The 72,089-nt window shown below is 38.8% G+C and overlaps 4 protein-coding genes across 6 annotated transcripts in view; all 4 read right to left on the minus strand.

Annotated features, from left to right (window-relative positions):
* The window catches only part of vamp1 (vesicle-associated membrane protein 1), a 15,162-nt gene extending 13,858 nt beyond the window's left edge, over positions 1-1,304 (minus strand). For both annotated transcript variants that reach the window (XM_036567225.1, XM_036567226.1), the window contains exons 1-2: positions 1,024-1,304; positions 774-813 (exon numbers count right to left, since the gene is read on the minus strand). In XM_036567225.1, the coding sequence (XP_036423118.1) occupies positions 774-775 (2 nt within the window). In that variant the 5' untranslated portion in view covers positions 776-813; positions 1,024-1,304. The remainder of the gene's footprint in view (positions 1-773; positions 814-1,023) is intronic.
* Positions 1,305-5,069: 3,765 nt separating this feature from the next.
* Positions 5,070-25,563, minus strand: iffo1a (intermediate filament family orphan 1a). Of its 2 annotated transcripts, XM_036565715.1 has the most exons (10): positions 25,502-25,563; positions 24,309-25,241; positions 19,057-19,117; positions 18,765-18,860; positions 16,982-17,122; positions 13,982-14,172; positions 9,280-9,397; positions 8,392-8,484; positions 7,464-7,594; positions 5,070-5,493 (listed from the first exon to the last, which is right to left on the minus strand). In XM_036565715.1, exons 1-10 carry the CDS (start codon positions 25,537-25,539, stop codon positions 5,334-5,336), a joined length of 1,962 nt encoding a protein of 653 aa, XP_036421608.1. In that variant the 5' UTR covers positions 25,540-25,563; the 3' UTR covers positions 5,070-5,333. The 2 variants fall into 2 exon arrangements, with proteins under 2 accessions (XP_036421608.1, XP_036421609.1); XM_036565716.1 differs by lacking the exon at positions 25,502-25,563 and having other exon boundaries at positions 5,334-5,493; positions 13,982-14,169; positions 24,309-25,279.
* A 1,546-nt stretch (positions 25,564-27,109) lies between these two features.
* Positions 27,110-42,076, minus strand: LOC118805994 (glyceraldehyde-3-phosphate dehydrogenase-like). Its single transcript, XM_036567227.1, has 12 exons — positions 42,003-42,076; positions 41,598-41,644; positions 37,454-37,553; positions 37,202-37,308; positions 36,484-36,574; positions 34,887-35,002; positions 34,727-34,808; positions 32,690-32,841; positions 31,514-31,592; positions 29,990-30,073; positions 29,779-29,876; positions 27,110-27,343 (listed from the first exon to the last, which is right to left on the minus strand). Exons 2-12 carry the CDS (start codon positions 41,618-41,620, stop codon positions 27,274-27,276), a joined length of 1,002 nt encoding a protein of 333 aa, XP_036423120.1. The 5' UTR covers positions 41,621-41,644; positions 42,003-42,076; the 3' UTR covers positions 27,110-27,273.
* A 5,550-nt stretch (positions 42,077-47,626) lies between these two features.
* ing4 (inhibitor of growth family, member 4) lies at positions 47,627-62,954 on the minus strand. Its single transcript, XM_036567229.1, has 8 exons — positions 62,827-62,954; positions 61,964-62,035; positions 61,690-61,856; positions 60,606-60,720; positions 59,705-59,819; positions 59,137-59,281; positions 52,350-52,411; positions 47,627-51,233 (listed from the first exon to the last, which is right to left on the minus strand). The coding sequence occupies exons 1-8, from the start codon at positions 62,861-62,863 to the stop codon at positions 51,194-51,196; spliced, it is 753 nt and encodes a 250-aa protein (XP_036423122.1). The 5' UTR covers positions 62,864-62,954; the 3' UTR covers positions 47,627-51,193.
* Between the last annotated feature and the right edge of the window lie 9,135 nt (positions 62,955-72,089).

Genomic DNA, 72,089 nt, shown 5'->3' on the forward strand with positions numbered 1-72,089 from the left:
ATACAGAAAACACATGTAGGTTCACTGGTGCTTTTGGACAGTAAATAAAATTGTGTATGTTGTGGACATTGTGATCCCTGGTTCCCATCAGCACCACTGTAAAGAAATCTGAGCCTATACGTTTCCCTACAAATGAACTGTTTCACATCAAACCTCTCTAAATGACTTGTTTACATCTCAACCACTGAATTATGCAGATACATTTTTAAAAATCCGTGGAATTCTCCTTTAAGCCTCTATCAATAGGCCTCATCAGAGCTGAAGAGGCCCAAACACTTAAAAGATGAGGTGTCGCAAGTAATAGAGCTCAGGACACAGGAAGACACAGAAAGGCTTTCTTCCAAGAAACTAGCATATTTTTAAATTAATTTCTGGTTAAAGTTTGCCTCGTTTGGGCAGGAGCTGAGAACAGCTGAGATCTAATCCGGCTGTATGAGGTGCGTAAGAATGCGGATTTACCGTCTAATGAAATAAAAAACGCCGATTTGTTTTTTTGTTTGTTTGTTTGTTTGTTTTTTTTGGCTCAAAAATCGCACAAAAAACAATACATTGTTACTTTCAATCCACAGTTAATATGACTTTCTGCTGTTTCTAAATGCCTGGCCAACGCAGATTGAATGCACTTAGGAAACGAAAAACAGTGAGTTATTTAAGGATAAAAAAAACACAAAACTATGATGAGAGACAGCATATTCGATAATTAAACCCATTCAGGATAAAACTGTCGGTTTTCTGTCAGGTTTGGATGGTAGAAAATAATTCCGCATACTTACATTTCGACGGCAGGCGCTTAGCAGAATGAGTCGGGACAGACTGGATGAGAGAGAGAGAGAGAGAGAGAGAGAGAGAGAGAGAGAGATTCCAGTAAAGAAGCCTACATATCAAACTGAATTTTCAGCCTTTCCAGCCTTACTTTTTCCTCATTAAAAAAGTAATAAATAAATGATAAGAAATGAAAACCGACTGCTCTGAGTGTAAACGTGAACCTAGCTGATGTGCTGCGTTAGAAGAGTGCTGCATTACCAGCAGAGCTCGACGAAACGGCGGTTCTGAAGCAGCAGATCAATCAGTGAAGAGGCGAACCGCTGCTTTTCCCTCAGAAACAAATCTCAGTTTTTGTTTGAAAGAAACGTCCTTTATCAGCTGCGCAGGTGAAAAAAAAGCTGTGGGTCTGGATGAAAAAGTAAGAGAAAAGAGGAGGAAGCGTGGAGAAAAGGTCTGTTTTATAGAACGAAAATAACTACGCACGAAGGAGAAGTGATGGGAGGAGAGAGTGGATGAGTGAGTCAGTCTCTCTCTCTCTCTCTCTCTCTCTCTCTCTCATTACTCTCTCTCTCTCTCTCTCTGCAGCAGGCTGAGCTGTCTGGCGCGCTCTGTGTTCTGTTTTCTCTCCTCTTCCTGTACTGTAGTCTCTGCAGTTCACAGGACAGCACTGCGCCACAACTTTACTCAGCATCCACCGACAGCCTCCCCAACACCTACAGTGAAGGATTAATGTGGATGTTTTGATTTATTTTCACACAGTTCCCTTTCTCGTTATCGGTCGCTCATTTCACCGTGCTTCCATATGATATCCGCAGTATCAGGTAGAGGTCTACGGTACACTCCTAAAACAGACAGTTCTTCAAGGGTTCTTTATTGAAAGGAATGTATGGTCAAATGGTTCTCCGGATTGATGGAGAATGTGTTGTACATGGTTCTTTTATAGAATCTTTTTAAAAAATGGCTCTGTACAGCACCAAAAGGGTTCTTCTATTGTTTTGGTGTCAAACTTGTAACAATAGAAGAACCCTTTTTGGTGCTATATAACACATTCTCTATCAATCTGAAGAACCTTTCACCATGCAAAGAACTATTTAAGCATGAAATGGTTCTACATAGAACTCTATTACTAAAGAACCCTTGAAGGACTGTCTGTTTTAAGTGTGTAAGGATGGGTGGCATGTATCTTTAAGAGGCATTAAACTCTTTAGACGTCTGGTTCCTATCACCACCACTGTAAACAATTCTGAATCGGCAAGTTTCTCTAGAGCAGAGCATTTCACACCAAATCACTCGGAATGGCTTTGTTTACATCTTAACCGTTTAATTATGCAGACATTTTGAAAAATTGGTTAAATTCCCCTTTAAATAACCAGAAAGGCCATTTTTCGTAATGGCTAAAATGGCCTAAATTTCCCTTAATTAAATAAAGATTTTGGGATTCAAACTACAGATTCTGTAGCCTTGTCAGTTGCAAGGCCACAAATGTAAGTAATCCATTATACAAGTACAACAAATATAATAATCGTAGTCTTAAGCCTTACTAAGCTTAAGCTTTAAGTGTTTATATTTACTATAGTTACATCAGACATGTAGGTTGTTTAGTGTACAGTTTAGGTAATTTCAGTAAGTCTTTTCCGGTCCACATCATGGAGGACAGTGCTATTTTGGCTGCTGTGGCATCAGTGCAGCCAATAGCCAAGCTCAGCAAAGTCCCCCCGCCAGTACAGATGCTGTAGTAACAGTCATGCCGACTGCTGAGCTCAGACCACCAATCAATGACAGCAAAATTAGGCACGGAGCCCAACCGGTCAGCAAAGAGCTGAGCACTAATGCTTCAACTTTGGCTCCATCAACAAATTCAATCAGTTGGAAACTTTTTTTTTTTCCTTCCGGCAAACGGAAGAACAGTTTTTACGTCAGCTGGAATCTTGCCCATCACAAAACTGGAACAGGCACAGCACTTAATGGGATAATTCAACTAGCTTGCCAAAAAAGCTGAATTTTAGCTACAACAAGTGACAGGACAGAGACAAGGGGGTAAACAGGACACACTCAGCTCAGTAAGATTTTATTCTCATTTATTTTCACGCAACTCTCTCTCTCTGTCATCATTCTGAATTTCAGTACATACAGTATACAGTATCAGCTTCATTCATGCTAGTCACAGCTGTCACTGACCTGTTAAATTCAAGTAAATGAAAAGTAATGATAGTCTATTTTATATTGTTTCTGAACTAAATGAATTCCAATATTTGGAGTTCATGGAAGTCATTTTGTCAGCCTACGTAGAGCATGAATGATTTTTTTTCTGCTAGCTGACAAATGCAACTGAAGCCTTACATCTAATGGTACTCCTATTGTGGAATATCACGTTGCATTACATCAGTGACTATGCTAGCAGTCAGGATTTCTTTACTGCAGTGGAGGGATTGAATGAATGAATGCAATGAATATAAAACAGACAGTGAATATAAAATAAAGTATCCAGTCAGTTTTAGGCCTCTTTTAAGTAGTCTGTGCCAATGTCATTGCTACAGTGAATACCTTGGTATTAAAACTCTCAAAACGTGGTCTTTCAAATGAATTATGGAATGATAGTGAATACATTTAAAGAAATAAAAAAACAGACCAGAAACTTGCAGATTGAAACAAACAATGGAATGCCACTGACTGATGATATGACAACATATCATACATGTTGCAAAGTCTAAATTAAATACCAAAGGCTATAAAATTGACAATTTAAATCAAATATCTCAAACATTTCCCCTTCAAGAATCAGTATACTCTGAAACTGCATATGTATTGAACTATGTTCCTCTAGCAGACACACTCAAACATCATCTTTATTTATTATGCACTGTAATATTCATACATCCATATTTATATTTACATTAATGTGTAAAGATCTACTGTAAATTATTGAGATAATGTGGAGCGTATGACAGAATAACTGCTAAATGTGCTAAACTGTTCTCATGGTGCATGGTCAACTATGATCAAATGACTATTCCCACTATGGAGACTGAGTAGACGGACATTCATTGACAGTTCAAGAAAAAATGGTTTGGAAAAGTAAGCGAACCAGCACTCTTACAGAGAGCACCCAAATGCACTTCCTACTGCAAGCAGATCCATTTCAGAATCTCAAAAACAGCATCAGGCATTTTTTCATCCACCCTGTGATGTGCTGTTATTTACATCCAAGTACAGTTGTGATTGGTTGTGTGTACTTTGGAGAATCAACTAACCAACAGAGTTACATTTACACCCACAAAGCTCTAATAGTTAATTCAAGATTGGTGATTTCACAATAATGTCTTCAGAAATTATCATTTAAGACTTTACAGGTGGTAGAACAAAGCTCTACAACCTCAATTATCCAGCTGAACTTCTCTCCCCGTCCCACCCTATCCTGAAAACAGACTATAAATGTTCACTAACTTCATGAAGTGCATGTTTTGTGGAACATAAACAAAACCACACCGTTACTGACCATGGCAAATGTGCTTTGTACAGCACAGCGTATGTACAAACAGTGTATAAAACAGCAGAATCTCTTTATTATAAGTCACAATGTACAGTGAGTTGCCAGTATATTAAGCACACCTGTAAGTGCGCTATTTTGCCAGGAACTCTCTATAGGTGCATTTTATAGGTTTGTAGGCAACACTGCAGAGCCTGAAACACTTGTACCAGTGCAACGCGCACTGGTATGTTGGTGCAATTGCTGTGCTGAGAATGATTCACCACACAAATAATATCTGGTCAGTTGTGGGTGGTCTTTTGGTGGTCCCTTTCCACGGAAGAACGGGGAAAAGGGGGTTGATAAACCGTACAGCAACAGACGGACTACTGTCAATAACTGTAAACCTATAAAGTGCACCTATATGGTAGGTGTGCCTGGAAAAATGACCAAGGTTTGTAGATACAAGTTAGGGATACAATGATAGACTGACAACTGACCTACAGAGAGACATAAGCACTACAATGTATACTATAGGATGTTTCTGGCTTTAAAAGAATGCTGCTGGTCCCAAGGTGAGCCCTATTCATTGATTAGGGAAATACTGTACAATCCTCTACCTCTTTTGGCATTACAGGTTACTAAGTTATCTTCATCTACTTTAAAAAGGGACTGCCTTATGCAAAAAGTGTTGATTCATTAATTTATTTAAGGATGCTCCTTGAGCTTGAATTGAATTGTAATTGAATTGATAAAATATTACCTTTAATGTTATTAGTATTATTAGTAATATTAGTAGTATTTATGTGAATCTGAAACGTTGTGTAAAACGAAACTCTTTTTCTCTGGAAAAAGTGCTAATAGTGTGTAATTGTGTATAAACGTTCCAAGTGCCCAAAGAGTGTCTGCTTCTGTTACATGTAGTGATAATCTGTATCACTAGATGGCACTAGTGGCTTTTGTAGGTTTTGTCTTAGGTTGCTGGCCCTTTAAGAGGCTGCCTCAAACCCTCTGTTAATTGTGGATGTAAAGTGCAGGATCATCAGTTGACCACGAAATGTAAACAGCCTTTCAGGTTGGGGCGAAGTTATAAAAAAGGCTGTTAGGACTTTTTCCAGGTAGGATGAGAGACAGTGAGGTTGTTCTGAATGTCGCAGTATGGTTCAGTGCTGCCAGAATCTGCTGGAAGAGTCGCCTTCTTCCTCTCCCTCTCTCCTTCTTCTCCATCCTCCACAGTCACAGAAATGAGAAGTGGGGATTTTCTGGAAAAAAAAAGATGAAGAAATCTGAATAGCTGGAACAGTATAAACTCACTGGCCAACCTTATAAGGTAAACCTACCTTGTATCTACACTCAATGCTAACAAATTATGCAGAGAAACTGTGAAATTGTAGAACTACAACATACCTGATAAAATGGACAGTTAATGTGGATACATGGTACCTAATGAAGTGGCCAGTACATGTATAATAAATACTTGCAAACAGTGGCAGCAGATTGTCTTCTACTGAACATTGACTTTTAACATGGTTCTGTTATAGGATGAGACCTCTCCAGTAACTCTGTCATTTTTCTGCACTGCTAGGATGCCACAAGAATCAGTTACAGAGAAAAGAAAAAAAAAAAATCCAACTCAAACAAAGAAGCTTCTGGTGTTCTTAGGACAATGGATTGACCACCCCACCACCAGCAGCAAATTTCTAAGACTGAACTTTGGCGATCTGGAAAAATTCTTGCAGAACTCAGTGTAAGTCTTCAGAAAGGAATAGAAGCTGTAATAAAGTTACACTTAATACAGGAAATGTTGATATTATATTTACAGCTGAGTGCAAAAGTTCGCACCCTCTTTGAAATGAGCAAGACAAATAGTTATTTTAATGAACTCAATATTTAATGAAAAATCAGATTTCCCAAATGCCCCTTTATCATCAAAAGTAAGAAATATGGTTAAAAAGTATATAGCAGAAAAATGACAGTGACATAAACGAAATGAAGTTCAAAAATTTGCATCCCCCTTTTATGAAATACGGTCTGATATCTTGCATGTCCATGATTTGTCTTTAAAACCTCCTCTAACCTCTGGGTATCCTCTGAGCAAGTTTTGTATCCTCTCAGGTGTAATTTTAGTCCATTCTTGCTGGCATATTGGCTGCAGCTCAACTAGACTGATGGACTGTCTACCACGCAGTGCTTTCTTCCAATTATCCACAGATGTTCTACTGTATTCAAGTCTGGAGACTGAGAAAGCCATGGCAAAACTTTCACTTTCTTCCGTGCCTCAATTGACTTTGCTTTATGCTTTGGATCATTATCTTGTTGCAGGATCCATCTATGCTTCATTTTTAGCTTTTTGACTGATGGTAGGAGGCTTTGTTGTAAAATCTGTTGACATTGGCCTGCATACATTCTTCCTTCCACTATCTGCAGAACTACAGTCATGCACATGCAGACATACACTACCAAAACAACAGAGATCTTCCACCACGTCTTGCCGTGGGGACGGCGTTCTTTTTCTTACAAGCACAGTTTTTTTTTCCTCACCACACCTATCTGTGTGAATTATGACCAAAAAGTAAGCAGTGGCTTCCTTTTTTCCCAAACAATCCAGACTTTTCCAGACAGCTTCACTGTGGAGATGTGGACCTGTACACCTGTAGTCCCCTGCTGTTTGTTTTGGAATCTTTTTGAGCTCTCAAACAATTTTCTAGAAGTTCAATCAGTTATTTGTATTGGCCTTAATGTGTCCATGATATTCCATTTCTTCCATTTTTCTTTTTATCCTTCTTCAGCTCTATGAAATGTTAGTGTTTTCGTTTTGAAGTCTTCTGACAGCTGATCCCATTTTTGTGGCCCTCAGCAAACAGCCTAATCTAACACACCACTCATCAAGCACTGAGTGCTGGCCTTGATTTTTAACACTCAGACACCTAATTTTACATACTCAAGCTAAACACTTAGAATGTTTATCAAAGCGAATGCAAAGCTTGCTAGAAAATATCAATTTTGACATAAACTGAGCTGTTCTAACATGGAAGTTATAAGTTTTCAGAGGAAAACACCTCTGAAGAAATATGTCACATTATTTTGATGATTCATAGTATGACAGAGGTAAATTTTTGGATTATTCACAGATAATCTGAAGGGGATGCAAACTATTGTACTCAAACCGTAGTTGCTGAGGCCACGTGATAGAGCAATGCATGTTTAATGATATCTGTATGTTCTTGTGTACCTGTCTCCACTCTGTGTGATGAGCCTCCGGCAGGTCTCCATCTGCACATCCAAACCCCTCTTCATACTGCACATCTCCATGTACTCATGTAGGTGCCTGTTCATGTCTGACTTGGCAGTGGCCAACTCCAGCTGCAGAGAGACCGTGAGAACACGTGTGCATAGACTCAAACACTACACAGGCACTCACATCAGTTCACAGCATTTTTCAAAATATTACTAGATAAATACCCAAATGCACTATATGCCCCAAGTATCCAGATATCCCCTCTAATTGGTGAATTTAACTACTATAATGTGCACACATTGCTGACACAGCTTGTATAATCCTCATAGAAAAGCACTGCCAACAGAACGGAACAGCCTAGAGCAGCCACGCATGAGGCTGAAGTCACCACGCCCAACACAAATGATGCCTAAAGGGGTATAAAGCCTGCCTGCACTGGGTTGTGGAGCAATGGGACTGTGTTCTCTCGAATTATGGCGCTCCATCCAATACTTTTGGGATCAGTTAGAGTGACATCTGTGATCCAGAACTAGTCATCCAACTTCAGTATCTGACCTCACTAATGCTCTCATTTCTGAATGCAATCAGATCCTCACAGCAATGTTCCAACATCAAATGTTAGCCTTCCCAGAAGACCATTACTGCAGTAAAGAGAGAAAAAGACCCTACTGAAACCCTTGATTTCAGAAGAAAGACTGAGAAAGCAGTTGTCTATCTATGCATACCAGTATGTGACCAATATATTCTCAACTCAATTCAATCTCAATTCTTAAACCCTTTGTTGTACTGCTCTAGAACCTGTGCAGACACAAACACCATCAAGGCTGGCTTTCACAGTTTCTGCCTATCCTGCATTAAGAGGAGGTGCAACTGCAAAGTCTCTGCTTATTGACACACACCTCACCACACAGACTGCTCTCACCTCAATCTGGTCTATGGTCTCTTGGTATTCCTTCTCACGAGACTTGAACAGCGACTCAGTGTCCTTTATCACCTTCTCTATGGACTCCTCCTGCTGTGAGTGTACACAACAAATACATATCTTCTGGTTAGCACTGACTATTTCTTCTTAAAGGAGTAAAAGCCTCATAAAACATAACTGATGACTGGAACTATAGGACTGTTACTACAGCAAATGCTAAAATGAAGAAAACCATATATTTATTTGTAATAAATCTTTTTAATGTTGGAGACTTGACTTCTAGCAATGTTGTAGCTTATAGCTTAAGAACTGTTGGACCATTAGATCTGTTAGCTATAAGATACCAGGGTGTTTTCTAACAAAGAATTTTCCAGTCTTTTTTAAGAGTGTCTGTGGAGAGTACAGAAGATATAATATCATAAAGTAAATATATGCTTTATTTTACAGATAAACCTAAATTTAGAGAATATTCCGTATAAGATTGTCCTCTGTATATGATGAATGTGTTGTTACAAGATTTTACGATTAAGGAATGAAGGAATTGTCTGGTGATTTTACATAAAAATGTACCAGTTATTTTTGCCCAGTTACTTTCTGCCAATTCATTTTTACAAACTCTCTTTTTACCCCTTGTGTGTGTATTGTGCAATAATAATAATTGTCTGTGGAGACACTGGAACTATTTGTTTCCTGTCAACACCTCCTGTTGTTGTGACTGTTATTCAATAATAATAATAATAATATTATTAATATAATATACAACACTAAAGATATCAACTCAATAACAAAACAGGACAAAAACTCAGCAAAAACACAGAAGGACAACAAAACGACAAAGTGAACACAAGCAAAAGACAATATAAAAGCAGACAAAGCAAAATGTATTACCTCCCCCTGAGTTTCCACACCCAAGGTGTATCCTGGGAAATCCTCCCACAGCAGCAGAGTCTCCTCCGTCTCCTCCCACGCCAGACTATCACAGTCATCCTCAAACTCACACTCTCGCCTGCAACACACACACACATACACACACACAGTGGCTTTAAACAGGCTGCTAAAGAGGACTAATCGGTATTAAAAGATCAAGCCTGTCAAACCTGAAATATCCTCACACTCATGAAGCAGCTCTCAATATTTTTCACAAAACTGAAAGGGCATGAATCACCTCTTGCTTTGTGCCACTACCCATAACACCAAATCAATTAAATGTGCTGACCACTAACAGCAATAACTGGCACAGGTATCTATTTACTCATACAGAAATCTGATATATGGATTTCAAGTATATGTCATACATTAGCATGTATATATTTCCTTTATATCCAACTTATATTTTTCACATATGTGGCATGTTTGCCAACTCATTTTAAATTGGCCATTTTCAAATATGGGCAGCGACACAGGAAGCGGGGATGCAGCACCTCCAGATTTCAGAATTGCAACCTAAAAAAAAAAAATAATAATAATAATAATAATAATAATAATAATAGTATATTATTATATACAACCCCATGTCCAAAGAACGCTGTGCAAAATGTAAATAAAAACAAAATCCAATGATGTGCAAATCATTGAAACCCTATATTTAATTTAAAATAGTACAAAGACAACATATCAAATGTTGAAGCTGAGAAATGTTATTGATTTTTGAAAAATATTTGCCTATTTTGAATTCAAAATCTTTGGGCCCTCAGGTGACACTGCATTAAAACAGACATGATTCTGAGCTCAGAAATACTTCTGAAAACCACTGTCTATGAAAACAGTTAAAACTCTAAAACACAAAGAAGAAACCACATATAAACAGGATCCAGAAAGGCTGCCACCTTCTCTGGGCCTGAGCTCATTTAAAATGGACTGAGGGGAAGTGGAAAAATGTCCTCTGGTCCGACAAATCAACATTTGAAATTCTTTTTGGAATTATTTTCTGTAGTAAAAGAGTCCAGGCGCTAAACTGACCTGCCTGCAGTCCAGACCTGTTGCCACTGGTAACACCTGGCACATTATGAAATAAAAAATACGACAAATGAGACCCTGAACTGTTGAGCAGCTGAAATCCTATATCAAACAAGAACGGGAAAACATGGCCCTGGTAAACATGGTAAACATGCCCCGGTCCCAACTTTTTTGGAACGCGTTGCTGGCATCAAATTCAAAATGGGCATATATTTTTCAAAAAACAATAAAATTTCCCTGTTTCAACATTTAAAATGTTGTCTTTGTAGTATTTTCCTTTAAAAATATGGTTTACATGATTTGCACATCATTGCATTCTATTTTTATTTACATTCTGCACAGCGTCCCAACTTTCTTGGAAATGGGGTTGTGTACATATATATATATATATATATATATATATATATATATATATATATATATATATATATAGATCCATAAATACTTAGATATAAAGTTATTGTTATTTTAGCACAGCACAGCATATTGGAGTTAAAATTAAATAATGAATATGAGCATAAAGTGTTCAAAGACTTTCAGGTTTAATTTGAGAGTATTTACATCAAAATTGGGTGAACAGTGTAGGAATTACATATTTTCATTCATCTTTTGCATTCAATGACTGCCTGAAGTCTGGAACCCACAGACATCACAAGACTCTGGGTTTCTTCTTTGAGGATGTTCCACCAGACCTATACTGCAGCCGTCCCTGTATGTTCTTGGAGCGTTTTACTTTCAGTTTTGTCTTCAGTTAGTGAAATGCATGCAATAAATGGATTGAGGTCAGGTGACTGACTTGCCAACATTTGTCTTCTTTTCGTTAAAAAAGTCCTGGGTTGCTTTTGCAGTATGCTTCAGGTCATTGTCCATCTGCACTGTGCAGATAATATAGCAGTATACACTTCAGAATTCATCCTGCTGTTTTTGTCAGCAACCACATCATCAATAAATACAAGAGAACCAGTTCCACTGGCAGCAATACATGCCCAAACCATAACACTACATCCACATGAGATGGTATGCTTTGGATCATAAGCAGTTTCGTAAGACTTCCTTTCTTCATACTCTTCTCTTCCCATCATTCTGATACATGTTGATCTTTGTCTCATCAGTCCATAAGATGTTGTTCCACAACTGTACAGGCTTTTTTAGATGTTTTTTGGCAGACTCTAATTTGGTCACTCTGATTTTGGTTTATATCTTGTGCTGAACCATCTGTATTTACTCTGGTTTTACTTCTCTTGATAGTTGACACAGCTGACTCCCTGGAAGGTGTTCTTGATTTGGCCAACTGTCAGGGTTTTTCTTCACCAGGGAAGGAATTCACAACAGTTGTTTTCCATTGTCTTCTGGGCCTTTGTGTTTCTTAGCTGACCAGTGTGTTCTTTTTTTATGAATGCACAAAATAGTGAATTTGGCTACACCTAATGTTTTTGCTATCTCTCAGATGGGTTTGTTTTGATTTTCAGTCTAATGATGGCTTCCTCCACTGACAATAACTTCATATATAGGAGCTCACAGCAACAGATTCCAAAGGCAAATGCTACACTTGAAATTAACTCTAGACCTTTTATCTGCTTAGTAGGAAGTGAAATAATGAGAGAAAACACACACCTGGCCATTGAAGAGCTAAAGAGCCAACTGTCCAATTACTTTAAAGCCCCCCCCCCCCAAAAAGGGGGGGTGTCGATGAATGAAAATGGTAGTAATTCCTACACCATTCACCTGATTTGGATGTAAATACGCTCAAATTAAAGCTGAAAGTCTACACTTTCAGCTTGTATTCACTATTTAATTTAAACTCCAATATGCTGTGCTGGACAATCAAAATAACAACAATTTTGTTAGTGTCAAATGATTTATGGTCCTAACTGTATATGTTTAATATCTGCACTAGCTGTACCTCTAAGTTAATGATGTATTGTCATTAAAGCGAAATAAAGCCAAATCGTTGGGGGCACATTTCTAAAACACAAGCAGACTGAGGAGTCATGACGAATAATCTATGCAGAGTTAGTTCTGAGCCCCAAAGTGATCTAATGTTGTTTTTAAACCTAAAAAAATCATTTAACATAACAATAACATTAACCATTATCCCTTGCTCAGTGCTCCCTCAGTGTTAATTCTCACCACGGGACTGTGACAATATGTTACCACAACATGATCTGATTAGTCACTGCACAGTTCATTTGAATAAAGTTCGTCCAGAACGAGAGAGCAGAGTGAGGATGTCCATCAGTGGTTTGTTGCTATATTTATTTACTGTCATCTCTTGCCTCATTATAACAAGCTATGGTCTCTTCTACAGAATCTTCGAATTGTTCGAAGTGAAGGTGACGTCTGAAGCATTTAACGCCTGTAAATACACTGCTTTATTCCTGAAATATTGTTCTATGACAGTTTGGAGATAAAATTTTGGACAAAATGTATTTTTAAAACCATACATGCAGAGTGTTGTAAAGAAAAAAAAAAACTTGTTTTGTAGATGCATCACTGTTTTACCATCATCAACATTACACATAAAAACTCAAAAGACGTGTGTAGGCTCACTGTAAATAGTAAATAAAATGGCTATATTTGCATTGTAGACATCACAACCCCTGCTTCCTATCACCACCACAGTAAAGAAATCTGGGTTTCTTTATAATGAGCCATTTAACATCCAACAAATGAAATTGTTTATATCTGAACCATTGAATTATACAGAAGTTTGGAGAAATCCGTCAAATTCGCGTTTAAACAGCACAGCAAGTTTCACCAACTCCCACAAGAGTTGAAGCTCCTCACTTCCGCAGTGGAGCTCCTCACGTTAAAAGGAGCGAACGAACCCTGAAAGCCACAAGCTCTGTTGTGTTTTTTTCTTTTTTCTTTTGATGGTAAAACTTGGTCTTGATGAGGAAATGCCTTTGCCACAAACTGAAACTGTCCCAGATATGCTGCTGTGAAACATCCATGGTTTTAAATAATCAAATATAATATTTATTGAGAATTTTGTCCTAATTTTCCATGGGTTTTTAAAACTTGTCACAGCCAGATCAGAAACTCACACAGTGCTCTGTCTGAAGCCAAATGCTGGATGCTAGATTGTGTGTATGTCTATACAGTACTGTGCACTGTAAAGTCTTAGCCACCTAAGCACACCGTTTAAAACCATTTTCCCTCCTCGGCAAGGTTTGTATTTTTACCTTTAAAAATACCATATCCATTAGAATAGACACAAATACACGTAAAAGTAACAAGAATTGATTATTTCTTTTAATTGTAGTTGCTGTCTTGTGAGCTAGTTTGAAGAACAAAGTTTGGTCTCTTCTTTGGTCTCTTCAATGCCCTCAGCCATCACATAGATTTGTTAAATAATATCACCAACACCCATGATGTCACTTAATGAAGGACTGATTAGTTATCAACCAGGTATTGGATCATCATGCCACGTGGAGAAACTTGGAAATGGTTAAACAAACACACTGACATCACTACTTATTGTATTAATATTATTTGTATTTATTCTAATATAAGCGTTTTCTGGGCAAATAAATGCTCACCGTCCAGATAAACCGCTTTTAACATCTAATTTTCTCGGGTGGCTAAAATTTTTGCACAGTACTGTATGCATCATGAAGAGAACAGCACTTACAACTGGTTGAGCATCCTCTGCATTTCCTCATTGACTTGATTGGTGGATGAACCACACAGCTCCACCTCTTTAACCCCACCATCCTCACTCTCAGAGATACTGGTTGGTTCCTCGCCATCGTTGCTCTTCGTAGACTGAGGGGTCTGTTTCCGAGGACGGCGGGTTAGTGTTGAAGGAGGCGTGGCCACCTGCTAAAGAGAGAAATGCAAGAGAATGTGACATCATAACAATAATCAGATAAGACTTAAATTCTAAAGCAGGTGATAAAGCAGTAACTACTGAGATACCACACGTTACAGTGATTTTATCAGAGGTGTTGTTAGGCATGACACAAAGCACATTTTACTTATCATTAATAATGGCAGTAAATAATTCTTCTGCCAAGCCAGTTAGTTTGTTAACAGTTGGCTTTGGTTGCCAAGAATTTTTATGTATCTACATTTTTGAGGTTTTAGTTGGTGTATTAATACAGAATTCAACTGATGTATGCAGTCATAGGTGTTTACACTAGTTATTTTTGAACCGCTTTGAATGTGGCTCAGCCAATCAGATTTTAGAAATGGACTATCCACTATTTGATGTCACACTGACATGATCACCTCATATTTCAAGCTATACTAGTAATGTAATCAAAAATCCTATATTGACATCTAGTGCTTAAAGTATGCAGATGATTAATAAATATTTCAGTGCTATGAACAAGCATTTTGCGGGTGACAATGTCAAAGTAAAGGTAGCCTGAACTCTTTCTGCTCACCTGATACAATCTTCAGTGGCCAAGTCACAAATCTAATTAAAGAGCATGTCCAGTTCCTACTTAAGCAGCTTGTTGTCTACGAACATCTAAAAACAGGCTGGACTGAAGCCACTGCAGATTACACAAGTCTGAGCTGTGTTTTCTGACATTAAAAGGGTGCAGGTGAAGGCACAGGGAGAAAGTAACTGAGATGTATGGATATATAAAGACATAATGAAAATAAATGATATATGGACCAGGGTTATTATAGTAAACTAAAACTGTTAAACAAAATATAGTGGGTGAATGATAATTTAGAAGTGGAGCCCTTCTGTGCTTGACTGTCTTTGAGAAATGCTGGAGTTGAGCCGAGCTCAGTCTACTACATAACCCTGACATGGACTATTCTGTATCTGTATTCTAGTATCTCAATTAAGCTAAATATATATTAAATATATACAACATCTAAATATATACAATAAAGTGAAATGTATAAATATATACAGTATACAATCTATAAATATATACAAAATCATCATTTACAGGGTAATTTCTATTTGGTGGTGACTGTCCCAAACCCTAAGCCCTAAATTTACACTTATAAGTGTATATAAAATAATATAATAATATAAGTGTATATAAAATATTACTAACATTTTTTCATTTTTTTAAGATATTTTTGATTTCTTTAAAAGTGAAGTTCTAAAGATCTAGATCTTGTTAATCATGAGTTTACATTTTAAATACAAATATTTTATTCAGAAAATGCTGTCGCACATTTTCATTACCGAAAAAGTTTTAGTCCGTGGGTGGAGCCTTATTTTAGCCACGCCCCTGCATTGAGACTGCATCCCTGTCTCTCATGGCCACATGGTGAGCAGTTAGATCTCATTGTTTCGAAGTAAATGTGTCCCAAAGTCTGAAAATCAGTGTGTAACATTAAGAACTGTCACTACCGAATACATATTTTCTACAATTAAGTAAACATTTTTGTGTTTTAGTGAAAAATATTTGAATTTATTTGTGTAAAACTGTTTAAAGCTGGGCGGCACGGTGGCGCGGTGGGTAGCACTGTCGCCTCACAGCAAGAAGGGCCTGGGTTCGTTTCCCAGCCGGGCGACGAGGATCCTTACTGTGTGGAGTTTGCATGTTCTCCCTGTGTCTGCGTGGGTTTCCTCCGGGTACTCCGGTTTCCTCCCACGGTCCAAAAACATGCAGTCAGGCCAATTGGACATGCTAAATTGCCCCTAGGTGTGAATGTGTGTGTGATTGTGTATGTATGTATGTCTGTCTGTCTGCCCTGCGATGGACTAGCGACCTGTCCAGGGTGTATCCAGCACCCCCCCGCGACCCAGAAGGATAAGCGTGTATGTACGTATGTATGTATATATGTTTAAAGCTGTGTTTGCTAGTCATATACTGGCTAGAGTTTTTGAGTAATGCTCAAAATTAGCTTAAATTGTCACTACCGAAACTAAATTGTCACTACTGAGTGTTATTATTGTTTTGGTAGTCACAAAATGGAATGTTCAATCATTTATTTTAATAAAATAAACATAATTAAGGTGTAGGGTCACTCAAAGCAAACAGATTTTAGAATCATACATACAAAGACAGACAAAATCAGGGCTGGAGGAGAATAACCTCATACATGTGTAACGAGCATCATGTGAAACATTCATTATTTGTTATTAGTGGTATAAAATGCACAGTCATATGCAAAAGTTTGAACACCCCTGGTCAAGTGACACTGTAGATTTTCTAAGTGAAAATTCAACACATCCTCCAAGAGGAATAAATTCAAAATAAAAATGGCATTTTTCTGCAGATTTTAATGTACAATTCCTATTTATTTCCTATGCTTAACATGTTGAAATAAATAAAACATAAAATATTAAATGTGTCTATATAAACATTTTTCAAATATTTGCCCAGGCCCCATTTTTTTATTTTATTTTTGACATATAGATTCCAATGTAAATGTTAAAAAAACTTTGTGTATTGTTTTAAATAATTTCTCCAGTCAAATTTGTTTAAAAAAATTCTGAATAAACAAAAATAAACAAATCAAATTGAACCTAATTGGGTTGCGAGATTTTATGATGCATCAAATCACTTTGTAAAAAAATTCGTTATCAAATAATCACTGTGTGGTCAGAGATCTTCCTTATTTGGTTATCCACATGTAAATTCTTGAGTTAGATAGGTAGAGTGAGGACAACAAGGAGAAACAACCAAGAATAGAGTGATTTAGAGAAACACACCTGGAAGATCTGAATCATGTCCTCGCAGTTCCTCTGCTGAGCCACGTCACACAGCCGCGCTGTGATGTCGATCCGTCTGCAGATGTCCATGTCCACCTTCATGGCCTTTTCCTGGATCTTGCTGTCCAACTCTGAAAGATTCTAAGGAGTCGAGGAAAACAATGAGAAGAGAGAAAAGGACAGAAGGAAAAGGGAGAAAATATGCAAAAAAAAAGGACACTAACAGCATATTGTGTATTTATATGGACTCAGCAGCCATTGTTCTATTAAGAACCAGTTTTGCCGACTCTCACAAAAAGTTATAAAGGAATGAGGCAGGTTGTATAAAAGCGTCATTCCTGGGCCAAAAAAATGAGCTATTCCTCACTGACATGATTTCTCACTGCTGTTGTTGCCTTTTCTTTTAATATGTAAAGAACATGATTGAACACAGCCATTTAAAAATTGCTAAGTTTTTTAATTTGTTTGTGTTATTTTGAGCAAATAAACATATGAGTGGGAACAGACTTCACACTTCAGCCACCATTAACTGATAAAAAATCAAAAATAAGGCCTTAGTGATGTGAATTCTGGTCTAAATGCGAACTCATGCTCGCTTAGAAACTATCACAGTGCATCCAACAGTAAAGGCAGCATCAGCTTCTTTTATACAGTGATAGAAAACATGATAGCTCAATGAAAACTCCACTTCCACATGCTGATACATTTAACTATGAATAACATGCACATGCATCTGTTCCAGCTACCCTAACAACAGATTTAACATGAATTCCACCAATTGTTCAACATTTCTGCATAATTAAAATGCTAAGATGTAAAATATGGCTGGGCATTATGACAATATTTTCTCTTAATCATGATCATTTTTTGCCAAATTGCCCATAATGTAGACTAAGTGATTCAGAGTGGTTTGATGTGAAATGCTCCACTGCTGAGTCAGAATTATTCAAAGTGGTGGTGATAGGAATCAGACATCTGCAGCAATTAATGCCTTTAAAAGCTCCCTCACAGAAGTCTGCTACACGAAAAGGTTATGTGTGATGCATGAAACACCATTTTAAGACAGTTCTGAAAAACGTTTGGCTTAAAGTGTCTTTTTTAAAATCCATTCATGGCAGAAAGGCAAAAATAATCCCCAAAGAAGACTTTTGGATTCACCTCTATTCTACCATTATCGACATTACATTTTAGAAAAATCTAAAAACAGGGATCTTCAAACCGGCCCATAAATGCAGTATATAAAGATTAGAAACTATAAAGATCAAAAAGGCTAAAAAACAGCTAAACATGGCAAGAGTAACCAAACAAGCTGCACACCAATCACAGTAGTGTGGCCTGTGCTGCCAGGCAATGACTAATGAGGAACAATAAGAAAGATAAAGTGGATGGTCTCTTACAATAGGGGTGTTGTAAGACGAAATGTCCCAAAAAATTTGAAATTACCACCATTTTACCATTACCAATATCACACATATAAACTCAGAAGACACATATAGTTTCACTGGCCATTTTGGACCGGAAATAAAATGGCGATATTTGTGTTGTAGACATTGCGACTCCTGGTTCTCATCACCACCACTGTAAAGAAATCGGAGTCCATAAGTTTCTCTACAATGAACCATTACACATCTGAACACTCTAAAAGACTTGTTTATCTCAAACACTGAATTATGCGCAACTTGTTTTTAAACATGTGGAATTCCTCTTTAAATTATCTTAAACAAAGTCAGTCTCTGAATGTGATGATACGTCAGGAAAAAGGTTGATGTGATGACTGACTCACATTGCTCATCAGGCCTTTGAAGAGGACCAGCTCGGCCTTCAGCTGCTTCACTCTGAGAGCCAGTTCATCCTGACACACCTCGCTCTCCTGAAGGTCCTACACACACACACATACACACACACACACACATTCTAATCTTACACAGTGTTTTACAAGCTAGATAAATACTTCTGAACAAGTTTCACAGGTGGCTTTGAATATGTTGATGAAAGACAGATGGGTGGATGGAAACTAAGATCTGCATGAGCAGATCAAATACGGTACTACTTGAGAATGTGCTGTTACATTCTACCTCTTCAAGCTCTGCAATCTTCTCCTGCAAGTCCACTCTCACTGTATACTCCTCCTCCCACCTGTTAGGAATGAAGCCACACATTGTAAATATACTAATGAATCAACAAACAATCAGTAGATATTGTATATATGGACCATTCCACTGAATGAGTTCAAACAGCAAAATAATCAGACCATAGATATTTACAAGGATTACTTTATGACCTATTTTTTTTTTTTACTTAATTTTTTATTTTTGTTTTGTGCAAATTCACATTCATATCCATAAAAAAAAAACAAAAGAGGCGGCAGGAAAAAAAAAATAAATTCAAAGGTACATGAGATCTTATTTAAAGTCGGAGGTTTACAGGTACAACATTTCAAACATAAAACTCAACAACAATCTCTGTTTACATACAAAAGGCAGAATGATCAGAGTCAAAGGTCTCAGTTCACAATGCTTTCTCGGGTATAGCAATCCCATTTCATCCAGTTTTTTTTCCCTCTCTCCTTTTGAAGACGTACGGAGTAAGTCAACATTTCCATGGAGCGAATATAAGTAACAATTTCAACAAAAAGGTCCACAGTTGGGGGGTTTCTTCTGAGCCAGCACTTAGTAATAGCTTTCTTACAAGCGACCAGAAATATATTCAATAGGTAGCAATCACTCTTACTTAACCCTTCAGGGGTTACACCAAGATACATAGAGTTAAATGAGACCTCCACATTAAAACCCAAGATGTCGGAAATAATTCTCCCCATATTAATCCAAAAGGATTGCATTTTTGGGCAACACCATACTACATGCGCATGGCCTACGTCCATTGCCCCACACTCCCTCCAGCAGGGGAAGTGGGCCCCAGTTAACCTTAACTTGAGTTTGGGCGTTATAAAAAATCTGATCAGACTCTTCCAGCAAAAATCCCTCCAAATCAATGAATTAGTGGAAGTACAATGGTTTTCCCATATACTTTATGACCTATTGAAACCTAAGGTATTAATTGAGATAGTAATAAGCTACATATGACAAAATCATCATTTATAGTTTTTTAATTATATTTTTGATTTAAATTTATCATAGGTTTAATTTTTAAATAAAAAAAAAAACTTTCTTTAAAAAATGCTGTTCCACGTTTTCATGTCATTACCGAAACACAAAAGAGTTTTATTTTAGCCACGCCCCTGCATTTTCGAGCAGGAAGTGAGACTGCATTCCTGTCCCTCATGACCACCTGATGAGCAGTTAGATCCCATTGTTTTGAAGTAAATGTTTCCCAAAGTCTGAAAATCTGTGTGTAACATTACGAATTATCACTACTACAACACATTTTCTGCAATTAAGTAAACATTTTTGTGTTTCAATGAAAAATATTATGTTATGTGCATACAACTGTTCTCAGGTACTGGTTAGTGTCACTGAGTTCTGTTCAAAATTAGCTAAAACAGTCACAACAGAAACATTTGTTAACATTCGGAAGCATTATTACTGCTTTGGTAGTGACAAAATGGAATGTTCAGTCATTTGTCTTAACATAATAAACATAATTGAGGTATAGGGTCACTTAAAGCAAAAGGATTTTAGTTTAAAGTCCAAATCAGATAAAAGTCCAAAATGTGTTTTCATCTCTGACCTTGAACCAATACAGTAGAATGATTCATGTCTATTTCACAGATTTTGTATAATCAACAAACTAAAATCTGATCTGAAAGCTGACTTATAAATGTGGAGTGGCTAAGTTGGGGGAGGGTCCAATGGAATAGATCACCATACCCAATCGCAAGCATCAACTAGAGTGTGTATAAAGCCCCCCAGCATTGGGCTGCAGTGCAGTGGAACTGTGTTCTCTGGAGTGATGGGAGTTCCATTCAATACTTCAGGAAGAGTTTAAGTGAGGTTTGTGATCCAGAACTAATTCATTAGGGCCAGAACGATGTGAACGTTTTGTGGTCGACACCGATTTTTAGGGTTAATGATAACCAATAATATTGGTGGATAAGTTTTTATGTTGATATTTTACATTTTAATTTTGACTCAAGCAGTTTTAGTCAACTATGGCTGATATGATTGTTTAGACTGAGGTCATTATCAGCTGTCAACTGTGAATTATGAGATATGACCGTTCTTACTGGTCACATTTCTTTACAATTAAACAGCAGAGACTCACAATAATGGGAATCCCACTGATTTTTAAACTGGACTGCATTAGAATGATTTGATGTGAACTGATACACTCTACAGAAACTTAATGTCTCTGATTTCTTTACAGTGATGGTGACAGGAACCAGGGATCATAATGTCTATAACAAAAATATACAGCCATTGTATTCACCGTCCAAAGTGACCAGTGAACCTACACGTGTCTTCTAAGTGTTTATAAGTAATGCTGATGATGGTAAAACAGTGGTAAATCTGAAAAAAAAAAACGTTTTGTTTGGGGAAAACTGAACTCCACCATAAATGCATTTTTAAAATATGTTTTAGGCCAAAACCTTAATTCAAAACTATAATAAAGCAATGTCTCAGATGTAGGGCAGCATATTTGTAGATATTTCATGCAATAACTTTGTTAGGGAGCTTTTGGAGGCATTAAACTCTTCATATGCCTGGTTCCTTTCTCTACCACTGTGAACAATCCCAGCTCAGACCAAGTTTCTCTAGAATGGAGCATTCTGTGTTCCAATGTGTTATTACCATGCTAAAGATTAGGTGTGGACAAATTTGACATGTTTCTGTTATTTTAACCATGATAAAGTTTTCTTCTTGCTTTCAATTTCACCAGTTTATATCCATGTTTCTGTCATATAGATAAACAGGGGACATATATTGGGTTCCTGAATGTAAGGTTTTGCCTTCAGGAGTTGGTAACTTGAATCCTGGCAATTCAATGAACAAGACGACGCTATTTATTCATGCATAAATTAGTGTATAATATATTAGTGTATATATTAATATAGTGTATTAGTGTGTATTAGTGTGTATTAGTGTGCTAGTGTGTTTTCAACAAAACCACAGGTCATGGATCTTTGTACAAACCTTTGTAATACATCACTTAATATGTTTCATTCATCTGGCCATTAGTTCTTGCCTATTAAAAAACATAATGTAGGCAACATTGTTTTACTTATGCATTTAGCAGTACTTCCTAAAACCAAATAACAAAGACACATTAATATTTCTTGAATTCTGCACTGAAACTTTAGACCTGACCATGACAGACTGCACTGAGCTCTGTACACTGATATTAGAGAATCTCAGCTGTATGTAATTTAACCCCTAAGTCTGGTCTGATAGTACTCTTCTGCATCTTCTGAATTCATCCGACACTGTATCCTGTAGCTCCTCAGCAGGAAGTGTTATGTAACGTCTAAGCACAATGCACAAGACTAGAAGACTAGACTTTAAGTGTCCCGTCTGAGCTCAAGCACACTGCAGGTGAGACTGCAGCACAATTTATGACTGTAGGAGGAACAAGCTGGTCATATTAGAGTAGAAATAGCTCCATTCACTTTCTGAAGTCTGAAGTCATGAATAAGCATACATAACATCCTCTACAGAAAACATAATTTAATCATTTTATTATTGGGAAAAAACATATAATAATAATTATAATATTTTTAAAAATATTTTTTGCCAATAGAAGATAACAACTACAACTATATATATATATATATATATATATATATATATATATATATATATATATATATATACTCCTATTGCTTCAGACAGGAGTCTTAAAATTGTTAGGAAAATGAAAAAAGCACAGGAAACGCACAATTATGGCAAAGAGCATCATAAGCAAGTAAATAAATTTCACTCTCCACAGAACCATATGACTCATAATTCATCAAGGTTGCAGAGCCATTTTATAAAATAGCACTCACAAGGAGAGAGAGAAGGAGAAAGAGAGAGAGAGAGAGGACAGAGAGAGAGAGTCGAGCAGTGGACACTAGCAGCATTCACAGTAGTGCTGCATTGCAGATGCTGAGGCACAGGGGGAGGAGGCGGAAGTAAGGTTCAGAGGGGTGTACGTGCGTGTGTTGGGGGGTCCTGCTCTTCTGTACAAAGTGACTTCATTTGAGTCATTGCAATTCAGTTTAGCAGATTTTAGAGTGCAAATTTGGCTCCTTTTAGTAAAGTCTCTAAAAGCTCAGCAGAAGGACAAACCAAAGTCAATACTTCAAACAGACAAACTTGGTGGTAAATATGTTAAAGGAGACAATGAGTGATTCCAATGAAAACTCCATCTACCACTTACCACACTCAGTAATGTTTCCTTTTGCCTGATTACCTTTTCTTGCATTACTAGGGCCCTACATTTAGCTATAGTGCTTTCATAACGTCTCAAGGAGCTAGTTCTGTAACCTGTGTGAGGTCATTTGCACATATAAACATAAAGTGATGTCACTGGCAAGGACATCATTTCACATTTACACCAGTTTATACTCTTCGTATAAAGACACCAATGGGTCCAAGACTATTATCTCTGAAAGAAAGAACACATTCTGGGTGGTGAACAAACTAATAAACTACACAAAGAAGTTGAGGGCCGATTTTCAGGCCCAGTTTAAGCCTAAACCTAGACTCAAAAGAATTTCCAATGGTAATTTCTCCATCAACACTGAAATTTAGTCCAAGATGAGGCTTAACCCATGTCTGGAACCATGTGCAACACATAGGGTTTGTTTCTTGGACGCAGATTAAGCCCTAATGTAGATGGTCGGTATTCCAGAGAAGGATCAAACCTAGACCTGGACAACATGTTTCTTTCAGTGGAGAATCTCTATTCAGAATTCTCTTCTAAATAGGAACAATTATCTCTAATAATTATAGTAACCTCTTCAGGAAAAGGCTTAATCCCTGTCCGTGAAACCGACCCATGGTATTTCACTCATTGACTCATTATAATTTAATCCAAGACAAGGCTAAATCCACGTCAGGGAACTGCCTCATTTAATGCCACAGTAAAGAAGACCTTGACAAGTAAGGTAAAACATTAATGCACCAAGTATATAGTAGCTCCTGCAGGATGTATTAATCTTAAATAGACACAGGCTTAGTTTAAAGTATTTAGACCAGGGGTCACCAACTCTAACTCTGGAAATGTACCTTCCTAGAACTTGCACCTTCAACCTCTCTCTTACAAGATCAAGTGTGGAGGATTAAGGTTAGCTAAAGTGGTAGATCCTGGTAGATCCCCGGAGCAAAGGTGGTGATCCTAGACTTTGATCATGACTCACAAAGAGAGCTTAAGGTGCAGAAATACTGACCTTCGTTTATACTCGTCTCGTTCACGTTTCACCTTGGCCAGCACGTTGTACAGGGCCCGGATCTCTGGGGTGATGGTGTCGATTTGGACCCCCACCCCATCTGGGTGCGTCCACGATATGCCAGGACCCGGCACCCTCGGGTCCCGGCCAATACTGAGCCTCCGAGCAGGGTTATACGACCAAATAGTCCCAGGAAGGAACCTGGGTGGGAGGTTAGCGGATGTCCCAGTCCCAGTGCTGACATACTTCTCATTGATATTGGAGATGCTCTTAGAAGCAGGATCACCAGGAGACAAAGGACTGATGGGAAAACTGGGGGCCAGATTGGAGTTCGAGTCCGTAACACTTATTGGGGTGAACTGTCCGAGATTTGTCTTGTTGCTGGACCCAAGCGGGAAGACTGTGTTGTCCAGAGTTGGCGACGAGGCCAGACCTCCAGGCAAATAGTTGGCGTACGGTACCGGTATCAAGTCAGGCCTCACCGGCACTGTCCCGAAGGACCCGGTTTGGACCCCCACGTCCCGCATGGGTGCCTTTTCTGCTCGTTCCTCCAGGGCACTCTGCAGCTGCTTCTCCAACGCCTTGTTGCGCCGCTCCAGCTCGTGCACCTTGGCCAGGAAGCAGCGGAAGCGCAGGTTCAGTGCCTTGAGCACACTGATGTTGGAGCCCAGGTCATTGCGCAGCGCCGCGGCGGCCGGAGGTGGAGGTGGACACCGGTGTGGGTACAGAGGAGCACCGTGAGGCCAGTTGCCCAGGTCCAACCCAGGCAGTCCCAGGCCGTCCTGACCCGGGACAACCATATGGTCGCCCAAGATGAAGGGCGGCTCAGGTGAGCCGTAAAGGGACTCTGCGAAAAGGCCTGTGTCCGGCAGGCCAGTCACCTGCTGCTGCTGCTGGATCGGGTACGCGCTCTCGCCCAACACGGGATTCATTCTAGAGGGAGAAAAGCTGAAGTGCTCGAAATCCGGCATTTACCTTTGAATTAAGCAGAGCCTCAGCGCCGGTAATGCTTGGAGCAGGTTTACGCTCCTTAAGGTGAGGCAACGCTCGCCGGCCTCAATCAGGCTGAATCAGATTAGTAATATGGAAAAATGCACAATGATTAAGCGCGACTCGAATGAAAAACAGCCTCTTTTCCAATATCCTGCACGTATTACGTGTCTTTCCTAAGCTGATGTATTAATATAGCCCACCTGAAGGGAGGTAGATTCTTTCCAAGCGACAGGAGCATCCGTAGAGGACTGAGCGAGCTCTCATCCACAGGATAAACACGAGCGCCAACTGCGGCGCTTTTCTTACCGTAATTACTAAAGTGTACGCGCCTAGAGATTCATACTTTCGGCGTGTGTACGAAAAAGAGACTTTAATCGACGACTGTGATGCAGTTACTGTCCTCGCTGTGTTTTAGAGCTCGAATAATTCACGGTAAGTGCTGTAATGTTGTGGTTCTCCTTCTGAACAATGCTAGTCTTTTAGCTCTGCGCGCTCTACTTGCTGCTTTACGACAGCAGCGGCAAAATCCTGACGTCAGCGACCACAATAAACAACGCAGCGCCAGGCAGCGCGAGCTGTGAGCGTGGAGACGTCATCATCATGCACGTGCCGGCTTGGCCAGGGAATTCGAGGGGTGGAGGTGGGGCAGGTATTTGGGGGCGTGGTGTGTGTAGCTGGGGCTGTCCAAGTACCTGCTGTTTGTGCTTTCAGTAGATATTGACTCATCATCGATTCAGTCATACATTCTCAGAAACAGTAATGAACTGTCCAGTACATTACATGAGCCCTTTTCATGCAGAGACCCCATCTTCGTCATACTGTGTTAGCTGAATGTGGTCAAGTGGTTAAGCTCTATTGAGGACTATTGATGGATGCAGAAAGGGGAATTCCACCGATTTTTCAGTGGTTGAGATGTACTCAAAGTCATTCAGAGTGGTTTAATGTGAAATGGTTCACTGTAGAGAACCTTGAAGACTCAGATTTCTTTACAGTGGTGGTGTTAGGAACCAGGAGTCACCAGGGTTGGGCAGAATACTTTGAAAAAGTAGTGATGGCTGAACACTGAATACACTGTGCTAAATGCATTCAGTAATATTTTACATTTCAATACATAAAAAGTAATGTGCTCAGAATACATTTGCAATAATATTGATGGAGAAATACACGTAGAAAACCTCTGCTGTTGTAATGTTTACTCAATTCATGTTGTTCCTTGGTGTTACTGGTTGGCAGTATTCTTTATGTAGTTCTTCTGTTAATATGTTTCATGAAAAAAAAATCAATTATTTGAATGAAGTTACAAAATTCTCAATGTCATTTTGGTTCTACTTGCATGCTTTAGTCCACTGCTGTCTCATGAACTAAGCAAACTATTTGCCATTTCCCAGTAATAATACAAACTGTGCACAACAGATGAGCTACACTCTCTAATTGTACACCAGCAAGGGGGAGTTATAAAGAAGGGCTTTCTACTCAAGTGGACACTGAGTGGACATATAGGTGCCCCTTACAACTTGAGCAGCTGCCTATCTGAAAGCCTCTGCATGGCTCTGGATTTATTATTCATTACTGAATAATCATTACAGTGTAAGAGTTTAGACAATGTGGTGCCTTATGAAATGGAGATCGCTTTAGCAGTCTCAGAGAACATCGGAAATGTCGTTAGAAGTACTGAAACGGAGCAGCAACAGCCTTCAAATGCACTAGATTCCCCACTTCAGCAACTGACAATGAATTAACTCATAATGTAGGGCTTTGAAAGAGCTTAGCTATGCCAAGGTTAATGGCAGAAGAAACAAACTCCGAAAGGCCATGAACAGAGGACTTTTACTGGGATACATAACATGCAAACAAGACATCACATTTCAAACTATACAGTGTCATAATAAATAAGTTGCCAGCGATGACTTGTTCTGCAGGATTGATCTTTCTGAGGTGATCGGGAAAAGAGGTGGATTGAGGTATATTAGTTTTACTCTCTGGAGGACATGTAGACCATGAGGTCCACCACACGGCTGCTGTAGCCATATTCATTGTCATACCTGTAGAGAAGAGAGAGAAGCTCCATTACAAAGATGGTAGATGTAATCAGAGGTATAAAACAGTGCTTCCCCACCCTGGACCCTCTGCTTTGCATATTTTAGTGTTTTTTTCTGCTCCCAACAGCTCCCAACACACCTGATCACAACTAATCAGCTCATTAACAATGCTTTGCTGAGTTGAAGCGGAAGGGAAAACACTAACATGTGCAGAGCTGGGGAGATCAAACTTCAGGGCACTCATCATCATCATCATCATCATGCCAATCTTTTTTGAAGACTCTCTGGACTCACTGCTCTTTTCTACAAATGTATCAAGTACATTTTTTAAAAGTACATATAACCAACTGTTTATACTAACTTCTAGCCAGAAGCAGCCCTGGCTGAGGGTACTAGAGCCGCTGGATTACAACAGTTACATATGTGAGGCCTGTTATCACATGGTATGTAGCATTAAAGCGCCCATATTTGATTTGGTTTGAAGTAATTTTGTTAAAGTTTAAAAACATACTATTCACTCTCCAAATATGAAAATTAGGCTGCAAAAAGGCCATTTTGAATTCACTGTTTCTGTGACGTCACTAGAACCACTCATGCACCTATTTGATATAGCAGTTTAGCTCCACCCATTCTTACTGAAGTTATAAGGAGTGTTTCAGCCCAGACTGCTTTTTGAATGAGGTGCAATACAGGGCTGCCAATCAGAATAGAGATGATTTACATATAACAATCTTAAAGGCACAGTAACAAACACAGCCTGTTTAATTCTATGGGATACAGAGAGGATGGAAAATGCAGATGTGAAAGTAAATTATGACCAACTTTTTGGTACATAAAACCACATAAATATTATAAATGGACCTCAAAGGAAAAAAAAATAAATACAAGAAAAATGTAGGGTATTGGCCTGTAAGCACCTAATTAATCTTTCTGAAGCGCTTCCATACAGCGTAACAATAGTTCAGACACATGCACTACTGATGAAAAGTTCATCAAGTAATCACCCTCATTGTCTTCAATAATATAAAACCACTCTGGGTGCAGATAATTGTAGGAAATGATTCTAATACCCTAGTCCTGTGCAACTCCACAGATTCTAATAATTAGTAGGAAGTTGTAAACGTTTTTAGATATGTCTAAAATATGCTTGTGATTATTCCAAAATGATAGCAAATATCTTCATACGTCAAAAGGCAAACATCAAAAATATTGCAAATAGACTATTACATAATGTTACGTATACTTGATACTTGAAATATTGCTTAAAACAACTAACAAAACCTTTTTATGTCAGCTTTTGTGTCTTCATTGCGTCCAGGCCAAGATGCCAAGGTACATTACAGGACTATTTTTCACTATAAGCAGTATAAGCTGTCTCAAGGAGTGCAGAGTATGTACTTTTTAAAATGTGTTCAATATAATTTGTAGAAAATGCACTGTAAGTCTAAATATTTTTGTCTTTTTTCCTAATCAAATGAATTATCTATTCTTTTTATATTCTTGCTTACAAAAGAACATGATTGGAGTGAGTATGATGTCACATAGGGCATGCAAACGTTCAGGAATTGTACAGGTACAATGATTATATTGTTCTGTCTAACACAACAAACATGATTAACTTGACAAATGATACCAAAAAGTGAGAAATTGAACAGTGTTGTAAATATGAACTCATATAAAATCACTGTTTCCATCCACTTTCTGCACAAATTACAAGTGTGTTACTGTAATTTTTGCTGCCAGCAGCTTGTTTCCATCAAACTCGATAAAAGCGATAAAAATCCTTTATGTATTGATGTCATTTCCTGCAAAAACCTGTTGTTGTACATGTTTTGGTGGTGGTGGTTGACATGTATCTATTTCTAATATCATGTATAGCTTCCCTGATGTCCCAATAAACTACTGGAAGAGGTTTGTTTATTACTACTATTTTTTTTTCTTAAATTTTATCTGTTACATTTCCTCAGTAAGCTAAGCTAAACCTCTCCACCATGCTGTTTGAGTTTGTTGGAAGAAGCATATGAGGGAAATCTGCCAAATGACACTAAATTTATGTGAAATTAAATGTACGGAAGCCACAGATGTGCATGTTGCTTTCTGATATTGTGGTATAAATGCATTATTGTGGCAAAACAAATGTTGTTTTCTCAAAATCTCAAGTTATTTTTTTATTTGCATAAATATCTCATGAGAACAACATTCGTTACGTTGTGGTGATATAAATTACAAGATCTCTAGACAAATGAAAATAATTTGTTGTCACAGAAAACAGAAAACATGCAAATCCGCGGCCTTTTAGGGCTTCTGTACATTTTGGGTTTCGTTAACAATTTACCTGCTGAAGTTAAATGTAAGAATGTTGTGTTTACATTCGTAACACATTACCATCAATTTCCTTTACCATAGCAAAAAACCCTCTGTATGGAAACTTGACTCACCATGTCACCAGCTTGACAAAGTTGTCGGAGAGTGCAATGCCAGCACTAGCATCGAAGTACGAAGAGTGAGAGTCGCCATTGAAGTCTGTGGACACCAGCTGTGTGAGAGGAAAATACACTAATTAATATCTCGGCACAGATATTAATGTAAGTTAGTAAATAGTCCTGGATTCATATCATGTATATTACTGCATAAAACTGAGTTGTTTACCTGTTCCTCAGTGTATCCCAGAATTCCCCTGAGGGGGCCTTCTGCCGCAGCCTTCACCACCTTCTTTATGCTTTCATATTTAGCCTGTAGTATGAGAGAAACAGGCCAGCAATTAAGTAAACCAGACTACTAGTACAAACGTACAAGATTACAACACTGTACCAAATTACAGCCAAATTTGAAAAGCAAAACCTTCTAATAATGTACTGCGCAAAACACATTATTAAAGGGTGACTCCACCGATTTCTCACATTTTCAGCATAATTCACTCACTGAGATGGAAACAAAGTCATTCAAAGTGGTTTGATGTGAAATGGCTTACTGTAGAAAAACTTATAAATGTAGACTTCTTTAAAGTGGTGATGATAAGCACTGAATTTACGATGCAAAGCTACCAGTGAACCTACACGTCTACTGAGTTTTGATATGTATTATTGACGATGGTGAAATAATGGTGCAACATTTTTAAAATTTTGCTTTATAATACCTTTCATGTACATGTGTGCCATGAATAGAGTATTAAAATACATTTTAGGTTAAAGTCTTATCAAAGATTTTCGTAAAACAATCTCTCAGGTATCAACCAATGTATATATCACCACTTCATGTAACTGTTTTTAGTGTAACAGAAATATAAATGTTTCACCTGTTAGACCATCACCACTGTGAACAATTCTGACTCAGTAAATTTGTCTAGAACTGAGCATTTCACATTAAACCACTCTGAGTGACTGTTTACATTTTGACTATTTAAGTGGGCAGAAATTTTGGAAAAACAGGTGGAATTCCCCTTTAAGAATTACATTTGGCCCAACCTATTAATAAATGGTTATGAATACGCTGCTTGATGTCTGAGACACTGATTAATTTTGGTTCTGAGATAAGATTTTGACATAAAACATATTTAAAAACATCCATTCATGGTGGAAAGGTACATGCAGAGTGTTGTAAGGCAAACAGTCCCCAAAGACAACGTATTTTTTTCCAATTTATCACTATTTATCATTATTAACATTTCATATAAAAACTCACAAGACACATGTGGGTTCACTGGTGGTTTTGGACAGTAAATAAAATAGCTTTGCTCTCACTTCTATCCTGTAAAGACACTTTATTGTCCTAATTTTTAATTTGGTTTTTAAATGAATGTTTAATTTTTTCTCTTTTTCATAAATTATTTTTTATTAATGTCTTAAGTATGTTTTTAATTTCTATATTCCTACATCTTTTTAAATTTGAATTTGAATTATCTTTGTATTTTCTCATTTGTAAAGTAGTTTGAACGATGGCAGTGTATGAAAGGTGCTATGTAAATAGCATGCCTTGCCTATATTTGTGCTATAGACATTGTGACCCCTGGTCTCAGTCAAAACCGCTGTAAACAAATCAGTCGCTAAGTTACTCAACAGTGAACTATTTTACCTCAGAATGCTCTGAATGAGTTGAATCATGAATCATGCAGAAATTTTGAAACAATGGTGGCATTCCCTTTAAGAAAAGAAGGTGAAATGAAAGGATGCTCACTTGCTTTTCCAGACGCACGGTCAAATCCACAACAGACACATTGGGGGTTGGGACACGGAAGGCCATGCCCGTCAACTTACTGGGAAAACAGTTCAAAAGAAAGAAGATATATATAAGATAATATAAATAAAGCAGAACATTTTAAATGAACAGTCAATCATTACAGTCTAATGGAGGTTCTTTAGGCCACATTATCTTTGCTGAAACTGGCTGGCTTTTATAATTCAGTAAGCTCTCTCTGATTACTGAAATAATTCATGTTACTTCGCCAGGATGACTAAGCAAATTGAGACACAGCCATGCAAAAAAACAAAAAAAAGGACAAAGCCCAGTTTCAGCATGTGTTAGGGGATCTTAATTGATTAGATCTACACTGAACTGCCAGTTTATCTGGTACATCCACCATAAAGATGTACTTTGCAGTTTTACAGTTACTGACTGCAGCCCCTTTGTTGCTGCATAATTTATTAATCCCCCTCCCCCCATCCCTCTGTCCACCAATGGAAGGGACTCCTACAGGACCACCACTGGACAGCTGACATTCAGCACAGTTTGGTCATTTTCCAGCTTAAACACACCTGATACAATCATCAGTTAATCAGCAGGCTTAGTACGAACATAACCAAACTTAGTAGGAACATCATCGAACTCCAGCCCTACAGGACCAGAGCTGAAGACCCATGCTCTAGCCCAGAGGTGCCCAATCTTGGTCCTGGAGATCTACCACCCTGCAGAGTTTAGCTCCAACCCTAACCTAACATACTTGATCCAGATAATGAAGGGGTATCTATATATTAGAGGTAGGTGTGTCGGAGCTAAACTTTCCAGGGTGGTAGAACACCAAGACCAGGATTGGGCACCCCTGCCCTAGCCCTTCATCAATTGTCTGTTTCTGACCTCAGGACCACTGTTGGCAAGCTACTGATATATTGATCTATTGTTTCCAGTCTAGGTTTTCATTAATTGCTGGTAATTGGCTAGCTGGCCAACAGTTCTGTTGGCTATTACAGAACCTTATCAATTAGAATTAAATGTTTCTGGACGCCTGGTATCACCAGGACTCTCTCTCTAGAGCAGAGCGTTTCACACCAAGCCACTCTGAATGACTTCATTTAGATCTTTATCTTTAAGGACTGGAAACTCAATGCAAGGTCCAGGGCCGAATCTCTTATATACCCGTTGAGCTCTGGGATGACTTTGCCCACAGCCTTGGCTGCTCCAGTGGAGGCAGGAATGATGTTCTGGCTGGCACCGCGCCCGTCTCTCCACAGCTTACCAGATGGGCCATCCACAGTCTTCTGCGTGGCTGTGATTGCATGCACTGTGCTCTGGGGGGCAGAAAAGTGAAGAGAAAGAGGTTTGGCTTTGAAGAGAGGAAAACAGCATCATGAAAGGGTTATGGATGATCAGCAGACCAAGACGTTCTAGACTAGCTTGCATGTTTAAATTAAGATATTGTCACAATCATAGGAAAATTTCCAAATTCCTAATATGCAAAAAAACACCAGCTTTGCTTTTACTGTTTTAATGATTGCACCAACAGAATAGCTTTAAAATGACTTTAAATCTCATTAATAGATGTTAAGCTACGTGAATTTTTCCTTCTCCTATAATATAATTTCAGAAATTATATGAATGATGTAGGAAAGTATTTTTGTGGAGTATTTTTGTAAGAAGGAGGAGCAGGAGGAGAAGAAGAAGTTACACCACAATAACATGTTTACAGACCAACAAAAAATAAAATCATAGGAATTTCAATACGGTAAATACAAGAAAAAACAAAAAAAACAAAAATCATACACAAACCCAATTCCAGAATGTTGGGTCAGTAGGTGATTTCTAAATCTACTTTGACCTATATAAATTCATTCATCCTTATGCAAAGAGAAGATATTTAATGTTTTATCTTAGAAACTTAATTGTTTTTTGTAAATATATGTTCACTCTGAAAGTGATGCTTGCAATACATTCCAAAAAAGTTGTATCAGGCAAAGTTGTGACGTTCAGAGAACATTTTGGAAGAGGTTATGTAATTATACTTGGAGGAGCATCCAAGAAAGGCCTAGTCCTTTACAAGTAAGGATCAAAAGATTCAGGGAATCCGGAAAAAAACTCTCTGCATAAAAAGCAAGGCTGAAACCACAACTGAATTTGAAAGACACCTGTTTTTCAAATGGCACTGCATTAAAAACTGGCATGCTTCTGTGATGGATATCACCACATGGGCTCAGGAATACTTTGATAAACCGCTGTCAGTAAAGACTGTTTGTCACTGCATCCACAAATGCAAGCTAAGACTGCACTATTCACAAAGTGTGGGTGCTAGACTGGCCTGCCTGTGTTTCTTGAAAATGTGTGGTGCATTAGGCAGCTCAAAAATTTGACAACAAAGGACCTGCAAAGTTGCACAGCTGGAGACTTGAGTAACAGAAGAATAGCAAAAAAAAGTCGACTTTCAAAACTGGATCAATTGGTGTCTTCAGTCCACAAATGAATATTAAGTGTTGTTAAAGGGAAAGGTGATGTAACCTAGTGGTAAACACGCCCCTGTCCCAGCTTTTTTGGAACATGTTTTCAATTTAATACAGATAAAACAGAATTTACTAATCACTGCTTTCTGTTTATATTAGCATTTCACATACTGACCCAACTTTTTTGGAAGTAGGTTTGTAACATAAATCAGGTGACGGAACAGATTGAGTAAATTCATTTCTGTTGGAGGATGTAGGTCTGACTAATCTTGTCTGTCCCATGGTGTCCCTCAAGGCTCAGTTTTGGCCCACTGCTTTTTATTTTGTGCATGCTCCCTCTTGATGATATCATCGGATGACACGGTTAGCAATTTTGTTGTTATGCAGAAGATACTAAAATTCACATGTACACAGAATCTACACACAGACTACCTCTACCTGTTCTAAATGACTGTTTAGCTGGCTTTTTTACATCTTTCTCAACCCAGGAAAGTGCAGAATCTGTAACGCCAATGAAATTTTTAAGTTGACAGAAAAGTGGAATACTGTCAAAAGCAGCAGTGAGGTCCAATAAAATAAATATGTTTAACAATCCCTGATCAGCCACCATTGACTACCCTGACAAGCACAGTTCCCGAGCTGAAACACCTCAAACAGAGCATTAAGATATTAGAATAAATGTAATGTTAGGACCATACTGATAATTTAACCCATAAAGAAAAGGTAGGATATCAGTCCTTACCATGAGTCCCTCAATGATGCCAAAATTATCGTGGATGACCTTGGCCAGAGGAGCAAGACAATTTGTTGTGCAGGAAGCGTTGCTGTGGGCCAGATACTGGTAAAGTTAATACAGCAATAGCTGCAAGCCATTCACACAACAAAAGAAAGAGGAGCTTTACCTGACCACCTTCATGGATCTGTCATAGACATTCTGATTGACACCCATCACAAACATGGGGGCATCTGCACTGGGGGCGGAGATGATGACTCTCTTAGCACCTCCCTTCAGATGAGCCTGTGAAAGGTGGAGCAAAACTGAACAGTACATTTCTGTAAATTGTTTGGCTGCCTTGGACATACAAGCACATATTCACATAGGCAGCTATTAAAGTCTGTAATGTGAGCACATTGTACAAACTGCTTGCCTAAAATAGTCTCAAATAGACTTGCTTATGTGTTCACTGACCATAAATATGGACAGAAGCATGTTGCTTAGCTAAAAATAGTAGCAGTCATCTCAAAGTCTGAATGTTTTGGTACTCATTTTATAGATACTACTGTCATTCAGAAAGGCTGCAAATAACATTTTTGAGCATGTAGCTATGAATTCCCCACTAGGGGGTGCTGTTACCACTTAATTACCATTTTTTCTGCACTTCTGAGCATGAAGAAACCCACAATAGCAGTAATGTTTGTATGGTTGGCGCTAAAAATTCCAAAATCAAAATGTTCAAAATGTTATTTTTCATTTAGTCTGTTTATTCTTAAGAAACAGACTAAAGATAGCATATAGGCTATGGCAGTAGGAACAGCAGAAGGTGCCTTAGCTCTCAATTTCAGAGACGTCTTGGGGAGAACCTATTTTTTTTTAAACAGGCAAACTGTAAAATCCCAAATCATTGCTGGCTTTAAACATGACATTACAGCCGCAAACTAAACAACTTCTGGACATTTCGTACATTGCGAGGCCTGTTTACAAACATCTGGATTTGTTCTCTTCTGTTCAAATTACCTGATGGACTACAACTACCATAAACTCCAGAACTCTGAATTACTCTCTTTTAACCTGCATTGCCACTTATATGCCTACACTGAGCAGATGACTTGAGCAGCTGGGAAATGTTGTTTACTACTTTACATGCAACATAGGCAGAATAGCTGACAAATAACTGACTGCCAGTAATTGACTACAACTTCTACAAGCACTTGGACTCGAGAATATATGTGAATGAAGATGCACACGTGCACACAAGAACATCTATCATGCGGTTTTGGCTGCTTTATACAAGAACAAAAAGCAATTAATTATCTCATTCATTAGAAAATGGATAACAGAAATGGGTGAAGAGTAAATACAGTTAAACAATAAATAACTATAAACAGATAAACTACAATCTATTAACAAATAATAAATAAACTAAATAAATCTTACATGCTCATCGGTGTCCCCTAGTGGCTTGGAGCCTTAAGAGGCTGCTAATATCAGTAGTTTGTGTCAAATGTGATGTTTAGGCAAGCAGTAGCTTTTGTTTCTTGATAACGTCCGGCACAAAACTAATGAAATAAACACCAAACATGTCTTGACTGACCGACTACATCTGAAGTAAGGGAAGGACTTTGTAAATTAGATTTTTTGCCAATTATCATGTTAAATCATTTAAACATTCAAATTTTCTGAATGCAACGCCCTTTTCCCAAAACATTTCATAGCATTTACGAACATATTATTAGACTATATTATGCTTTGCCTACTCTTTTTAAAGAGGTTACACTTACAGAGGCCTTCTCAACAGTGGTGAACACACCAGTGGATTCAACAACATACTCGACGCCAGCGTCGGCCCATTTAATGTTGGATGGGTCCTTCCTGCACTTCAGAAAAGGGTGGGAGGTGAGAAGGTAGATGAAGAGAGGCACTTTACTCTTGCTAAAAGCAAAAGCTTGTTGAACTTTTGGTAGGTTTTCACTTAAATGTCTTTGAAAGCCACTTGATATGGCTTAATATATTCTGAAGTATATTTATTTCATTCAAATAGATTATATCCCATTAGGCAGATCCATATATGTATCTGTAAGTAAAAATGCACATTGTACATTTTAGTAAAAGCTGCACTATGTAAGATTTGGGGATGTGGAGATCTCTCTGCTGGAAATGTGTCATTGTACGCAATGTGGTTGTGCTTTGGCGGATGGATCTGACGATTGTGAGCATGTTGAAAGTGTATTCCAAGGAAACTTGATGAAAAGTTGTGTCTTGTGAGGATGTTACTACTAATGTCATCATATCTCATGTCACACATCATATTTTAGCGTGTTTTTCCTCCTGATTCAGTAATACTACTTCTTTCAGTTTCAAGAAATAAACTTACATAGTGCAGCTTTGAAAAAAACTAATTTTGCTCTTATTAAACATGCTTTGTGATCACTGAAAGAAAACTGAAATGAAAAAGTGGAATAAATCAGGATCTGTTTGAATATATGCTTGCCTGCTTACTCTGAGAAGACGGTGATGGCATGGTTGTTGATGATGAGCTTGCCTTCCTCGCTCCTCACCTCACCTTCGAAGCGGCCGTGGGTGGAATCATAAGTGAACATATACACCTGTGCAGGTAAAATATGAGTGAACATTCCATTCACAAGGATGACACAATTAATTCATTTTAATCAATCAACACATAGCAGCGAGCTAATCGAGCAATTAGCATCATTATAATGTTGTCAATAAAATGCATTCTTAATTTCTCACCATGTAGTCAACGTCAATGAAGGGGTCATTGATGGCCACAATGTCGACTTTTCCAGTCAGGAAGGCAACACGAGTCACCAGACGTCCGATACGACCGAATCTAACATAAAAGATAAGAGCACAGACTCTCTGCTGTTACTTTAACCACTAGATGGCAGCAGCAGCATGTGGCATGACCAGACCAGATGACCAGATGGTTTTCTCTACTCACACCTGACTCAGCTCAAGAGGCGGTAAATGACCTAATGATATGACTGGGACCATCGCTCTTCTGTACTGACATTTTAAAGATTAGCTCTAGCATTTTTTCCTTGTAGACAGACTAAAGAAACACACACTTTAGCTCCTGCCCATTGACTTCTATTGCTTCAGCTCTTGCCCACTGACCTTTACTACTTCACTTCCTGCCTATTGGCTTCTTTTGCTTCAGCTCCAGCCTATTGGCTTCTATTGCATCATCTCCTGCCCACTGACTTCTATTGTATCATCTCCAGCCTATTGACTTCCATTGCTTCAGCTCCAGCTCATTAGCTTCTTTCTGCCAGGGGAAGTCTTTTGCTTCTGTTTCCTTCTATTAGGGTTGGAGCATTTCTTTAACATTGAAATATGGAAAATGGTAATGTTTTTTGCCCCGCATAAAGCAAGGTAAAATTCCTTTCAATACTTAAGCACATCTAAATTGACAGACCACATTTTCAACCAAAGCTTTTGTTCTAATGTCACTAATAATTTACTGCCATATATTTAGAGATGCTCTTTGGACAGTTTTCTTAAGGACATTTTGATCTAAAGGATTATGCCTTTTTTAAGATAAGCATGAATCTTCATATCTGGGTTCAGATTTGAAGTAGAAGTGGAAATGCCCTGTATTTTTATTTGTTAATTTTATTAATAATAGTAATTACAGTTGACAGCATTTACTTTGATTTTGATTACTTTGATTTTTGGGCTTGCTACATTCCAGACAGATGAGAAATGTTTGCTGGACCTGTTATCAGAATTTAAATATATGAATTAAAGTTTTTTTTTTTTTTTCAAATTCCAGAGCAATGTGTATAAAAATATGGTTTTATTTTGGAGCACAGTAATGCTGTGTTAGGTCAGGCCACTGGAGCAAACCACTGACCACAGACACGGTGTGTCTGACTAGTTGAATGAAACTTCTTTTTTCTGCTTTCCTTTATATTGCCTGATCTGGTGGCCATTTGGATCCAACAGTAAATCAGCTCTGCCAGTGTATTTAGCAGTATACTGTATCCTGTCAGGTAACGTCAAGGAAAGCAGACAGGAAAGAAAGTGTCATCTAAGTATTTGGACGCTGATGTATTCATGTTTGGTTATACATAACAATATATTTTTAAACAAGTAGTCTTAATGATAAAGTCGAGAAATTTACAAGTCAAAAATAAAGAGTTGGAACTACAATCACTATATCATCCAAATTACTTGTTAATTACAGTCACATGCAAAAGTTTCAACAGCCCCTGTCAAATGACATGTTCTGCTGATTTTCTAACAGCAAATAAGTTAACACATGTTCTACAGGGTTAGTGCATGATTTTGATGCTGAGTTTAACATTATATATACATACACACACACACACACACACACACATATATATATATATATATATATATATATATATATATACCGTTAAACTCAGCAAATAAATATATATATATATATGCACTTGGAAGATCAACAAAACATGCCATGTAGTAGAATGTCTGTTCTTGTTAATACATTTAAGCTAATTAGATGTGTTGTGATGAGGGTGGGCTGGGTCTAAATGTAACAATGTACAATATAAGAACAAAGTAATTCCATTTGAGCTGTTTTGTAGTTTTGAAGCCTTCAATATTATTATAAAATGTGAAAAATATATATAAAAAAAGAAAATCTGTTCTGTGAGTAGGTGAGTCTTAACTTTTGAGTGGTGGTGTATATAAAATACACAAGCATTATGAGCTGACAATGTCATTTAGCCAAGCAAGTATAGTCTTAGTTCCACTCCATGAACAGCAAATGATTTATAACTGTGTAGACAGAACGACTTATCCAACATTCTGCAGGCACTCCATAGCTGGATAAAATTAGCGAGCAGTGAACTGGTAGGCACATGACTTAATGACTTTGAGGATAAGCTTACCTTGTGCTGCCCACAGTGCCGAAACATTAAAGGAATTCTCCAACTAGTTTTAAACCTAATCTGTACTTGTCGTTTCTGTAGCGTAAGTTAATTATTGCAGATGATAATTTACCTGTACTTAGAAAAGAGCAATAAACACTGACTTAAAACACACTCATAATGGCAGCTAATTGTAAAGAACACAGAAATCGACCACATGATACAGACGTGAAATGCTGGAGTGTTCCTATCCAAAAATTATGCCTAGGTAAAAACTCAAGAGGCTTATACGTATCTGTTCTTGTTCAAGAAACACATATTTTTTAATTATTAGCACACGGCAAAGCATTATGATCACCTGCCTAATAAACTGTTGGAGGCCTCTTCATGCTCCTCAAACCATTCCTGAACAATGTGTGCAGTGAGGCAGGGCGTGTGCAGTGAGGCATGTGCCACTGCCATCAGGGAATGCCATTGCCATGAAGGAGTACACCTGGTCCACAACGATGTTTAGGTGGGTGGCACATGTCATATTAACATTCATATAAATGCCTGGGCCCAGGGTTTCCAAGCAGAAAACTATCCAGAGTATCACACTCCCTCTACCGGCATGTCTTCTTGCTATAGTGCATCCTGGTGCCATCACTTCCCCAGGTAAATGGCACACACAAACCCAGCCGTCTACGTGGTGTAAAAGAAAACAGGACTCATCAGACCAGGCAAATTTCTTCTTCCCGTTCTGATGCTTGTTACTGTGGGCGTTTTGACACTGGATTGGGTTTAGCATGGGCACTCTGACCGGTCTGCGGCTACGCAATCCTATTCACAGCATGGTGTGATGGACGTTGTGTTGTGACACATTCCTTCTGTAACCATCATTAAAAATTCCTTTGACTTGTGCCAAAGTAGCCCTTCTGTCAGTTTGGTCCAGACAGGATACCCTTTGTTGCCCTTGTGCAACCCGCTGTCACCAGTTTGTGGTTTGTCCCTCCTTGGACCACTGTTGGTGGGTATTCATCACTCCTGACCAAGAGAACCCCACATCGTCGTCTGGCCATGATGATTTGGCCCCTGTCACAGTTTTACTTTATGCCTGCCTGTTTCACCCACATTTCTCAACACATCAACTACGAGAACAGAGTGTTCTCTTACAGTCTAATACTCCGCAGACCTTGACATACGTCATCGTTACAGGATAATTAACGTTATTCACTTCATCTGTGAGTGGTCATAATGTTCTGGCTCATCTGTGTATATTTAGGCACACTGCTGAAATAAAGAGCATCTATATGCTTGTACTTGGTTAAGGAAGACTATGTGACATCACCATGCCATCAAAAATACAGTTGCTAATTGCGATTTCAACAGCAGCTACTGTACATGAAACCATCTGAGACACTGATACCGTGTTTTATCCACTGACAAATGCCAGCGCTTGTGAGGCATCCAAACTAGAATCAGCACGTATCACCTCTCTGTAAATTAAAATAAGAAATACTGCACTCTGGAGGCGTTTCTGACCATGGCATCCACCTGGAAACCGAGTACATCATGAAAAAAAGCACTGTGTGTGGTTACTACAGAAATCTAATATCAATTTGCCAAGTGAAGCTTATCAGTAGATGACAAAAGCTTATCCAAGTGCTAGGTGTAAACACATATACTGCTCCCTTCATGTCGTCAATCAACCAACAGCCCAGCTGGCTGGACGAAATTAGAGTGAAAGACAGAACGCGACAGCTGGGGAAAGGAGAGCTAGCTAGGTGTAAGAGGAGGCCATGACATGATATATGTCATATTAGAGGAGAGTACAGAAGGGGACAGAGAGATGCACTGGCCACAGTGCTGGGGAGTTATGCAATTTAACCCCTCTAGGGGACACCAGGATCTGTGTCGTTATGGAAAGAGCACTTGGCACCAAGCAAAATGTCAAATGTCAACAACATGTAGCGTATAGAGTAATACAGGGTTTCTTTGGCAGGGAATAAACCATTAGGTCACCTATCATCACTCACCCGTTGATTCCAACTTTGACCATTTTAGCTGGCTCAGGTCAGCTCCTCTGAATGAAAGGAAAAGTGGAAATAGATTTACTGATCATTCATAACAGTTACTTGCTGCAACTATGTATTTAAGCCTGTCTGACATGTTCATTAACATGGCATTATTAATCACTATTTAAGCCAATAATTGTACAATATAAAATTGGCAGTGGCAAAGCCTCATAATATCATTACGTATTTTCTAAATGCATGCTTCTTAAACATTGTCTTGCGGCTCATTCATTTAAAACTAATCAGGAAAGAAAAAATAAATCTTCAATTGCTAATTATTCTACAAAACCATGATACCCATTTTAAAAGCATTCTTTTCTAAGGTAAGTAACTTAAAATGTTTACATGATGACTGAACTATTATACCGTGTGCAGGCTGCCTCTTTTCAGGTACTCCTTGCTTGACCAAGAGCAACCAGTGTGCTGCTCAATATTTATCTACACGCAACTGACACGTCCCCCTCATACATATTCCACACCCACCAACCGTCTTTCTTTCTTTTCTTACTGTCTTTTTTTCCCCCCAATCAATTCTTGAATTTTATTATACCTGTCCCAAGACTCAGGTCTGATTATTAATTCATGAGAGTGTCATAATCCATTATTATATCCAGTGGCCAAAATAAACTACCGAATAGCTTAACACTGGTTTCCAGGGAACAGTGGGCAATTGTTCACAGTAAATCAGGGCAAGACAATCTGCTTCTTTACAAATCTATGCAAGTATTATAATGGAGTACTTCGAGAGATCATCCCATATTTATATCAACACTTGATGTAAAACAAAATGGGACTTATCGGACCAGACGACCATTGCTCCAAGGTAGGCACGTTCGACAGTGGACAGCGGTTAGCATGGACACTTTGACAGGCCTGTGGCTATGCAACCCCATATGCAGTAGGGTGCAATGTGCTATGTGAGACATTCATCCTATAACCATCACTAAAAATTCCTGTGACTTGTGCCACAGTAGCCCTTCTGTCGGTTTGAAACAGACAGGATAGTCTTCGTTGCATCCCTTACGCACTGAGGAGCCTTGGGCTCCCAACCCCCTGCTGCTAGTCCTCAGACCACCATCTGTAGGTACTCATCACTGCTAAATTACATATCAAATGCACATCTTATATTCTAAGCAGAACTCCTTTGATTACTCTGCAAACCATAACATTGTGTGACTTTTAACTGCATATTTTTTGAAATATGGAGAAAAAGAATATCGTTCAGGTTTCAGTATCAAAAGCATTGATATCCAACTCTCCTAGGGATGTGATGATATGGGAATTATAGGCCAGTATCCAATATTTTTCATGTATATATCTGCCGATGATGATACATAAACATTTATGAAATGTCTACCCAGATTAACATTACAGGGCAATGTGACATTTATTTATATATATTGAAAACAGGGAAATTGATAAAATGCAGATATTTCAGCAGAGTAGCCATGCATCGACTAAACATTCTGCTCTTCTGGGGCACAATAAATACATCATATGATGTATATGATATGATTCCAATATCATTGCGCATCCTTAAGCCCTTAATTTTTTAGAAGTTCCAGCTGTATCGCTACATAGTACACAGCAATACAGTTAAAATGCTAAAATTAAAAATCAATATTTTGTGTGACACCAATATCATTATACTGGTATAGACAATATATCAACCCAAAACATATTGATGTCACACAAGATAGAGAATATGCTGTTTTGGAGAGGGGTGCACATAAAACGATTTATACCTAGATACACAATATATGTCCACAGTATAAAGAGTTGTACATAAAGAAATGTATATAGATGAAACACTGAGAAAACTCCATATATCAGGACTTGGTAAATGTTTAAACTTCCCATACTGAGCTATTTGTTATATAGGCAGTGCTTGCAGCACCTATTTATATTAGAGTGACATTTACAGGCTTGACCATGACCTTTGACCCCATGACTACCTTGCAGTACAGACTCAGTAAGGTACAGTCACTCTTGGCTACCATGCCTATGTATCTGTCAGCATTCGTGTTCAGAATGTACCAGCAGAGGAGTAGAATGTCCATGCGCATCAGAAGTGTCAAACACTGCTCCTAGACACTAGTTTGGAATTTGAACTTCACAGGTTCACAAGCACTTGCACAGCCACCAATCATTTTAAATGTTCTGTATGTCCAAAAACACATACTATAATTAGTAGTATTATAGTATTACATAGTATTATTATAGTAACTAGTACAGTAATACATTCGAGCAATGATTTGACCAAAAGTCTAATTTATACAATCTTTTAAATCTTATCCAAATACATTTGATTAGCCAAAACATGCTTGGTGTCTGAAGTCATTGTTTGGTTTTGCACTTTAGCATTGGGCACAAAATATGAGCTGGCATTGGTCTTCAAAGGCTTGAGGAGGTTGAACGTCAGAAGGTTGAAAGTCTCTGTTAATCAGTGCTGTCATTCTATGAAAAGTGGGCAACGTGCATTCTTAACAGGCCTGACGGTAACAGAGTTTAGGCTTGCAACTTAAAGGCACATTTTGGCCAAAATGAAAAATGTAACCATCATTACATTTATTGTAAACATGCCTACTCACCTCCTGGAACAGTGCCACCATAGTCCCTAAAGCCCATGTGTCAAACAGAAGTCAGGCCCGTGACACAGTCCCATTCGGCCCGCAAAATTATTTTACTTTTCTATTCTTATTAGCCTGTTTCACTCTGAGCTGCACTACAGTCCCCAGCATGCACTGCAACATAGTGTGCATTCTGACCCCCTTGCCCCAACAAAAATCTGTGGGCCAGTGGTTACACAAAAAGAAAAGATGCCTGATGTCTAGTTCGAGAAAACAGGCAGTTTTAAAAAACTACATAAAACAATTTATCTTTAGTTAGAATTATTTTGAATTTAAGTATTCAATGCCTATTTTGCTGTTGCAGTTTTGGCATATTTTGAATAAACAATGGCCAATTTAGGTCATGAAAAAATTTTACATATTTTGGTAGAACAACCTACCACATTTTTTGAATTCTTTAATGCTCAGCAAAGATGCTCACACTGTCCAGGGTATTCCAAACAGTTTGAAATCCAGAAAAAAGAGACACCTTGTGGCGAAGTTGAGAAGTGCAATGCAGAAAGAACATTTGCAATACAAGATGATGTTCTGAGACTGACATCAGCTCAGACATCCTGTTACTGGATAGGACGCAGCACACAGGCTCTGTAAAGAAATGATTAAATAAAACAGGTAACTTCTGACTAAACAAAATAAAAGCAGAAAACTTATTTTTATTCCATCACTCTGTTATTGATTCAGTGATTTCAAACGCTACTCCTTTATATGTTTAGCTGCAACAGAATAAGGGGCTGATACACGGTGCAGCAAACAGATTGGCTACAGTCAGAAACCACAAACCTACAAAGTGCGCCAATGAGTGTTGGTACAAGGACGTGCACCTAAAACTGGCAACTCAGGGTTTAACCGGAATAAGCAGGAAGAAAAGGCCTAAAGAGACAGAAAACATTTCAAAGCATTTAAACATCAGCGTTCTTCACTTTGAACTGCAATGTTTTAACAGAGATTTCTCTTTACAAATGTACGTCTCGGGCAGAGCGTCTATTATCTTTTACAAGTTGACCACAACTATTGGGATTTTGTCGCTTGCGTTCTGATTGGCTATCTGCACGTCCATGTGAATGCACTTCTGTGCACTAGTTTTAATCTGTCTAATGGCAAACAAATCTTTGCAAGCAGCTGCCCACTCTGTATGCCGTCACAAGTATTTTGTAGCAAGATATAAGCTACATTCACATTATGCAGCACAAATCTGAATTTTGTGCCCTAACGCAACACAGATCTGATGTTTTCAGAGCTGCATGGATACACAATTCTAATCTTTTCAAATCACATATGAGCCAATCTGGCCATGTTCATATTATAAGCCTCATTCCGATTTTTTGTTCACATCCGATCTTGCTAACTTGATGGTTCACATTCGTGTAAGCAAGTGGCCCAAACCTGCCATTAATAACGTCATAAACCACATACGTCATGAACAACAAACCAACCTGCAGAACAAGACTGTTGCACAGATAGTTTACTCTGAGCAGCTCTGAGCACGAAGGTGAAAGGTTCAGATGCTTTTGCACGGTTTCCTGGCACTGGACGGTGCATGTCTCATTAAGGTTGCATGGCCACGAAACGGACATGAACATGATCTGAATCCGATCATATAAGGAAGTGGCTCAGAACTGATTTCAACAGATCAGACTTGTGTGTCCACACAGCTCTGAAAACATCAGAACTGAATCACATTAGGACAAAAAAATCAGATTTGTGCCACTTCAACCTGGTAATGTGAATGTAGCTAGATCAGATGCATATCAGATTGGTAGCCGTGGAGCCTTAATGATCATGCTCATGAACTGAATTCGTGTTCACTGCACATGCACCGTTATTCAGCATTAACATGGCAGCAGCGTCTAACATGAAGCGAGCGCCAGTAAACCGTGCAAAAGCTACTGATCCTTTCACCTCATCTTGCCATAATAATGAAGAGCTGAGAGCTGCTCAGAGTAAATTATCTTTGCAATGAAAACTTGTTCTGCTGGATAGTTAGTTTGTTGCTCAGGATGCATCTTGTCTATTCATGTGATGTTATCGATTAACATGTGCACATTCAGGTCAATTCATTTTATTCACATTAATGATAGATTTGAGTCACTGACCTACACAAATGAGAACCATCGGGTTAGAAAGTTCAGATTTAAGCAAAAAGTCGCACTTGAGCAATGAATCTTGTAATGGCTCATGTGAATGTAGATATAATTGCTGGATTAAAGAAAGTAATCACAGGATCAAAAGTCATTCAAGAGCTGCCTTTGAAGAACCGAATAGCTAGTAAATTATGTATCCTCGTGTTTTTGATGTATACCATATTATTACAGATGGTTTTATTTGTAAGCCTGTTTTAAAAGTCAACTACCCCTACACACCACAAACAATTGTCCCTGGTTGGTTATTTTTCATGTCATTCATACACGCCCCTCCCTATCAAAGTTGGCAGCTCTTAGCCACCGGCTCATGAGATGAGTAAATCCAAAACCACATACTACTATACTATACTATACATACTACTCTAATGAATGTGCTCCTAATGGTGGTGTCCTATTTTTGATACATTTATGGTAGTATGTGATTTTGGATGCAGCATAACCGCCACCGGACATGCATAGTTGAACAGTGTAAAAAATTTCCAAACCATTGTTTTTAATGAAGATATGTATACCGGCATCAAAATGTGGCGTAGATGCATCCTCGACTCAGCGACTCTGAACACTGTTCAATTCTCAGTATTTCGCCACTACTGCTCTAAGTTAAAGCCATTTTGAGACCCCAAAAAGTGGACTAGATCTTGTCTGTAACACCACCACCATGACACAATACAGCAGTGTTCTAATCATCTCTCCCGCTGCGACGCATTCTACGCAGTACAGCAGTATTCACATCTGCACTCTTGCTGCGTTGCATTATATGTAGTATACCAACGTTCATATTGGCACTTATGCTGTGATGCATTCTACATAGTGTAGCAGTGTTGATATTGGCACTCTCACTGTGATGTACGTAGTATAGTAGCACTTTGTATTTTATCTGCTAAGTAACGCTACACAATGCTATGCAGCATGTTGAGTAAGCAGTGGCCTTTACGCTATAAATCGCTGTCTTAGTATTCAGATAAAAACATGGCAAAAGCATGCCATGTTTTATGATGTTATTTTGTTTTCACAAAAATCATGCATTCTTTTTGAGCTAATTAACAATATGTTAAATGCCAAAATGGAGATTGCATTTGTGTAGCTCAAATTTGTGACTAATCAAAAAAATAAATACATAAAAAAATAGCCTACAGAACGGACACTATCAAGTGAGCCAAACAAGACACCGACAATGTGCTCAAGCTGAACTTCGAAAAGACTGGACAAGACAGAAGACTGCACACAAAACTCTGGATTCAGACATCAGGCATTGTTCAATGAACATGGAAGACAAAACCCAGTATCTGACATTAGTACAATAAAGTACTTGCTAGAACATCTGTAACAATCAGAATCACAAAGTAACATTACTAAGGCTTCATGAGAACTCCATCACAAGGCCGTTATCAGTCATAATGCTGTGATAACGCATAATGCTTGACGATAGTAAAGCAGCCCAAAAGAATACTTGCTTTAGGCATACAAGAAATTGTGCATGGACATAAATTTGAAAATTTTGAAGCCAAGTTTTACACAGGGGTTGTTATCTGTGGACTTCGGCACCAAAACTGCTGACAAAACCTGCTATGCAATCTTTGACACCAACACCAGCCGTATGATGGAGGAACCAGCATGAGTAACCATCAATTTCATACCTGTTAACCAAATCAAACATTATCACTAATGTCTTCAAGAGCACCAAAAATCCAGTCAAACTGAATACAAATAAACCCATATTGCAGGCCAATCACAGCAATATTCACCATTTTTTTTTTTGTTCATAGCTTACAATATAGCGGGATGAATACACAAAGGAGGCAGCACTTTCATCCAGTACCGCTTGCGTTAATGCTATTCATTAAAAGAGTCCAGCGGAAAAGTTGTTTGACTGATTCAGTTCATAGAGTAGTGAACCGTTATGAGCACCAGAGAAAGTTTATATCACAGCAGCCAGTTGTGGAATGAACCTGAAATGTAGTCTTAGAAACCTAAGTGAGTCACTGACTTGTGTGCAGTAAGAGTTTGTGTGTAAGAGCACAATGACGAAGGAGCCCCTTTTCCTGGAACTTGTAATGTGAAGTAATTCCCCAAATGCATTGTCCAAGGTACCTGGTGGGGGAAATCCTAGCTAAACTAGATGGGACATTAACTTTTTTTGGTAAAACTGACCCATGCTTTGATCACGAAGTGAGCTCTTCATAACAAATGGTGCAAGGTTGGAAAAGCTTCATTCAACAAGCAACCTACACATTTAGAGCCTGTTTACACCTTGCATTAATAAGCATTTTTCCGTGATGGGATCATTTTCAGATTTCTCTATGAAAAGCCAGGTGTAAACACCCCCAGAATGCACTGTGAGCAGATTCTGATCGCATCACTCAAACAACATTCGAAGGAGGTTAGACGCGGATCTTGACCGCATTTAACACAAGCGTAAACAGAGCGCGCTTTCATCATTCGTATACAATTACGTGAGCCGGAATTAGGTGAGTAAACAATGAGAACAAAAGATGGAGGCTATGCAAGGCTAGAGCTCCCTAAACCAAGCACCTCTGGGCTGATGAAAGTATCCGAGCCAAGCTTGCCGACTTGTATCGTAACAGTGGGGAAAGTAATCTTAAGTAAAATAAAAAAAAGGAACGTATGCGTTGATGCATTTTTATGCTGGAAAAGTGCATTCAACAACCAGACCCCCTCCCAATATGGCACCTCCCTCTGCTGTTCCGCCTATAGGGAAGAGACCACCCACTGGACCGCCACCATTAACCAGAGGTACTGCAGCTCCTTCAGTTCAGCTCTTTATAGGAGTTTCTTCTTTGAGTTTAATTTAGCACCTAGTTAAAATAAAGCAGCAGTTTGTTTAATGTTCACTTCGACTCACTGTTATTCATTGTCTCACCTAAATAAATTACGTTTTAATGCATGTAGTACACAACTGTGATGACTACTACTGGAAGTGTGAATGTTGGTGGCAGTAACCATCTTCTAAATAGAACAGGAAAAAAAAAAGAGGAATATCACAGGTGCTTGGTTCTTGTGTATGAGATGATTTGCATATTATGCTCCATACAGCAAAGCAATTTCAATCTGACTACCCCCAAAGATGCATTTGACTACCAAGTGTAGATGCATATGGTTCAAATCTTACGAGTTTACAATCCAGATACAAATCACATGAAATGGCCGGGTGTAAGCAGAGTTTTAAAGTGGATTATTGATTTCCAATTATACTCATTTTGTACACATGCGAAAGATCACACTGACCATTTACACCTGGTCATTTCATGTGTCTTGAGTATCAGGATTATATCCAGATTGAGATTACCCACATAAAAATGCAAACGTAAAGAAAATCATTTAAAACAGATTTAAATTTGGTAGTTCAGGAGGTAATACGAGACGCAATCCCTGACCCCCGCAAAGCACCAGTCTGGTTAAACTTTTTGTTTTTCATGGTTCGCTGTTCATTAGTGCGATAAGTACTACTGGAGGCTAATTATTCTAAACAGCCATCCTCATGTAAACACTGAATTGGCGGTGTAAGAAAATGAACAGTGCAGCGCAAAATTCAGATTTTCTTTGTAACAGAACAGAAACGAGGAGCAACACAGGCAATCAGTTATTGTATACAAGCTTATTTGCATATTATGCGGCACACAGCAACCTGGTTTCAATGTGACTAGCCAAAGTTGCATATGGTTACCAAATAAAAATGCATGTGGGTAAAATTATGCCAGGTTACAATCTAGATATATTTCAGATGAAACAGCCAGGTGTAAAAGGAGTCTAAAAAAAGCAATACCCTGCAAAACTGTGATTTTGGAGGCGGCAACCACCTTTTGAGCAGAACATGAAAAACAGGGAACAAGACAGGCGATTGGTTGTTGTATGAGCTGATCACACACTATGCAGCAATGAGATTTCAATCTGAATAACAAGATAAATTTGACTGCTTAGTGTAAATGCATGTGGCTGAAACTGTATTGTTGCATAAAATGACCAGATGTGAACGGGTCACTGTCGAGAAAAATCTATAGCCTAGGACAAATTTGCTGTCGTTGTTTCCAACCAGCCTAGTTCCGATTAGCTACAACAACACAGTTCTGCTCAGTTGCACAGCATTCAGTAAAGCTTGTCCAACCTTGCAACACCTGGTATGAAAGGACGCACTTTTGGGCAGAGCATGGATTAGTCAACTGTACATAAACCATGAAAACATGATGAAAGTAGTGCCAGAAGTGAACTGAGAATGTTTTAGTTGGAAATATCTCTGAGAACTAACTTCTTATGAGGGCACTATGTGCCAGTGTTTGACTAAAAATTAGGTTTGGAAAAGAACAGTAACTAAGAACCGTTAGTGGATGTCCATGCTTAAGGACTGAGTGTGCTCCCTGATTTATCTACTGCTGAGTTCATGTATCTGTACATGATAATACATATAAAAAAAGGCAACCAAACAACACGACAACCATCAAAATCATATACATATATAAAAAAGCAAAATAACCACAATAACAAAAGTAACTGAACATTACTGAAACCATAAATTAAGCTACAGTCGTAACAACTCCTTCATCCATCCATCAAAGCCTTCTTTCTGTCAGACAGAGAGAAGAAAGTGAGGATAGAGGAGAGGAGGACAAGCACCAGATTAAGCAGAGTGCGAATCTATATTAGTGTCTATAGAGGGCGAAGGGTTTGGGGTACAGGAAATCAAACGCTTTGTGCCTCTCATCCTTTTCTCTCTACCTCCCTCTCTGCCTGTGTATGCGTGTTTTCTTTTCTATTGTTCTGCTGAGAACATTCACTTTTTCTTCCTCTCCTGTGAACATCTTGGGCAGTACCTATAAAGGACAACAACAAAAAGAAACAGAAGTTAAAACAGGGCATATAACCAGGAGAGCATAACCATCTAAATTAAGGCCATCACTATCATTTATATAAGTAATTGAGAAATGTTCTGATTACTCTATTAATTTCTAAAATAATCTGAGATTTTTAAGAAAGGCCAAAACATGAAAAAACTAGACTTAACAATCACATACCATGAATAACCTTTATGTAGATTCCAAAATACAAGAAAAAGACTAACTAAGGAGCCATTAAAGACTTAAAAGGGGCACTAGTGACAAAATTAAAAATGTAACTATTGCTACATCTGCAGTAAAAATGTTTAGTTACATCCTACAGCAGTTCTGCAGTACTCTCCAGAGCAAAATTGTCTAGTTTTTTATGTTTTGGTGTCTTGAAGTTGGAAGACCTTATGAAAAATAAAAGGGCTTTGTGATACATACTTGAGAGTGGGCTGTTTGATTTTTTTTTTTTGTACTGCCAGCTGGCTAATGCAGAAGTAAGCCAGATAGATAATGTTACTGCTAAGAAACGATATGTCTATATTTTTAGCCTCTACATCAGTGGCAGACAGGATTTCTACATCACTGTGGATGTAAGATGTATTTGCATAATGCACACTGGGTATTGTGATGAGAGAACACTGACGAAAACACAAAAAGGACACCTTTACAGTGCTTTTTACATGACAACACATTAAAAGCTCATAAAAAGACACTTGAGTAATCAGCCTTCAAACATTTCTTCAGGTGATCTGCTTAGCTGGAGTAAAAACCTGCAGCCTCACTGGCCCTTTGATAAGACTAGACAGTCCTCACATAAAACAATATGTCGTAAAAATGTACATAAAAGCATATAAAACAACAACAACAACAACAACAACAACAACAACAACAACAAAAGAACTGAAAGCGCATTTTCATGGAAAGTGGTGACTGCCTGTCATAAAGAAGACATGGTTAATCAAGTTTTTTTTAATTGAGTAATCAAGTATAATCATGTAATTATGACAGTCTAATCTCTGCACTTCTTTTCAGTTTGAAGCTTTCCTTCAAAAGGTTTCAAGTGACCTACTAAGTTTCAAGGACACAGATCACATGACCACTCACCATTTTCCCCTGGGCTTGGTGGTCAGCCCCACACAGGCAAAGTGAAACCACTCGATGGAGCACTGTGAAGACAGAGACAGACACACAGACACAGACACAGACACACACACACACACACACACACACACACACACACAGAATCAATCAACTAATGAAGCCATTCATAATCATATCCATGACACTAGTTACAAAAGCCTTTTTCCATAAGCAGGTCGCACAAGGTCACAGCAATTACAAATAAGAAAAAAAAAAATTATAGGGAAGAAAATAAAACTGAAATCAAACTGGAAAAAAGAAACACAGGAACTTGGCATGAAGCAACATAATGAGTAAACAGACAGGTGCACAGACCACATTAAGCTGCTAAATATTTTTTGGTTTGCATTAGGGGTGGGGGTTGATTCTTGGATGCATCGCAATACGGACGTGGACGATTCTGAATCGATTCACAAAAGTCAAAAACCTATTTTCTAAATTTTAATTGATAATGTTATGTTGACGGAACGCAAAAGGCGGAACTTTGCAAAGTGCGGAAGTGCAGCGTCCGGACAATCTGTGGCGGCATACCACATTAAAAGCTAGTGCAGGGGTCACAACCCAAATGTTAATAAGAGTCATTTTGTCTTTTCAACAAAAAAATCAAACCACTTTGGGAGCCAGAACATTTTGAGTGCATTTTACTGTCTTGGCTGTACATGTGTTTCAGTACGTGATGTCCTAGTGTATGCCAAAAATACAATGCAAAAAAAAACGCAGACTTACTCTGCTCTGCTTTAAGCTTTAGCTCCACTGTAGCTGCTTTTCTTGCATCACCAGCAGGAAACTTTTCCACAAAAGTAGAACAGTTTCTTGTAAAATGTCTCTCAATGCTCTACTTTTTACAAGGCTGAAGTCAGTTTCTCATTCTCCAGCTTTTTGTTTGAATTTTCCTGTTCCACCTTAAATGGTGCCTGAGGCACCAGAATGCAATGGCTGCACCATTTAAGGTGGAACGGGAAAATTCAAACAAGAAGCTGGAGAACGAGAAACTGACTTCAGTTTCACATTTTTTTTTTAAAGTGTTTGACAGTTTCTCGTTGCAGATTAAACGTATCAGAAAACCATCTGGAGTGATTATAAATGCAAACAAGTCTATTCGTCTCTAAATTATCGACGTTCGTCTTAAATCTTTCTCTTTGCCTTGTCGTTAGCTACTAGCTTGGTGAACTAGCAGTTATAGGCTACATTAATTCCAGCATTTAAGATCATTTGTTGTTAAAACTGTGTTGAACGATCAGCAGGGCTTGATTTTACAAATTAGGATTATTTATTTATTTTTTTTTACCTAGAAATCTAATTCTGATGTGGAGTAAAAGAGCCGCAGGTTGCCGACCCCTGAGCTAGCGTATGGAAGCACTTTGGCTACTATGAAGTTGAGGGGGAAACCATGTTACGTTTCCATCCATTTTCCGCCCGTAGTTGCTGCCAACCAGAGGACCATCGAACAAGCAATGTCAAAATTTCCACCCAACTCGGAAAGGACGAAGCGAACTACAAACTCTGTCGCAACTTTTATTGGCCAAGATTTGCATCTGTACTCAGTCTTTGAGAACCAGGGCTTTCGTGCTATACCGAGATATAGCGTCCCATCTCGAAGATATTTTACTGACACAGCGACCCCCCCACCCCACTCTCTACAACGAGACCAGAACCAAAGTAATGAAATCACTGAAGAAAACGGGTAGGTTAGCTGTAATCTGCTGCGTGGACATCCACTGCCACAGGATCTTATTTCACCGTAACTGCACATTATCACAGATGAGTGGCAGCCTGCGTCTCATGCGCTCCAAACAAGAGCAGTGAATGAGTCTTCCAGTTCACTTGCCACATCACTTCCGTTTGTTTTAGTAATAAAATATATTGGAAGTAAAATCATTGTAAATCATTACAAATACTTGGAAAACAAGTTCCAAGTCCTCAAACAGTGATGAAAAAATTTTGTACAGAAAGAAAAAAGATGCATCAAGATGCATCAATAATCGTTTTATAATCGCATCGCAGCCCTCTGAATCGTAATCGAATCGTGAGGTGCCTAGAGATTCCCACCCCTAGTTTGCATGATGCACTGCAAGCTACAAATAAGCTTTCAGAAGCACTAGACAAGTGCCAGTATACAGGTGTGTGTGTACATATACTCACATATACATACACATTTACACAATCACAATACCTATATTTACACTTATTTAAACTTTATCTTTCAAATATGTTTAAATAAAGTCTACATAATTTTGCCCACAGTGAATCATCAAATAGAACTATTTGCAGTTCAGACTTGAGAGCACAGAGACCTCATCATGAACACGCTGTACCAGACATTCTATAATAGTGCTTAACGTGGAAACCTTTACTTTATTAGCTGCATCTGTATATCAAGGAACAACCCCAATGAAAATGCTAACTGCTGAAATATGTGATTCTCCCTTAAATGCTTTTTTTAAGCCACAATAGGTTCACAACTAAACGGCTCTATCTACACAGATAAAGATTGTACCAGACATCAGACTAGCCCTGCTTCTGCTGTGCTGAGGCTGTTGCGACAGAGCTTGTGAAAGCAGAGCTCATCTGCATCTCAAAAAAAATTTAGGTGAAACGGCAGCTTTTTTGACTAAATTGCAGTGATGCTATTTCAAAATGCCTACAATAACATTACCGCGCATGTTTAATATATAATTCGCAGTATGCTAAATTAGTGGATACCGCACATCTATAAAGCACTAACATATAATATGGTTTCTAACGCTTACATTTTTGTTTTAACAGTAAGATAAGCGTTTACCAATATTATATTCAAGAAATATATACAAATCAATACAATTTAAAGCAGATAAATGTTCCAAAAATCGTAGCAGCTGCCTGCTCAGCACCGTGTGGACATCTCAGAAAGCAAAATGATTGACAGCAGCATCTTCCAGACAATGTAAACAACCAAGCGCCAGTGCAAGCGGTGAGCAGCAATGGCAATCTTAGTGGTTCAGACTTTCATGCTCTTCTCGGTCAATCTCTCAACAATGAGTAAAAAGTGTAAAACAGAGAACAAGCTGTCTAATGGTCATTTTACAGAACTAATCACATTTTGCAGTTAATATTCGAGAACTCAAGCTTTACTCTTGTGACAAACACATTGTGTACGATATTCAAACACTTAGCAGCACTAATGTTATACCAGAATCTATAGACAACTATTACAAGCTCTCATTATAAATCAGCACGGTCATGTTTGAGGACATGGTCAAAATTTCTTGTGTACTTTTTCGCTGCCATGCCTGTAGAGTACAATTGTGGGGAAACACTGTGAGCCTTGGGTCCAACTGCATTTCTTATTTTGACCCCTACCCATAGTTTGAGTGTCATCTTGCCCCTTGGAACAGTTACAAGGGGTAGTGATTGAAATCTTCCCCTACAAAATGGGACAACCCTCAAATAAAAAAGAACAGTACTTCATTAACAGGCTGCCAGCGCTGCTCTGTAGGCGACAATGGCAGTATGCAGTGATAGCAGAGGAAGGTAAAGTTCAGCAACCTCACTGCTGGGCTTTAGTTACATTTAGGGCATCATATGCTTTCAAAGAAGGGGGGGGGCAATTATGTATTATATTTTCTTTCTTCGTTTCTTGTTCAAATTTCCCCGTTCCACCTTAAATGGTTTCTTTGGTCGCTTGCGCAGCCATTTTGCCGTTTTTTTACTTTTTTTCTCATAACACTCCGGTAGCTTGTCTTTTTTTTTTCTACAGTTAAGGTGGACTACAAGCCATCAAGCTTTTGTAATTTAAGCTAATTGCTCACAGTAGAATCTTATAACAGGTGGCTAAAGCAAGTAGGATGCAGTATCTAGCTATGTTACACAACACAGTATAACAAACCTTCATAACGAGCACTGTTAAAAGTTTGATAAGCTTAAATACCACACTTGCTGGGAGTTCTAACTGGAACTCAGCAGGACAGCAGTCACTATGTGACAGAGAGTAACATGAGTAGCTGACGTATACATATTGCTAACCCTGACTGGTACTTTGGCAGATCTGTTGTCACCTGCGCCAAATTTAGTCCCACCCAACTCAGACTGAACTGAAGAAAACAGCACAAAAATAATTTCAAAATTCAATATTCTCTATCAATTCAAAGCAAAAACACCACAACAACTATGGCTAAACCGTTAAACAAAATCATGAAAATTAGTGGACAAGGGCTTTCAGAACTGAAGGTAACCATAATAACCAAAAAGATACATGTTTACTTCTATTTATGCACAAATTTACATGTGGCAGAAACTGGAAAAGAAAAAAAAGGGCAGAAGCTTCCTCATTTCTTCCCAAAAGGAAGGGCTGATTCTAATTTAGTAAACAAACAGTCAAACACAATAGACAGGATTATGTACAAGATTTTAAATTTAAAGCGAATGTAATTACTTTGAAAATCCACGCAGCTACAATGCAGTTCTCTGCCTGGGCTTTCAATGTGACCAAGCTTAAACCCAAGTACATCACTGCATTTCTTCATATGACTCCATAGTTCTCACTGCACAGCCATCAAGAGTGTGCAGGTTATCACCCACACCACAACGGCATTATTGCCCAGTCGCATGCCTTTGCTTATCTCTGAGTAGAACTGTCCTGAACATGAAATTTAAGCTGATGATTAATTGCCATATAAAAAATTGCAATTAATTTTTTATTGTCTTTATGCAATTAAGTAAATGCCTAAAAAGGCCAGATTAGCTATCTTGCATCCTATCTTGCTGATCCTTATTAGCCTCCAAGTGACAACAGACTCAGCTTGAGCTCAAATAAACAAATATTACTTACTGCTGCCCTCTAAATGCAGTATAACACTTAATAGCCAGAAATCAGATCTTTTATTTTCATAAGCAAACAAAATATTGTCTCCATGACGTGTCTAAAAATGTGTTTCCTGACTGTACTTGCCCAAAAGATGAAAGACACCTGGTTAACAATCAGTTTTCATGTGAACATATGATTGTGAAAGCTAACAACTACGATATTAAAATTTCATATCACGATTATCATGACCAAAATTATCACGATTATCGGTTTTATCGCGATATTGTTCAAATGTGTTGAAAAGTAAAATAAATAAAAAAATAAATACTGATACACAAACTGAAACTCGTTTCACCAACTTTTATATTAACACAAATAGAATTGGCAGCAATATGCACTTTTTGTTTGCATAAACATTAAAAAATAAGGTCAATACATTTTTAGTATTACTTTTGTATTACTTACAATACTTGTAATACTCTGTAAACAAAATAATAGCAAATGTATTATTAGTACTGTTATTATTATTACTGTTATAATAATAATAATAATAACAATAATAATAATAATAATAATTACAATTACAATAACTAGGGATTTCCCTGCATAGAGAATTAAATCGCGACTCTGAGGTGCGTCTTAATGGAAAATTACTACTTCTAAGACGTGTTGCACTCGGGGGATTTCTTTCCTAACTGCAATTGCAGCATATTGTGCCGTTGTGGCGCTGCACCCCTAATCAATACAGTGCACCAGGAAAACAAAATCACAGAGGAATTGCGTGACCGCGCTGTGAGCTGCAGACAGTGTAGAACTCACTCAGTGTTCACCTGTGGAGCTGCTTCTCTAAAAGCATTTTAAAACTAAAACATAACTTAAAATTAACATGCATCTGCGCTGCGACAGAAACACTCCTAAAGTTTAATCTCTGAAACACAGCGTTTACTCGCGCAAGGTCCTGTCTCAAAGCACACTATCTTCCCTATGTAGTGCACTTCGTGGATCATGAAATAGCAAATCCTTCACCCAATAAGTGCAAGAAATGTTCAACTAAGTCATCTATAATCAACATTAACAACAGGTTACAAATTCCCTATTTAAAACTCAAGTGCTGGTTAATGATGATCGTGCTTGTTTGAACAGTAGCGCACTATGTAGGGGACACTGAGTGATTTGAGACGGTGTTATTCTCTTCTCAGAAAGTAAACACTGCAAGCGAGACGAGAAAGTGGAGCTGTGCAGATTGAACTTTTTCAGCGTCTCGTTCCAGAGCTCATTTTGGAGACACTGCTCCACAGAAATACGTGTTAAAAGCTTTAGTTTCGATTCACAGTTGATTCACCGATTGTTTTTCTTTTTTTTGACACTAAAAGCTTCATTTTATATTATTAACAAACCATAAGCGCAAGTTAAACCACACAGACCATGACATTTCTTCTATTTCGAAGTCCCCACAGACTTTTCCGTTAAAGTTAACCTTGCAGTCTTGCAAGTAGCGGGTGGCGGTCGCGAAGATGACTCGTAAGGTTCGATGTGTTGCCCCCTTTCGCCGCTGTTTTCTTTAGGCATGTTCTGCAGACAGGGTGGTCATCTTCAATTAACTTTCCTTCTGCATCCTTATAAAACCCAAAACATGACCAAACGTCAGACTTGGTCTTCTTAGAAGGCTGAAATATCTCTGAATCTCCGAGTTTTTCACACCGCGGTAATCGACCACGGTTTTAACGATACTTTAAAGTTCAAACGGTACTACTAACCGTCATTAATTTTACCACGGTTTACCGTGAAACCGGTAACCGTTTCATCTCTACTACATAGAAAAATCTTGGTCGGCTCACAATTTCTGCTGTCAGTCCAAATAACTGCAATCAGGCAACAATGTAATATTTGTGACAGGCCATAATTACTACCTGAGACACAGGCAAATAACAAAAAGTTATTAACCTTAAATAAGAAAGATTAACTCACATCGGTGTTGTCACAGCCGATCATCTCTCCATAAGAGACCTGGTGGCACAGGCAGTAAGTTGGTTCATTAGGGTCCACTGGCATGTCCAACACATCTGAAGGGTGAACGTTCCCGAAGTTCACAGCTGGAGAGGAGAACTCAGCCCTGCAGTAGGAAAACAAGAATGAAGACTGAATGAAGAATGAATATGAAGTATGATTTAACTGTTCACTCTACTATTATACAGGGTTGCTGCACAAGACCTAAACAAAAGAAAACTGCATCACAATGCACATACAAATGACATACTAACAACTATCTTATGCAAACAGCCCAGCTGAAAATCAAATATGCATGCATTGAAATATATGCCTGACATATTGTAGACACCAGTTCTCTTCTCAATACCATTATGTAAGTTTGTATGTCTGTATGTTTGTATGTGACTTCTATGTGTTCAATCAGTCATACAGAAGCAGTGCATCTGCATTCTTATCCTACAGTTACTGCACAAACAAATCATGGGCAAAGGTTAATATAGTCTGGTTTGAAAACAAAGGCTTTTTTGTGTGTGCATCTGCTCCTCACGTTTGCATTAGCTTGACTTTCTTCTGGCCACTCTTGGGACTGCAGTCGTCGTCTGAGTTCTTGACCTTTGACCTGGTGCGAGATACTTTCTTCTCCTTAGGTCCCCGTAGGTCACCTAGAACATGGACAGATAAATAATAATATTAAAAAAATGACCAAGTACTGGTCTACAAACCCTCAATCACAAAAAAACAATTATGCCTAGCTTGCAGAACATCTGTGTGGTACAACAAACATTAGGCTGATTACATGCCTCAAAAGAAACGCCAGAATATTCTGACTTCATCTCCATCTGTTGCGCTACAGCATACAATCAACTATCACACACAATTTTGACACATTTTCCTGTACGTTAAAGAGAATATAGAAACCAATTGACTTAAAACATACTACAAGCCAATAGGCAGATGCTTCAGGCAATTTGATGATATTTTATCGTCATCATGATAAATTAATAATCAATGCATTACATACTTAACATAATTTATTAATAAATTAATCATTCAGAAAATAAATTATTGTGAGGCACAGTATGCTTTTCTGAGCATATGATGGATATCAGTAATTAAAGACAACTGAACAACTGCATGTCAATCAAAAGAGAGCATATTTAGTCCTGTTTATTTGGTTTTAGTACAGAGAAGTGTGTAAAATGTTGAATTAATAGTACTGTGAGTTTTTGATAACTGGTTTTTGTATGTGTCACAATATATTGATATACATCTTATATGGTGAAAATGTCTTCAAGTATCGTGGTATGATTTTTGACATTTTGTCCACCCCTACTTCATGCTTTATGTTTGTCTAAATTACTGTCTGTGGTGAGGGAGCATTTATAAGGATGTGGCATATAGGATTAAACTGAAAAATACTGGAGGATTCCTTTAAGACTGACACTTACTCTTGTTTCCCTTGCTGGAGGTAGAGTCATAGTCTGTGCTTTCTATCTGTTTCTCCTTTAGGTCGGCCTCAAAGCGGGCCAGATCTGTGTCCAGCCTCCGGATGTGTTTGTCCACCTTAAAACAAAGTAAAAATAGAGTCTATTCCTTGGAACTTTGGAGTGTCTAGACCAAAACATCTCTGCTTAAAAACGCATTTTTGCAATGTAATATTTCAAAAACATTCATAATCAGTCCATTAAAATGTTAACTTTTTTTTGCTCAAACTTTAAACAAACTGTGGATTAAATATTAAATAAAATGTTACCAGTATTAAGCAAGAGTGCTAGCATAACATTTAAAGGAAAATTTAGTGATTTGTTAGTGCTGTGTTTCCCAAATCCGGTCACGGAGGCACAATGCCGGCACATTAATGCTATCCCTGCTTTAATACACCCACTCCATCTCAGTAAGGGGTTGTTAATAGGTTGATTAGTTGGGTCAGGCGTTTTGGAATCAGAGCAAAAAAGCTGCATCCTAAAAGTAAACAAACAGAAGAATGTGGGTCCTTGGCAGCACTTGCTGCCTTCAAGTCCTCCTCGGAAGTTCCGACATTTGACTTCGAAGTTTATAAGTACGATGTGATTTGTGCTCAAGAGGCTTTTTAGTTGGAAACAAAATGGACACTCTAGGAATAATGCTTTTTGTTTACTTTTGTTTTTCTGTGATTGAAGAGAGTATGTTTATTTGGTTACTGCAACAAAATGAAGAGCAGAGAATGCTTACAAGACGAATATTTTATCCAGTATAACGTGATGTTATCTCAGAATAATGACTTAGTATCTCAAAATAATGAGATAGCATCTAAAGACGACTTGTTATTTCAGAATAATGAAAAAGCACCTCAGAATAATGAGAAAGCATGTCAATACTGCCATAGCAATTCACTTAATAACGGCAAAATAACGATTATGGGCTGTTTTTTTTTTTATTATAAGTGGCAGGAATGGGCTTCCATAGTCACATTTCCACGATGCACTTTTGCATTGCGATATCTCAATTCATTGCTACACGCTTACAGTGAGGTGCTGTTGAAGTCGGACTCACCATCTCATAGGTCTGCATGGCCAGCTGCACCTTGTCATCTCCAAACTCTTTGCACTTCCCGTAGGACTGCTGGATCTGCCTGAGCAGAGAGAGCTTCTGCTCTGAGGACAGGGTGCGCGCGTTAGCTGTGTACTCACGAGCGAGAGAGTCTATCTGCCCTTTCAGATCTGAGCGGAGGAAAAGACAACATATGGTACTTAAAGTTGAGACACCATCCCAGATACGAATATCGGTTCAGTTTGTTTTTCGTCAGTTCAAATGAATCCAGTATTACCCTCAGTCCGCTGGTCCAAATCTCGCATGAGTTGGAAATTTCTCTGCAGCTCAAAGGGGAGATTCTCTATGCCTGTGGAGAGAAGAAAAATACCCCTATATGTGAATAAAGGACCACATTCACGTTGTATATATACTTACTTACACCTTAAGTACTTTGGGTACATCAAACTGTGTATTGTGCGCTTATTTCGAGGTGAGAGTCCGTATTTGGCACAGGCGGCTAGTGGAATATGCTAAAAACATTAGCTAGCTAGCTATTTCGCTAACAAATGAGAAACTCTTGTTGAGGTACGAGGCTCAAGTTGGCTTCCTATTTGCCAGCTTCGTATTCCAATATTCCCGTTCCACCTTAAATGTTGCAGCAGTTATTATAATACATGAGTCGCCAGAACGTAACCGCTGCATAATTTAAGGTGGAACGGGAAACTTGGTCAGAGAGGCTGACTTCATCTTTGTCTTGCTGAGCGCCTCTCTGCTCCAGCAGTGAGCGACGTAGCCAGCTAGCTAAGTAAGCTAAAGCACGTTAAACTGTGCCATTAGCCAGTCCGGTACTGTAATGAGACGCGCAGATTAACGTTCATGCGGAACATTTCAAAACAATAACCTGTATTCTCTCAGTGTGGTTAGCGTTAGCATACCAGCTAGCAGTGTGGATGCTGTTAGGCAGCTAGCAGGCTGGTAGGCTAACAGGATTTCATGATCTGGCAGGCTGAGCAGAGCTTTCAGCAGCGCTACTGTTATTATCAACTCACAATCTCCTGGTTAATCTGGAGGATCGTTACAGGCAAGTCAAACTGCACGCAGACGTTATAAAACACTCGGGTTAAAAACTCCGCATTAAAATAAAGACAATAGCCTTACTGTCCAGATAGTGCTCCAGGTACATTCCAGCCGCCATCTTGAAAAACACAAACAAAAGTTGGTTCCGATGGTGGCGGAAGTCTGGCTTGGTGGTGACAGAGCCGGTTTAAGGGGGAGTCCGGACAGTTCCCATTTCTCCCGTTATATCAAACACATGACCGCAAAACGCCAGAGGGCGCCCGCGAGCGAGTCCTAAATGAATGGGGGTGAATGGAGCTAAAAAGCTAAAAACAAAAGGTTAAAATAGTTTCTAACCATTTGTCCAGAACTTTCCTTTAATTTAGAAAGTAGAAGGATTTATCTCACTAAAAAGGCAAAGAAAACCTCACTGCATGTTTTCCTTTTTCCTTTGCAAATGGGTTTTGGGCAGTAGGATGCTAGCATTACAGCTACTTAGAACTGATTGGTTAGCATTACTGCTTCTGAGTGCTGACTGGTTACCATTACTGCTACTATGTGCTGACTGGTTAGCATCACTGCTACTAAGTACTGATTGGTTAGCAATACTGCTGCTGAGTGTTGATTAGCATTATTGCTACAGAATGCTGATTGGTTGGCAATGGACTGTGCCAAGCGGAGCAGCCCATTGGCTGAGTGAAAGTTCATGTTCACTGACATCATGAACGTACATGAGGTGCCCTTATAAAGTCCTATAATTGGAGTTCAAAAGCGCTCAAAAAAATAACAACAGTGTTAAAATGTTTCATGCTGTTCTGTGTTTAGGGATAAATGCATTGTTCTCTATGAAAATGTTTACGCATTTACAAATTTTATTTTGCTAATATTCTCCATATTAAAGTTCTTATAGGAAAGTCTGTCCACTTGGTGGCCATTTTGCAACGCTGCTGGGCAGTGACTTCCAGCCCAGACTTACAAGACCAAACTCCTATCTTTTTTAATGGGGAGAGACCAAAATGCTCAAAACTGAAGGTCAAATTACCGATGCAGGGGGGCTTCTCCACAACAAGGGAGGGCTTTCCCATCGCAGCAGAATTAGCAAGCTGATTGGCTCTTTTTCTTGAGAGGTGGGGCCTTTTTCCACAAAAACACACCATGTTGACCGTTAGGAGCTTTCCCATTCATATTTCAGCCAGTGACCGGTCTCCTCCTTCATAACGTCTCTGTATTAACCCATATATTTTTGGACTCGTTCGGAAGTGCCCTCTAGCGTTTGACAAACCCAGAAGACATTACTGGGTGGCAGTACTCTCACTACACATTCTCTGGTGGCAATCACAGACAAGTTTCATTATTAAAGACCACTGTTCCAGCCACTAGAGATGCTCTACCCAGAGTGTCCCACAACACTGAAGCCAAGAAAATGGTCAAAATAAAAATAAACTACAGAAAATTGATGTCTATGTATTCTTCATTGTATTCCTAAATTAACCACCAAAACATGATAATTCATCCTTTTGAATCCTTAATTTAGTGTTTTTTAGTCATATTGTACATGAAAAACAGTATGTCACTACAGTGACTTCACGGACACTGATGTACTATTTTTATGAGAAACAACAATTTTGGTGCTTATGTTTTAGTTTAAATTGTAAAAATAACAATGATTATTTCTCTTGTTAAAATAATTTTAAATATATAAATATAACTCTAATTGGTTAATAAATATTGTCCCAAGATTTTCTGTCAATGTTTTACACAAACATAAAATGTCATTAAAAGGAAAAAAACAGGTCTAAGGTCTAACCTGTGGGGAGAGAAACTGAGGGAAAATGAGAGCAACTTTAAAAACACTAAATATTGAATGAGTTAGATAAATTCTTATTATAAATACATGTTGTTCGTGCGGCGATTTAAAGAGGCAAACAGCAACTGGAGAAGACTAGAACAAGCTAAGAGTTTAATTCGTTGTGTGGCTAGCCATGTTAAGTTTAGTTAGCTTGATAGCGTTAGCTAGCTAGCTAACTGACATTTTAAGAAATTGGTTCTTTAACTGAAAAAGATAAATGTAGTTGGTAGTCATAAAATGGAAAAATATAACTTTAGCTATGTTCATTAGTTATTTATCCAAATGTTCTTTTCCATCTTAAATGGTGCAGCAGTTTTATTCTGGCGCATGTACAGGGTGGAACAGAAAAGCCAGAGTCACTCCTTGTTGAACGAATTACCTCAAAATTAAAATTCAAAGCTCAAGCCCCATCAGAAAGGTAAAAAAAAAAAATGTTGGTTACATTGTTGGTTTTTTGGCTCCACTGGAATATTTTTTCAAATCAAATCAGAACTTTGGTTAATGATAATCAAGTCACATATTTGAAGTATTATTGAGATAGTTTTGATATTGAGATAGTTTTGATATTTACAGTCAAGTTGCCACTTTGACAAGCTGGCTGGAATGTAGGCTGCATAGCTTTCTGTTTCTGGATATTAATAATCAGCCAAAAGTCATTGTCATTGGTTTAATAAAGAGTTTGCATATTATTATATTATCGCTGTAATTATATAAGAGAACACTTATTAGGGTTAAGTCTATTATTTATTCTTGCAACAAGGAAAATGGACTTGAATATACATTACACTTGTCTAATGAAAGGTCTGCATACAGAATATGACGATATTAAAATAATTGTCTATAATTGTATTTTCATATACCTCCCTGCACTCAAGTCTGTGCATGCCATCACATCACTCTGTCATGTCCTAGTGCAAGGCAAATAGTCATGACTATTGGATGTCAGATTAATATGAAATATTTAAGTGTCAGATGTGACTGCAAAATAAGACAATAATTGGACTTGTGTGTGTGTGTGTGTGTGTTTGTGTCTGCCAATATGGAAAACAAATAAAAAAATAAATAAATTATTAGTGTATGCAAATGTATTACATTTATTACATTTACTTATTTTTAAGATTATTTATTTATTTTATTGTTCATTTTTAAATTTAGTTTTATATATAAGTGGCTAAATGTGGGTTGCCTGCACATTATGTGAAATGATGGCCACCTGTGGGCCTCAATGTTGGTGTGCCATCCCAGGAATGGGCTAAAAATTTGGCCCACTGCAGGCTGCCCAGCATGGGGCCCTAACAGCAGTTGAAACGCCCCGCAACACCATCACCCTGCACATGGAGTGGCATGGTTCAGTTCTTCTGGATGCCCAGCCTGTTGCAAACGTCAGCAATGACCGCTGACTCGAAGTTGCATCCCTGGTTACTGTGGAGCTCCTCTGGCATGCCAAACCGGCAGAAAATCTCTACAAGCCCCGCCGCCATCGTGGCTGCAATCTGGTCCGGGACTGCATATGCCTCGGGCCATTTAGTGAAATAATCCATAGCCATGAGCACAGAGCGGTTCCCAGTCTCGGTGGTGGGAAAGGGGCCCAGAACATCCACAGTTACTCTCTCCATCAGGGTGCACGGGCAGAGGGATTGCAACAGAGTGTGTGATGACAAGTCACAGCAGATAGACAGCACAAAGAGCTCCACGTGCAAGCGTTCTACAAGTGTCTTCCCTGTCTGGAGCCAAATGTGTGTCCAGGAGAGTTCCTTCTGGGCACAGCAGAACTCCTCAGGGCTTACAATGCCAAGTCTTGTGCTACTAGTAGTGATGGCCACGACCGCGGCGCTCCTTCCTGCTGCTTTCGGCTTTTTTCTCAAGGCGCGTGCAGCACCAGCACTCCTTAGTAGCGCATGGATGCCGGGACAAAATACCAACATTACTGTGTAGGCGCCTGGCATGGTGCTGAATAGAGATTTTGTACTCCTGTAGCACCATGATCCACCATGCTACCTGACCCTCGGCCTCTTTAAACTGCATGAGCCAAGTCAACGAGGTGTGATCAGTGCACAAAGGGAACACTGTACACGTAGGGCCGAAACTAGCACAGTCCTGCCACAACAGCCAGCAGTTCCCTTCATGTTGTGCAGTAACTGCACACTTGCTTGCTCAGCTCCCAGTTGTAATAAGTAATAATCCGCTCAATACCCCCTGTACTTCTGAGAATGGCACTGATGCCCTTGTTGCTATCATTTGTCATTAGCAGGAATGCTAGCACCAGTGCCTTGCACAGGCACAGAGGGCATTAAACGCATACTCAGCTTTCTTTGGCCCCTTTTTCTGTAAGCCAGTGTAACGGTGCAGCAATGTCAGCGAAGCTATGCATGAAGCAGTGGTAGTACAAAGCCAAGCCAAGCAAGCTACACATCTCACCAACTCTCTGCGGCACAGGCCACTGCTGCACTGTGTCCACCACCTCTGCACTACTCACTATGTGGCACCCCAAATCTGGCATGTGAACCAGCACGTCATCGAGATGCCACATGCCAGTACCCACTCCACAGGTCCAGTGAACTGAACTATGCAGGTCCAGGGCATCATCAATGTACAGATACGAGCCGGACAACAACTCCTCCTGAACTTGCTTCCCAAACATGGGGTAAGCCTGTTGGACCATGGTGCTCAAGTTTGTCGCCAGTATGCTCACCTGCTTCCCCTTCTGCCCTTGCCTGTCTTGGAGCAGTTTCCTGACAGACAGCACCACTGGTACTTTCCCAACATGCTGCTGGAAAGCTGCTGTCAACACTGTAAAGTCACCATGCTGCTGTGCCAGTAAGTCCATAAGTACCTGGAGTGCTATTCCGTCTAGGGCCAAGCATAGCTGGATCGTCGTATCTGCCCCTATCCACCCACAAAGCTGAGCGACTATCTGCAGCTGCATCGAGTAAGGCTCCCATGGTCCTTCCTCTTGTAGCGTGGCAGTAGAATGTGTGCTGGCTCTACTCCATTGTGCCTCAGCTGTATGCTGCTGGCCACTGCTGCCTTGCAACTTTCTCTATTGTTGGATCCACTTTCACTTTTGCTCTCGCTGGCTGTCACACTACTTCTCTCGCCGGCCATCATGCTGCTTCTTCCACTGGCCATTGCACTGCCGTCTTCCCCACTGTTGGCTTCTCTTTTACCACCTTGTCTACTTCCCCGGCTGCCACAGAGTTCTTTGATCCTCTGCTCAAGCTGTTGTATTTCAGCAGCAAGATCCCACTTCTGGCACCAGTGAGGCACCACGTAAAGGAAGAATCAGGAAAAGTCATGTTCTGCTTGGAAGAAGACTCTTGTATCAAGACAAACAGAAACTGATGTACATCAAATTAACTGAAGCCCTATACTTTCTTCTAATGGTAATGTAACTAAAACCAACCCTCAACACAAAACCACACATAAACACATCTCAACCCAGGAAAAACAACATAAATAACAGTAACTGTCACTCAAAAAGGGAGCGGAGAAACACGCTCCAATGGGAGTGCAGCCAATGGTAGAACACCGCAATACTTTGTTAGCCCCCTTTTGGTGGTGGATCAGTTTTTCATTAGTAGTCACAGGATGTTGCCCACAGGAGCTGTTGGCTGGATATTTTTGGTTGGTGGATTATTTTCAGACCAGTAGTGACACTTTTGTTGAAAACTGCATCAGCACTGCTGTGTTGGATCCACTTGTACCAGCACAACACAAAATAACACACCACCACCACGTCAGTGTCACTGAGAATGATCCACCAGCTAAATAATGCCTGCTTTGTGGTGGTTCTGACCATTGAAGAATAGGGTGAAAGGGCACTAACAAAGTATGCAGAGAAACAGATGGACTACAGTCTGTAATTGTAGAACTACAAAGTGCACCTATATGGTAGGTAGAGGTGATAAAAAGGACAATGATTGTAGAAACAAAGAGGTGGTTTTAATGAAGTGGCCAGTCGTTGTATGTTCACTAACAAGAAAAGCAATTTGCCTCTTATGCCAGCAGAGGGCAGTATGCATCAACAATAGAAGATAGGTTTCAGTGGGTGTTGCTTTTGCCTTCTTTCACAGAGGTCCACGTTTCACCTCTACATACGGCCATTAGCCTAACAGGCATATCCCAAAAGCAAGGCTGACAGACAGACAAGCTGATAGAGACAGGGGTGCGAGAGGCTTTTGCATTATGGAGAGAACAAACAGTCCCTGGGCTCTAACTGACACAGTCTATCTCAGTCGTGCTGAAGGGCGGCTGCCTGTCTACCTCAGACACTCAAACAGACCTATTTTGTTATCTTGCCTGTGTTGATGGCCTACAAGACATTGTTTGTCCTTGCCAGTGTCTTTGGAATTGCACACTGATAGCCATGCCGCTGGGGAGATGTGTAAGATGTTGAATCAAATAGGGTCTATTAGTAGCCCTAGTGGGCATTTGGTGAGGAAAGCCATTAGACGTACAAAATGCCAGGCATTATTAGAGCAACAACATATATGCCAATTAAGTAATATAAAAGTAGATTTCTTTGAAAGAATGAGGCTACACATTCCTCAGAGCAATAAAAGCCTTCATAGCTGATGTATATGCCACATTATATTAATATTCTTTCACACCGTCTCCAAAAACCGATTAATTACCCCCACACTTAAAGATATCAGTCATTCTTTGAAGGCCTCAGGTTTTTTCAAATTGTATTAGACATGATGCATCCCTGGAGACGCCACACTCACTGGAGCTGTCATCCGAAATGAAATGAATTTAGATTATTGTAATGCAGAATGGCTGCTCCTACTAAGTCTTTGCGATTTTAAAAAGGGTGTAAAAGAGCACAGTAACTTGATCCGGAACATAAAATGTTCTTCACCACCGCCCACATATCAGATGCTGTCCTTGAATCTCCGATGGAACAGTCTGCACAGCAAATGTGTTTAGTAATCTCCCTGAAGGAGAAATTACAGTGGCAATGCTAATATGCATTCATGCTCCCTTGAGCACATTAACGAGGGTGATGATGAGTGCACTTTCCTAGACAGAGTGGTGATCGGAATGCCTTCAGTGTTCATTAGGCCTAAGGGCAGACCACCATATCCAGTTCACAGACTTTGTGATTGTAAAAAGTTGAATGGTGGAAGAAGTATGTGACTTACAATAGTTTTCCTTAAAGGAATGCTCAACTCAGTTTTCAGCCCTGATCTGCTGCATCTGTAGCACAATATTAGTTACTTGTACTTTTTCAAAAGAACAGAAAACCTATCAACTCAGAGCACACTTATAATAGAAGCCAACAGGCAGGTGCTGAAGCAACTTCAGATATAGAAACAATACTGATTACATTTTAAAAGACCCATATCCTAAATTTTTCTTGTATTTTATTTCTTTCCTTGACGTCTGCTTATGACACTTGTGTGGGTTTGTGTACCAAGGGTGGTTCATTTTTACATGACCATTTTCCAACCTCTCTTTATCATTTATAATTAAATAGTTTTGTGTAATATATGTAATATATGTAAATGTGTTGGTTTTCATGATATCACAAAAATTCATTCAAAATGGGCTGTTTTGGCAGCTTAGTTTCCATATGAACTGTATGGTCTGAGGAGTATTTGGACACCTGACCATCACACCTATATGATCTTGATGTACATCTCATCCCAAAACTATGGCTGTTCATTTGAAGTTGGCCCGCCTTTGCAGCTATAATGACTTCCACTCTTCTGAGAAGGCTTTGCACAAGTTTTTGGAATGTGTCTGTGGGATTTTATGCCCTAATGTTGGACAAGAAAGCCTGGCTCACAATTGGAATTCCAGTTCATCCCCAAGGTGTTCAGGGGGTTGAAGTTAGGGCTCAGTGCAGGCCATTTCAGTTCCTCCACACGAAACTCATTAAACCATGTCATGGACTTTGTGCACAGGGGGACATTCATGCTGGAACAGGAAAGGACCTTCCCCAAACTGTTGCCACAAAGTTGGAGGCATATACTCTAAAATGTCTTTGCATTAACATTAACTTTCAATGGAACTAAGGGGATTAAACCAAACCCTGAAAAACAGCCCCAGCCCATTATCCCTCCTCTACCAAACTGTTATACTATTAGCAGTAGGTGTGGCTGAAACACTTGAAACATATTTCATTTGTCGACACCCACATATTTTTGCCAATAATTTTTTTACAAAAATATTTTGTGACTTCATATAATTTAAAACATTTGTCTTACAGACAGTACTAGCATATACAATTTAGGAAATCAAACTGCAGTGCAGCTCACATAACATACAGGGATGAAAAGATAACTCTCAGAACAAAACCTTGTATCTCCAAAAATTTAACTTTACAGGACAAAGAAAAATGTTCTTAAATTTTAAAGGAAGTAAATAGATAAATGTTTTTTTTCCAAATAATTTTGGACCATTTCTGTTGGTCCATTTAGTTAAAAATGTAAAAAATTAAAAAATAAAAATGACAAAAATAGAGATACGAGGTTTTGTTCCGACAGCAATGCTATGCTTGGTTTGTGAATGTAGTTGTCCATTGTTCCAGTTATGCGATTGGGCACCCGCTAAGGTTTAGGGTTTACCCATCTTTTTACCACTGGTTGTAACCACTGCATTCATCTTCCCTTCACTCTTCCTCCTTCTTAGGAGCAGGAAACAAGGAGATACAATGTTCTGCCCTTTTAAAGGTACAATGTGACAGAGGTGGGAGCTCCATTTTGTCACTGCGGGTGACTTGCCTTCTCAAAGGAGTAAAGCAAAGCTTGGAGTGAATAAAACCCTGCTGAATTACTTCAGCTCTAACCTGGAATTATCGATCCTAGCCAAGGGTAGCAGAACAATGTGCGAGCAAAGCTCTCCATCTGAAAGCTTTTTTTGTGGCTGTGCAAGGCCACCTACACCCACACTTTTAAAAGGGCGAGAGAAACGACCTGATTGGCTGCTGAGGCTTTTTGAAGTAGCCGTATTTATGGCAAGTCCTTTTAGAGGTATAGTATGGACAGCTCTGTGAGACTGGTAACTAAGATACAGCATCTGGTCACATAAATCACATTTTTTAAACATCTGACAGTTAAATTTCTGGGGCAACAAACAAAATGTAGCACTTCTACTACTTAAATCATTTGGACATTTGATTGGCATTGCTATCGGATGTTGGCTTTCAGCCATTGTTATTGTTATTTTTGATTTCTGCGCCTAATGCTGCCAGTTCTCGTTGGCTGTAGGCTAAAGTTCACACTTCTGCACTGTGGTTTCAATCTAGTATGTCAATATTCTTTGTTGACTGTATATCTCACACTTATTGGCACACATCTTGCATTTATGGCCATTGTCTTCATCAAAATGAAGCACTACCATAGTTGATTAGTGCAAGCTGATTGGTTAGGGATCTAATAATAGTAACGCTTAGTTTAGTCAAGACTGACAATTTGATAAGTAAAGAACGTGGATTTGCGGATAATATTTCAGCACTCATGACTGTTTGTGGTAAAACCACCCAAATGATATAAGTGGACCTCAGAAAATG

The sequence above is a fragment of the Colossoma macropomum genome, unplaced genomic scaffold (assembly GCF_904425465.1).
Source record: "Colossoma macropomum unplaced genomic scaffold, Colossoma_macropomum, whole genome shotgun sequence".
In the NCBI taxonomy this organism is placed as follows: domain Eukaryota; kingdom Metazoa; phylum Chordata; class Actinopteri; order Characiformes; family Serrasalmidae; genus Colossoma; species Colossoma macropomum.

Bases quoted from the DNA above. Each gene is read 5' to 3' on its own strand.
- iffo1a (XM_036565715.1), bottom strand. From the start codon at position 25,539: ATGCTCCTGTCGCTTGGAAAGAATCTACCTCCCTTCAG. The intron at 18,861-19,056 runs GTAGAATGTAAC...GTGTGTGTGTAG, and splicing joins AGATTGCAGAGCTTGAAGAG to GACCTTCAGGAGAGCGAGGT. The intron at 9,398-13,981 runs GTAAGTGCTGTT...TGTGTGTTGCAG, and splicing joins CAGAGGATGCTCAACCAGTT to GCGAGAGTGTGAGTTTGAGG.
- ing4 (XM_036567229.1), bottom strand. From the start codon at position 62,863: ATGGCGGCTGGAATGTACCTGGAGCACTATCTGGACA. The intron at 59,282-59,704 runs GTGAGGAGCAGA...TTCCTACTGCAG, and splicing joins AAAGTCAAGCTAATGCAAAC to GGCTGAGTTCTCCTCTCCAG. The intron at 51,234-52,349 runs GTGAGTGGTCAT...TGTCCTTTATAG, and splicing joins ACCAAGCCCAGGGGAAAATG to GTACTGCCCAAGATGTTCAC.
- LOC118805994 (XM_036567227.1), bottom strand. From the start codon at position 41,620: ATGGTCAAAGTTGGAATCAACGG. The intron at 37,309-37,453 runs GTGAGAAATTAA...TTACCTGCACAG, and splicing joins TCATTGACGTTGACTACATG to GTGTATATGTTCACTTATGA. The intron at 30,074-31,513 runs GTGAGCATCCTT...CTCATACTACAG, and splicing joins CCGTGCGTCTGGAAAAGCAA to GCTAAATATGAAAGCATAAA.